At 36.3% G+C, this 72,089-nt stretch overlaps 1 protein-coding gene and 3 pseudogenes across 1 annotated transcript; 3 read left to right on the plus strand and 1 right to left on the minus strand.

The window, feature by feature from the left end:
- Positions 1–18,228: 18,228 nt before the first annotated feature.
- LOC108999384 lies at positions 18,229–27,255 on the plus strand (annotated as a pseudogene).
- Positions 27,256–28,186: 931 nt separating this feature from the next.
- On the minus strand, positions 28,187–32,962 carry LOC108999382 (annotated as a pseudogene).
- A 2,389-nt stretch (positions 32,963–35,351) lies between these two features.
- On the plus strand, positions 35,352–43,809 carry LOC108999383 (annotated as a pseudogene).
- Positions 43,810–67,612: 23,803 nt separating this feature from the next.
- LOC109020878 (lysM domain receptor-like kinase 4) lies at positions 67,613–69,472 on the plus strand. Its single transcript, XM_019003403.2, has one exon. The coding sequence runs from the start codon at positions 67,613–67,615 to the stop codon at positions 69,470–69,472; it is 1,860 nt and encodes a 619-aa protein (XP_018858948.1).
- Positions 69,473–72,089: the final 2,617 nt, after the last annotated feature.

Consider the following 72,089-nt stretch of genomic DNA (forward strand, 5'->3'; position numbering starts at 1 on the left):
TTTTTTTTAATGAAGGAATTATTATTTTAATTGATTCAAAATTTATTCTCCTGTTTAAAAAAAAAATTATTTTTGAAGTGCTTTCTTTAAATTAATTATTGTTATGTGTTTAAATTTCTTCTTGAATTAAATTAACTTGTTGTTGAGTTTATTTATTTATTTTTCATTTTAATCACTGCGTTTGAATTATTTTATTTCACTTGCTGTTTTAAAATCGTTTCCGTTGGACCATTTTTTGTGACCCAAGATGTGAGGATTGGATCTCATTTCTTTCCCTACCATCAACATTTCCGTTTTGGGTGTTTTTGCACTTCAACCGCCTTTTTCGCCGCCACCCATGGCCAACCACCACCACCACTAGCCTCACCGCCATCCCTAAGCCCTACCCTATCAATCTTGGGTCTTCGTTTACACCCGTTCAAAAGTGGGTTTTTGAGACCCACGGCCACAATGCATTTGGCACTGTTTTGTTGCTGCGTTGCCGCTTTTAGCACCTCCGTGATCTTTCAAAAATTATATTATAGCATTGTAAGTATTTTTTTTCCCAAAGAACTTTTGAGATTTAAATGTATTTCTGCGCTAATTCATAATTACTGTGTTTCTGTTAGTTGTGCCGGATCGAGTCCGAGGGGTAAGGGGGGGTCGTTTGGATTGGTGGTTGAGAAATTATTTAGAAGGGAATTTAATTTTCTTTGTCCAGTACAGTTTAATTTTTGGAGGTATTAGTTTATATTGCTGTTATGGAGTTGTAAATGGGAAGAAGTGTGCTTTGTGTAGTGTTGTTGGTTAAACTGTTAGTAATTGTTTGGGACTGCGAACTGTTGGAGTAAGTGTGAGTTATTGGAATTTGAATTGGCATTGGTCTTGATGCTTGTATTGGACAATACTAAGATTGGTATAGAATATTTTGGGTCGAAGTGCGAGCTGTCCGATTGTTATTTGGTTGTTTGAGTTGGATTAAACTTGCTGAATTATGGTCTAGAAATTGGGTCTTAAGTTGTCTAAGACTAATTTTGTGTTGTTGGACTTTAATATTTAGTTTTATATTATTTTTATGAATAGGTGACGAGATGGATAGAGACTGTATTCAAGTCATAGATTATGCGCTGCAGGAGTCCGGTAAGCGGGGTTCCTATGCTAGGCCTTACACTAATTATTTAAGACTGAGGTTGATTTTCTGAAAACTTTACATATTTTTGTGGTGAAATGAGAACTTGGGAAAAACAAAACCAACCCCGGTCGTTTATTTGCATACTCATGAAATCTGTACGAAAAAAAGAAAAATATGTTCTGACATGCATTGTGTAGACATGAGCTAAATTCTGTCATGTGATTTCTGAAATCTGGAAAAAGAGCGATATTGAGAATATGAAAAGTTGTGCATTTATTTGTTCTGGCTTTTGTGTTCAGCGTGTGTAAACTGTCTGATTCTATTTTGGTACTATGTATTATTTTGATATAACATCTGAAAACCTTTGGCATGGTGTACTGGTTTTCGTATCTGACTCTGTCTCTGCTTTGCTCTGCTCTGCTCTGTTATGCTCTGCTCTGTTTGGGTTGGTACCAACTTCTCTGTCTCTGAGTGCACCCACTTTGGAAACAAAGTGGTTTTATTGTGGTATTTCCTGTGTGCACACTCTGGGCTCCGAGAAGAATAACGGAAAGATTTCACCTCTGTCTCTGCCTGGTTTGGCCACCGGGGTTAGCACAACCCTACCACGGAGGTGAAACATGGTCTCTACTCTGTTTGATGCTCTGTTTTGATCTGATGATGATACTCAGTTTATGTTATGCCAAAGCATTATGGGTTTTACTTGTCTTAAAATCATCGCTCTGTTACTTTTGAAAATATGTTCTGTTCTGCATGATAACTCTGGAAAATATTTTGTTCTGCATGCTCTACTTTGTAAATGCTCATGTTTACACGCTAGCATATGATTTCTGCTTACTCAGTTGTTGATAACTCACCCCCTATCTTCATAATATTTTTTCAGATGATGTGGAGAGTCAAACTGAGGACCTGGATTAGATTGGTGAGCATGATTAAGCTGAGAGAGGATGTTAGAAGAATGAATTTTGATGTCTTATGTCTTTTAGATTTAATTATATCTTGGGCTTGGGTTTAGTAAGACTTTTGAACTTATTTGTTTGATTTGTTATGACTACCGGGAGATTTTGGACTCCTTAGCTTATTTTGCTGCATTAATAACTTTGTAGAGTTTCAATGTGGTTATTTAGAGTACTTGAAATTGAGTTTTGCTAATAAAGTTTTGGAGTTTTATTTTTAGTTGTGTTGGGAAACATGATCTGAGGTGACAAGTAGTAATTCTCCAAGCCAACCGGGTTTGGGGCGTTACAATAACTTTGAAAAATATTTTGTTCTGCATGCTATACTTTGTAAATACTCATGTTTGCACGCTAGCGTATGTCCTCTGCTTACTGAGTTGTTGATAACTCACCGGCTATCTTCATAATATTTTTTGAGATGATGTGGAGAGTCTAACTGAGGACCTGGATTAAATTGGTGAGCATGATTAAGCTGAGGAGATGATGTTAGAAGAATGAATTCTGTTGTCCTTTAGTTTTAATGTCTTTTAGTTTTAATTATATATTGGGCTTGGGTTTAGTAAGACTTATGAAAGTATCTGTTTGATTTGTTATGACTACCGGGAGATTTTGGACTCCATAGTTTATTTTGCTGCAGTAATGACTTTGTAGAGTTTTCAATGTGGTTAATTAGAGTATGTGAGATTGAGTTTTGCTAATAAAGTTTTAGAGTTTTATTTTAGTTGAGTTGGAAAACATGTTCTTAAGTGACAGGTAATAATTCTCCAGACCAGCCGGGTTTGGGGCTTTACATTCTTGGAGCTGGATTTTGATTGATCACAGTCTATTCAACTCTAAATTAATTTGGAAAGTGATTGTCAACAAAATTGATGCTAAAGAGATGAATTTTAAGATTGATGTCATAACCACAAGCTCATATTGATTGGTTATACCAATGTAAACTAAAGACCCTGGCATATGTACTTTTCTCCAAATTAAAACCATGGCATTTTCCCCTTTCATATTCATGCTTCTATTTTTTTTTATTGATAAAAAAGAAATAGCACATGACCAAGAATAAGACACAAGTCTCATACCCATGTACTTCCTCTTGAAAACCTGAGACTTCTACAACTGCACCAGACAATGTAACTCCCTTTTGTTGCAACCATTGAAAAATAAGCAAATAATGAGTATCAAGTGTCATGTAGGCTGCATGAATTCTTTCATCGAAAAGAAAACACAGAATGAGAATACCATCACAAAAGTACACCAAGACAAACGATTTTTTGTACTATCAGCAAAAGAACTAGAAAAAAGATTAGCAATATTTTCAGAAACAATCAGGTTCCTCAATAACTTACCCAAATAAAATAAAATAGAACCTAAAAATAAGCAGAATTATGGCCAGATCACTTGGTCAAAAATAGTTTTTCACAAACTGGATGTACTTGAATCCGATAATTAATCTTAATAAAGAAAGCATGCACATTAACAGAAAAATATTAGAAGTGGGAATATTATGTTAGAGAGAGAGAAAGAGAGCTTGGCAGTAATTAAATTCAAAAAGTGGCTCTTCAAATGGTGAGTCTTTGATGGATAGTTGGAGCACTCTTTGTAATAAACTCCAACATGAGGAACTAGAGGAAACAGCTATAGTAGCAAGGTTAATATAGTCGAGAAGAAACTCTTCGTGCATGGAAAACATCTCAGACATCCTATATATATATATATATATATATATTATTAATATATATATATATATATATATATATAGCTCCAAAAGGAAAAAAATTACAAACTCCAAAGAGTTGGGGTCTTGGATAGTACAGTGTGAAATGGGCAGCTCTCCAGGCGTCACAACAATGGTATTGATATTTTCATATTCAACACATCTTTTCCACTTTTGACTGGCAATATAAGAAACAAAAAATTTCTTAATAAATAGAAATAAGAAATAAAAGCAAAGAAGAAAACGGTCTCAGCATTTCCCAACCAACTAGAGAAAATTTTCGATCGAAAACGACCAATATTGCAAGGAAGATCCATTTGCTGAGCACCCAATAAAATCCAAGAGTCAAAGCCTTACACAAAACCCCCATCAATCATTATTTCCAGACTGAAAAACACAATCCCCCACTCTTCCTCTTTCTCAACAGGCCAACATCCTCACTCTATAAAAATGGTATTGTGAAGAGACATGCATAAAGTGGTCAACCAGTTAAGGCCTCATCCCAAATACGTGAACTCAAGGCGCAACATATTCTCAACCAGAAGACGAAGAACAAGAAAAGGAAAACACGCAGCAGAGAATTTCGAGGTTACAAACCTAGAAGAAAATAAGCAACCCCAGATTGATTGTCCTATAAGGCTTCAACATAAAAAACAATTGAACTTGCTCAACAATTGAAATCAAACCGAAAAAACAAAGAAAAAACAAAACTCAAACCAAACAAGTTGTGCAGAGTTGAAAGCTCAAATCAAATCACAACAAAACTAATAACATCATTGAGAACCCAAAGCTCGTGTCAACAATTTGTTAGACTTAAATAAAATTCTCTAATGCGGAATAATACTTTAGAAATGAGAATTAAAGGGTTTAATGCCAAGAAATATTACCTCCAGCCATTGATGCAATTCACTGTAAAAGTTTCGGTTTTCACTGTGTTTGGCTCTTCCAAACTCTTCTCTACTCTATTTAGATGGCGTATTACCGAAGGGAATTGAGTGAGTGAGTTTGGGGACCAAACACATGTATTTATAGCCGAAATTCCCATCAAATTTCGGGTTTACGTGTCCCACGTGATCCTATTTTCATGGGATCAATTTAAACTGATGGAGGAGTGTTGGACCACTTAAAGGACTCTTAAGATGATAGACTCCCACTCATGAACGTCTTCATGAGCAAGAATCGGTCAATATAGTTTAAATGCATGAGAATCGGTCAACATTCTCCCACTTGGTCCACACTCCTGATCTTAAACCCATCAATAATCTTCATTTAAGTAATAAATACATGAATCATGGCGATAGGTCCTCTAATGACGAGTATTATCTTCCATGTATTACTATGTATTCATTCTTTACAATTTATGTGGGAACAATTTCTTAATGAATAAACCCTATGTTTATTCTTGGTCCAATACAGATAAATTTTCTCAAAAAATAAATTAAGGTGCACATTAATATGAGAAAAGAACATCAAAATGATTAAGAATTTCATTAAAAAATAACATTGTTCATACAATGAAAAACTACATAATGGAACCAAGTCCCATATTCACTATATGATCCTTGAATTTCAACGGTGGCATGCCCTTAGTCAAAGGATCAGCGATCATTAGTTCAGTGCTTACGTGCTTAATGACCACTTTATTTTCTTTAACACGTTCCCTTATGGCTACATATTTAGTGTCGATGTGTTTACTCCGACTCCCACTTTTGTTGTTCTTAGCCATAGAAACAGCAGCTGAATTGTCGCAATACATTCTCAATGGCCTAGAAATTGAATCCATAATTCTAAGCCCAGAAATGAAACTCTTAAGCCATACACCATGTGAAGTAGCCTCAAAACAAGAGACGAACTCGGCTTCCATAGTAGAAGTGGCAGTCAAAGTCTGCTTAGCACTCCTCCATGATATAGCTCCACCGGCCATCAAAAATATGTATCCTGATGTTGATTTGCGTGAATCAACACAACCAGCAAAGTCAGAATCTGAGTAGCCAATTACTTCCAGATTGTCCGTTCGTTTATACATAAGCATGTATTCTTTGGTCCCTTGAAGGTACCTCATTACTTTCTTTGCAGCTCTCCAGTGGTCTAAACCTGGATTACTCTGATATCGTCCTAACATTCCCACAGCAAATGCAATGTCAGGTCTTGTACAGACCTGAGCATACATTAGGCTTCCGACAGCAGAAGCATATGGAATGTTCTTCATTTGTTCTCTTTCAAGGTCGTTCTTTGGGCATTGATTCAAATTGAACCTATCACCCTTCACAATGGGAGCTACACTTGGTGAACAATCCTTCATCCGATATCTCTCCAAAAATTTATTAATATAGGTTTCCTGAGACAGACCTAAGATGCTTCGAAATCTGTCTCTATGGATCTTAATGCCAATGACATAAGATGCCTCACCCATATCCTTCATATCAAAATTTTTAGAGAGGAATTGTTTCACTTCATGCAGCAAACCCTTATTATTGGTTGCTAGCAAAATGTCATCCACATATAAAACAAGAAAACATATCTTACTCCCACTGACCTTCTGGTATATACATTGATCCATAACGTTTTCTACAAAACCGAATGAAGAAATTACATTATGGAATTTCAAATACCATTGGCGAGATGCTTGTTTTAAACCGTATATGGATTTCTTGAGCTTGCAAACCAATTGCTCACCATCACTAGAGGGGAATCCTTCAGGCTGTTTCATGTAAACCTCCTCCTCTAGATCTCCATTGAGAAATGCTGTTTTCACATCCATTTGTTGCAATTCAAAGTCAAAATGGGCTACTAATGCCAAAATAACACGCAAGGAATCTTTCTTAGATACGGGAGAGAAAGTCTCCGTGTAATCGATTCCTTCTTTCTGAGTGAATCCCTTAGCAACGAGTCTTGCCTTGTATCTCTCAATGTTGCCTAATGAGTCTCTTTTGGTTTTAAAGACCCATTTACATCCAATGGCTTTTACACCATTAGGCAACTCAACAAGATCCCAGACTTCGTTACTCTTCATGGAATTCAACTCTTCCTTCATGGCATTGTACCATAATTCTGATTCTTTGCAACTCATGGCTTGTGAAAATAACTCGGGATCATTTTCGGCTCCAATGTTATAGTCAGATTCTTGCAGATACACAACATAATCACTAGGAATTGCTGATCTTCTTGCTCTAACAGATCTTCTTAATGTTGCACCATCATCTTCCTGAGAAGTAGTATGTGGTTCAACTTGTTCAAAAGTTGTTGGCAACTCTTGAACTACCTGATCTACTAGAGTGTCGTCAGCAACTTGTGGAACATCAATGATTGGTAGTTCAACACCAGTTGGTACTTGAGGGGCGTTGTAAACAATAACCAATCTATCACTTGAAGTGGAAGGTTGAGATTCTTAATGATCATTCTCAGAAACTATGTTCCTGGTTTGATCGCTCCCACTGATCAAGTCATTTTCAAGAAACTTTGCATTTCTTGATTCCACAGTCCTAGTACTGTGAGATGGACAATAAAATCTATAACCTTTAGACCTTTCAGCATATCCAATGAAATACCCACTAATGGTCCTTGGGTCTAGTTTCTTCTCTTGTGGATTATAAATTCTCACCTCAGACGGGCATCCCCAAACGCGCATATGTCGCAAACTCGGTTTCCAACCTTTCCATAATTCAAATGGCGTTTTAGAAACAGCCTTGGTTGGAACTCGGTTTAATATATACACTGCCGTCTTAAGTGTTTCAGCCCACAATGATTTAGGAAGATTGGAGCTGCTAAGCATACTCCGCACCATGTCCAATAATGATTCGGTTTCTTCTTTCTGCTACACCATTCTGGTCCGGTGAACCAGGCATGGTGTATTGGGCAACAATCCCATGCTCTTGAAGAAACTTTGCAAATGGCCCAGGTGCTTGTCCATTCTCAGTGTATCTACCATAATATTCTCCACCTCTATCTGATCTCACGATCTTAATTTGTTTACCGCATTGTTTCTCTACTTCAGCCTTAAAGATTTTAAAGGCATCTAATGCTTCGTTCTTGTTATGAAGCATGTAGAGATACATATATCGTGAGTAATCATCTATAAAAGAGATGAAGTATTTCTGACCATATGAGTCCATGTCTGGACTACATATATCAGTATGTATGATCTCTAATATGTCTGAACTCCTATTGGCACCTTTCTTTGACTTGTTGGTCTGCTTTCCCTTTATGCAGTCCACACAAGTCTCAAAATCAGTAAAATCCAGAGTATTAAGTACCCCTTCATTTACTAATCTTTTAATCCTATCTATGGAGATATGGCCTAATCTCCGGTGCCATAATTTAGAGGAATCCTCATTAATAACACATCTTTTAGTGCTAGTGTGAACATGCATTGAATCATAAGTGGTATTGTTTTGTAAATTAATGCAGTAAAGACCATCAGACAAAGTACCATTCCCAACACAATCAGATTTATAAAATAAACTGAATGATGAATTTGAAAAATTAAAGGAATATTCAAAAGGTACTAGTCTTGAAACTGAAATCAAGTTTCTAGAAAAACTTGGAACATAAAAGGTCTTCTCCAACTTTAAAACAAAACCACTAGATAAAATTAAATAGCAAGTTCCAACAGCTTCCACATGCGAGCCCATCTTGTTTCCTGATAAGATGCTTCGCTCACTTCCCACTGGCTTCCTTAGGTTTTGCAAACCCTGCAAGGAATTCGAAATGTGGATTGTTGATCCAGAATCAATCCACCATATGTTAATATTGACATTAACCATATTAGATTCATAACAAACAAGTGAGGTCGAATTACCTTTGTCTGCAAGCCATTTCTGGAATTTCTTCCTTCTTCATGTGTTTTGAAGTTTGGGGATATTTGCCCTTTCCATGCGTTGCCAGCATTGCACTTTCACCCTGTTCCATCATCAGTCTCCCTTCCTCTTGAACACACATGGTCATGAGTTCATTAATTGACCATTTATCCTTATGTGTGTTGTAAGAGATTTTGAAGGGTCCATATTGATGCGGGAGTGTGTTCAGGATGTAGTGCACTAGGAAGGACTCCGACATTTCAACCTCGAGTTTCTTCAATTGAGCCACATTGTCCCTCATTTGCATGATGTGCTCACGCACACCTTTCACACTGGTGAGTCTTAGGGATGAGAACTTCATAATTAGGGTGCTTGCTAGAATCTTGTCTGAAGTGACAAATTGTTCATCAATGGCTTTTAGCAAGTCTCGGACCTTTTCATGCTGATCGACAGAACCACGAATACCAGCTGATATTCTAGTCTTAATGAACATCATACTTAGGCGATTAGATCGCTCCCATCGCTCATAAAGTGCGATGTCTGCTGCATTACTGGTATCAGTTACAGCTGGTGGTTCGTCTTTCCTAATAGCATAATCTATGTCCATCCACCCTAAATGAAGAAGAATTCTCTCCTTCCAGACCTTATAGTTATCTCCCTTAAGTTCAGGGATATCATAACGAATATCAGAGAAATTTGTAGGTTGTGAAACTGCATATAGATTACATGTTTATGTTAAAATTGAGGCCTAAATAAATATTCATGTTTTACCAATGTAAATCATGCCTAAAAATTGAATCTAATGACATAAAATTACCTGTGGGCTAAATTTTTAATACCAGTAGATCCAATTAATCTATATGATAGAATTTTATCAATATTATTACTTAATTCATAATTCTAAAGGGTATATTATGAATTTCATGTGTATTCTATATTAGACTTTTATGATAAAACTATCAAATTATTTACTTCATTCATAATTCCTGTGGGTAATTTATGAATAACTTGATATTTTATCCTAATTAATAATATAAATATAATAAAAATTCCTGTGGGATAAAATTTATTATATTTATGTATAATTAATTACAATTAATGTCTAATATTCCTTATGTGATCCTAATCAATCATTATAATTTTACTTAATTAAAGATGCTGTGGCTATTCTCTAATTAACATAAAACTATATGGATCACTAGACATTTAAATTGCATAAGACTAGCTTAATATTATGAATTACATAATTTTAACTAATACTCACATGTTATAACTATGCACAAAAGATTCATAATATAAGCATAAATATTGCACAATCTAGATTATAATATTATGCATAACATTTAATCTCATGCTCTAAACTATATACTCATCAAAAATTGCATGTAAACAGCAAAAAATTAATCAATTCATGCAAACTAAATATGAGCATAATAAACAAATATCCTCATTGCATATAATTAAAAATAAAAAATAAAAAATTATAAGCACAAAGGGCATAGACCCAAAAACCCACTATTCAAGCCATTGAAAATGGGAATTTTTTTTTTTTTTACACTGCACCAAGAAAACGACATGTCGTTTTTCTAGAAGGAAAAAACGACGTGTCGTTTTGCCCATTTCTTAAAACAGAGACAGCTTCTAAACGACATGTCGTTTTACTGAAACTCAAAACGACATGTCGTTTATCGTCAGGCTTGATAAACGACTACCGAATAAAACGACATGTCGTTTTCATCAATTGAAAAACGACGTGTCGTTTTTGTCATTACACACTGAACGGGCTCCGAAACAAAACGACAATTGAAAACGACGTGTCGTTTAGTAGTATACGGGAATAGAAACCTTATGCTAAACGACATGTCGTTTTCATCAAAGTTGAAAACGACCTGTCGTTTAGCAGAACCGAATGGAACGGGAATAAAAATCTTTATGCTAAACGACATGTCGTTTTCATCAAAGTTGAAAACGACCTGTCGTTTAGCAGAACCGAATGAACCAAAAGCTGCTGAAAACGACATGTCGTTTTCAACAAGCCTGAAAACGACATGTCGTTCGCGTCGTCTTCTACCTCCAGACGCAGCGCGATTTTTGCGTTTTACAGTACTTTTCACGTCAAAAAACATGTTTTTAATCACAGAAAGCTTAGAAAAAATATTTGTTTATGATTTCTAAACTTCTTTCAAATAAAAAACGTCCAAAAATCAAAACCCAAAAAATTTTTTCAATTCACGGCCAAAAACAGAGGAACTCAGATTTTTGAATTTAAACATCAAGACAGAGGATTTTAATGCTCTGATACCAACTGTTAGACTTAAATAAAATTCTCTAATGCGGAATAATACTTTAGAAATGAGAATTAAAGGGTTTAATGCCAAGAAATATTACCTCCAGCCATTGATGTAATTCACTGTAAAAGTTTCAGTTTTCACTGTGTTTGGCTCTTCCAAACTCTTCTCTACTCTATTTAGATGGTGTATTACCGAAGGGAATTGAGTGAGTGAGTTTGGGGACCAAACACATGTATTTATAGCCGAAATTCCCATCAAATTTTGGGTTTACGTGTCCCACGTGATCCTATTTTCATGGGATCAATTTAAACTGATGGAGGAGTGTTGGACCACTTAAAGGACTCTTAAGATGATAGACTCCCACTCATGAACGTCTTCATGAGCAAGAATCGGTCAATATAGTTTAAATGCATGAGAATCGGTCAACACAATTCTCATTGATCCTGGAAAAAAATTAACTGATAATTAAATACATTATATACATACGCAACAATACCAATGCATAAACTAACATCAGAGAAGATAAACAGTAGTGCAGTTAAGTAAAGAGAAAGAGATTAAGTATTCACTAACCTCCATGGAAGAATGTGTAGCGCTTATCTGTTCATGGTCAATGAAATTTTTTCAATCTCATAAAGCATTTTGATTTAAGCAAATAAGTGGCCCGTAGATTCATTACAAAACAAATCCCAAGACAGAAATGTGCATAAATTGACGTCTGATAAAGCCATGAACACAGCTCCAATGCGCATAAAATAGTGTCACTGAGGTAGAGGTTACCATAATAGGGAAGCTCTGTAGCTCCTGAGACATACCTCCAAACTTCGTAGGCACTAACGGCACCAAAGCAGGGGAGGATAAAAATCAACAGGAGCTTCATTGACCTCTGCAAGAATAACGAATTTCATCGATCCTTGAACTAGACCAGCCGAATTGAGTTCATTGTTTGCCTAGAAAACCAAGACAGAAATGCTAATCTCTATTTTCGAGGAGTTGAGTTTAGCATTCTATTTTGTGTTGCTCATCTCTATGTATTAATGGAACCTACCATTATCCGTCTTACACTCCTGGTTCGTGTGAAACTAGGTAGAAAAAGTAGTTATTTGTCTTGAGGTTTAATAACATAGAAAACTACAAAGTTGTCGCCGGGTTGCCCTGTTTCCAAAAAAATTGGAGAGAAAGAGCAAGCATGAAAATCTATTGGATTTGAATTGGAACAAAATTACAGAATCAAAGACATCCTAAACTTTACTAGATTTGAACCGGAAAATCTAATTGTTGTTTTTTGAGCAATATTCTAAATAATTGACTCAAACCATGCTTCGCAATCAAACACCAATATTAGGTATATATTTAGAAGAAGAAGAAGAAAAAAAACACCTGGAGCTGCTCTGCATACCAATATTGTACTTTGTCATTCGCATCGCCTAATTTCAGGTGCTTGTGTTATGAACCCACTAGGTAGAATTCACCCTTAAAAACTAGCTTACAAGGGAATGGTGCCTAAGGGCTTATAAACTATCAATCAATCTCATACTTAGTCGATGTGGGATCGTAACAACCACCATGCTCTGCAGCCGATGTCCATGGCAGTCCCGACGCTCATATGGGCTGGTTGGGCGCTAGGTCTTTTCCTAACTCCAGACGAACACTGCCATGCCGACATCACCCCCCGTGCCGCATGATTGCAACCTTCGAAACACGACCTTAGACGTGAGGTGACTCTGATACCATTCGTTATGAACCCATTAGGTAGAACTCACCCCTGAAAGCTAGTGTACAAGGAAAAGGTGTCTATAGGCTTATAAACCATCAATCAATCACATACTTAGTTGATGTGGAATCATAACAGCTTGAGCGAGATCCGTGAGGGGGAGAGCAGATCGACAGTGAGAGAGAGGGAGAGCTTCGGTGGAGGGGCTAGGGACCCTTGGTGGGTTAGCTACATCAATAACTGGAGGTGGTGTGGCGGCAGCGGATGCGGCGGCACTGGGAATCCAAGGGAGAAAGGAATTCTGGGGAGAAGAGAGTGGGAGATCTACCGGAGAGAGAGAAGCCGCGAGGGATGGGCTTGGCTGGGTTATCCGGCGACGGTGGAGGTGGACAGAAGGTCGACGGTAGCGTGTAGTGGTTTCTGCGTGGAGGCATGAAGAGTGTGGATAGGGGGAGAAGAGGGATTGGGGAGAGATGCCCCAGGGGGGGTGGGTGTGGAGGAGACGATTGCAGGGAATTAAAGGAAAGAAGTGAAAACATGCTAAATTTTATATTGTTTCCGGTGCTTTTGATTCGCCGCTAATAAGAAATAATTGGCTAAACATGTCTATTACGGTGACAAGTGTCACTGCAAAAAGTATCCATTGTGGCGATTACAAAATTCGACGGAAATAAAAAGTTGCTACAGTTACAATATTTTTTTATGACGAATAAAATCGCAGCAATAGGTATAAAAGTTGCGGCAAAAATGAACAGTAAATTCTTCTTCAGAATTTCCCTCTTTTGCGTTGGAATTAGTGGCAACTTGGAAATCACTGCAAATAAGGGCCTTTTGAGGCCTTTTTTTTTGTGACGATTTTAAAATTGCTAGAAAATGTATGATTTCTTGTAGTGTACCGATTTGAAATAAACAAATCAATCACTAAACAGAAAAATTAATATTCTCCACTTTGTGTGAACATGTTAGGGAGTAATTAAGTAGAGTAAAATATAAACCAAAAACACACACACACACACAGAGGATAAGTGAAAAATGTGAGAGTGATACTGGGAGAGGAAAAGACAAGCCAAAATGGAGGAGCTCGTCCAGTTTCAATCATATGCTTTGACCGGAGTCGTCTATGGTGTGATTGTGCTGAAATTATGTAAGTACATTCACAACTCAAAGCTCTACAATCTGAATGGTGGAGAACATGGAGATCATATTTGAAGTAGTATTTTTGGTGTAGAGGGCTATGAATAGTAACACATTTTTGGTGAGATATCTCATAATCATATTGTTTGGTTGTCAAGAAAATCATTCTTGAGATTATTATTGATTGAACGACTCTAGGTCTATCTAGAGAGGACAGTTGTATACCCATTATTTATTGATAGTGGAGATTTGAGTGTATTACAATTCCATGATTTTTCCTCCAACACCAAGAAAGTTTTTCACGTAAAAATTACTTGTCTCTGTATATGTATTTTTAGTTTATATTGTATTCTATTTAATTACGAGGATTGCTACACAACAACATGTATACAACACACTTATTATTTTTTTTTTTGTCAGACCCATCCATGTCAGAAATTTGATCTCTCTCTCCTCCATCTCATTCACTGAACCCCATCTCTCTCTCCCCTCGAGCTTGCTCTCACTTACCGAATCCCCTGTCTCTCTCTCTGTCTCTCCAAGTTACCGTGATGTGGTTGTAGATCTGGAATGATGTATGGTTTCTCTTCAACGTTAACTCCAGTTCGCAGATCACGGGACGCCAAGAGAGAGGAAGAAAGAGGAACTCGGGAGCGAAGTTAGATAATGTCAGAGGAGAAGGAAGAGAGAGAGGAAGCACAGTAGACGATTTCTAAGGGAAGAGAGGGACGAAGCAGATAGACAACTTTTTCATAAGGGAGGGAAGAGAAAAGCTGTACATAATATAGACATCTGCTTTCAGCGGGGGAGGGAAGAGGGAGATGGTCTTTTTTTTCTCTTTAAACCGTGATGTGGCCTTAAACCGGGTTCACACATAAGGTGTGTTGTGTACATTAAGGGAACCTGTTGTTGGGTAACTTTTTTTCTTTAATTACTTCCTATGTACTGCAGCTCTGTCTCGTGCCAGCAATTTTAATGCAGTTATTTTTGTTGATGTCATTATGAATTTCAGCATATAATTATTTTTTCAAAAATTGTGGTGCTGATACTCATAATTTAGTATTCTAAATATTTAAATTTTTGCAAGTCCCTTAGTTTAACTCATTTATGGCCAATAACTTATAAGACGTTTTTAGCATTGAATTTGGAGGTTTAAAAAATTATTTTAACTGTTTAAAAGCCCTTTTAAAAACTCCTAATGCAACTTCAAAGAGACCCTACATCTGATTTCAATTTAACCATTTTTTCTAAAAAACAATAACTACTTATGGCTTCCCTAACAAGATTTTTGGCCCATTGATCCCTTTCTTCAGAGACGTGTGAATGTCATATTCATCAAGTTGTGATGGGTAGTCAAATAACTATATTGCATGGAATGGTAGATGGCAAATTGAATGATGGTTCCACCTCTTTGTCGTGTTTTCTTAGGCTGAGCAAAATTTTAAAAATCTATAGTACTTTGTGTTGAGACCGGGAAGAGCAGGTTGTTGGTGGGGCTGTAGTGGGTGCGCTGGTTGCGTTGGGACCGATTATGGTGATTGTTGTGGTAGAAGTTCTTGAAAAACTAAGCACGGGTGTCAAAAAGTAGTTATTATCTATAGTTTTTAGATAATAATATCCTTGTGTGACATATATAGTATTGTTTGGATGAATGTTCCTATATCTAACAAAAACAATACGTGCATTTGTGTGTGCAAATGATATATTATAGAGAAATACTGTGTATACAAAGTGATTATACAAAAATAAATTTACAAATTGATGTAATACATCAAATTGTAAAATAGATCTAACAGATTATATGAAGTCATATCAATTTGTGGATCTATTTTTCTGTAATTTCTTTATGACTATTTTTTAGAGAGAGGAAATGAAGCATGGAGAGGAGGAGGAGGAGCAATTAGGATTGTAAATGAACCAGCTTGTACGATTGCTCACCCGATAATCACTTGACTCGTGAAAAAAAAGTTCGATAGTTAAAGCAAAAACCCGTTCGATTAGTAAATGACACATACTTGATTAAACTTGACTTTACTAGGTCAAGGTTCATTGTTAAGGCTCGCTCGTTTATGCCCAACTCGGCTCGTTAACTCGACTCGATTAGAACTCGTCCATAAATCATTGAATATATATAATTTATTTATATATTTTAGTATTCTTGCACGCGCGCACACACACAAACATATAAACGCTTCTTTACATATTAAATTTAGTAACATAAGCGTAGTTACTATAGGACCTGGTAGTTTCATTATACCCTACAAAGTATAACCATATAAGAAATGTATTCATAAACATATTATAATTTTATAGTTCAATATAAGGTTTATATATTGATTGTAAAAACTTTATTAGATTTAATATTTTATTTTATAATTTGGTATTTTTAATTATTCAATTCATTCAAAAATTATATATAAGAGCACAAACAAAACTCGAGTAATAACTCGACTTGGTTCAAGCTCGTTAAAAGTACAAATAAAGATTGATAAATTACTCGATTCGGCCCGAGCTTGTGTTTGATCAACTCGAAATCGGCTCGGCTTGACTCACTCTCAGCTTGGGTTATTTGAGTCTAGCTCGACTCGGCTCGGATCGATTAGAGCTGAGCAATGAAGGTTGCAGTTTGGGTTTGGTTTGGATGTCTGGAAGGAGCGTTTCCCACATCAATCATATTTTGTTTTTGGAAAATGATTCTTTCAGGTGAATTTTCACACCAAAGTGCATCGACGCTGACATGGACTGATTTAATTAAACAAATCGTTTTGAATGGAATATTAATTGCTCCTCCTCCTCCTCCTCTCCATGCTTCATTTCTTGGTACGTTCTTTCAGTACATGATATTCTTTTCATTTATTGGATCTTGGCTATTAATTGTTTCTTATTTTAAAGATTTTCACTCTGTTTTGTTCCTATTATGTATATTTATTCTGGAAAACATTAGACGTTAGAAAGAAAGTGGGGCAGTGGGGTGCTGCGTATGGTGAATCTAGCCATGACTTGGGATTTTTCGAAATTATTGGAGAGCGGCGTTGAAAGGGAAACTAGGTTTGTGGGTTTCGCTCTACTTGATTTGCTTTAATGATCACATTTGCTCACACCCCTGTTTGGTTTGCTGATAGATCTCGGAAGAGCAAGGCAGAATCATACTCATGAAGATGGTAATTAAGCAATAGTTGATAGTTGGACTAATGAGAGAATTTCCCGTCGAACGTTTCTTCTTAATTTTCTGAAAACTTGTTATGAGTATATATATATATATATATATATATATATATACATATACACACATATATATAGTATAGTATAGTATATAATGCTGTATAACGTATTCCAGGTTAGTGTTTGTATAGAATCTGCAGTCTCTCTCGTTTCCCTTCCCTCTCTCGAACCCGTCTTCCCCAAAACTCTCGGTACAGTTCTGTCTCGAGGGGGTGGGAGCTTCGACTCCTTCCCCCTCCCTCCCTCTCTCCCCACCCCCAATCCCCTCTATGTAGTGCTCTGTTTTGTGTTTGTTGTGTTTTGCAGGCTAAATAATAGAGAATCGTGGATTTGGAATTTTCGGTGACCATAGATCAGCACGCGCCTCTCCATGGCGTTGCCCAGTCACCGATCTTAAGGCTACAGAAGGCGGTGCCAATCGGAGCGGCGAGTTGCTTGTACTCGCAACCAAAAGTTATCGGAGGCTTTCGGCGAGTGGCTTTCTCGTGTCGCCAGGAGGCCCTCTACCGTCATCACGCGCAGCACCACTGGGGTCAGTGAGTCCGGAACCTCCAAGATCAGTCGACGGTTTTCTCCCAGGGTGGCGCGTGTACTGCAAGCGCCACTGCAACCGCTTGGAGCATTGTCCCTTTCCATTGTTACAGTGGTTTTTCTATTGTTTTTTTTTTTTTTCGTGTCTTGGTTTTCCTTTTAAAAAATAAAAAATCCAAAAATTTTGGACCTTGGTCCAAACGGTGTGGTCCCCCTCCGCTTACGTGGGGTATGGGGTTGGTGCACCCTATTTCGCGTAGTCGGGGTATGGGTTTTGTCACCTAATTACTATTACTCTCTCGGAGACAGAGATGTGCACGACGGATTCTTAGACTTAGATCTTTAGAGATTTGTCGTATGGACTATAGACCATATCAGTCACAAAAGTGTGCTGGGGAGCTATTAATGTTTATAACTGACTTTTTAAGTCAAATTTGTATGTTCTCTTTTATGAATGAAATGTGATCTTTTTATAAAAAAAAAAAAGGTTGGTGTTTGTATAAATTATATTTAAAATTAGACACACAATTGATGTTATAATATACCAAATTTCAGTCTATCAATTCACCAATCATTTAAAAAATGATTTGTTTAAAACTAGACAAATAATAAAACTCTGTAATACAACTTTTTTTTTAAACTATAGACACAATAAACTTTGTAATAATACCAATCATTTTAAAACGCTACACACAATAAACTCTCTAATATACCAAATTTTAATTGATGTGTTATTTATACAGTGTTCGTATAAAAGATAAAATGTCTATAATATATAAACGTCTTGGAGAAGGTTTGGGGGTATTGGAGGGTGAGCAAGTTCGAGTTCATGCCATAAACATTGGGCTGGAGAACAATGTGTTTGTTACCAATGCATTGATTGGGATGTATGCGAATTGGGGCTTGGTTGAGGAGGCCAGAAGGATGTTTGATTGCAGCGTGGAGCGGGATTTGTATGTAAAAATACACGAAAATACATGCTAGAAATCAGAATCTAAAATAGCAATATTGAAAACGAAAATGGTGAAAATATACCAGCGGAAGCCATGTTTCCAGAATGCATATAGACAGATCTTCTCCTCCTTGCTCCTCACAAAATATCAGCTATCAATGGGGCAAGCCAATGGACATATGGAGAGGAGGAGGGACCTAGCCTCTTATAAAAAGAAAACTAATGGAGTCCACCCATTAAGGACTCAAATCAATATGGGTCTATACAAATTCCATAATCAAGACCCTTGGTTTTCCAGGCCTACATACGTAATTATACCACAATATAAATAGGATATAATCCTATATTACTAAGGTGCAACAAACCCCAAATGATCACTCAACTTAGTGGGTTAAAACAAAATATCATTGTGAGCTACATATATATATGTCTAACCCGTTTTATAAAATGTGCAATCAAATGAAGCCCATATTTAAAATATTCTAACATTCTCCCACTTGGGCAAACATTGATTGCTATAAAAATAAAACTTTCTTTAAAAAAAAAATAAATATATAAATAAATGACTCTCGGGTTAGACTACAAAGGTGGCCACACAAATACATAGCTCAAATGATAGCACCTTAGAAAGCACGATCCGGTCCAACAAGAGTATCAATATCGAACATGGAAATCGTTACACCACTTAAACGATGTAAGACCACTCCACAGTTACAAATGCTAATATCCTTATTGACATGGATCCCCATCTTCCGACCAATGTGGTAGTATGTAGTATGAACTTAGCACCAATGTGATCAAAAGCTGTGCTAATTCATATCAGTCCTCATAATGCTTCAAAATGAAGCCATGTCTCTAAAAGAGACTCATCTTATGTCTTTTGCCCATATATCTTGAGATCATAATGATATTATAATAAAAGACATAAGCCAAATGCATGCTCAAAAACTTAGTGTATGAATAGGGAAATTTATTATTATTGGAAAGGGGCTGCACCCTAAAACAAATGGGTTACCTACGTACCCTGTAAAGGGATCAAGCCAAAACGTAGTTCTTTTTACATAAGTAACTCCCACTAACCAAAAACATCAAAAGTTTCCACAATACCCATATTAGAAACATGTGTTTTAAAAACTTTAGGAGCGAGTCCCTTAGTCAAAGGATCTGCAATCATCGCCTCTGTATTAACATGCTCTATCTTTGTCTGCCCTTGTTTAACTCTATCTCTGACCACCAAATACTTGATGTCAATGTGCTTGGATCCACTAGAACTCTTATTATTCTTTGAAAAGAATACCGCTGCACTATTATCACAATAAATAGTAATTGGCCTCAAGATGGAATCAACAACTTTCAGTTCAGAAATAAAGTTTCTTAACCAAACAGCTTGGATAGTAGCTCCATAACACGCCACAAATTCAGCTTGCATAGTAGAAGATGCCACTAGAGTTTTCTTGACACTCTTCCAAGAAATAGCACCCCCAGCTAGCATAAAAACATAACCTGAGGTCGATTTCAAATCATCTTGACATCCAGCAAAATCAGAATCTGAGTAGCCTACCACCTCAAGGTGATTTGAACGCTGGAATGTGAGCATGTAACCTTCAGTTTTCTTCAAGTATCTCATAACTTTCTTAGCTGCTTTCCAATGCTCTTGCCCTGGATTCGACTGAAACCTGCTAAGAACACTAACTGCATAGGCAATATCTGGTCTAGTGCAAACTTGAGCATACATCAAACTCCCCACAACACTAGCATATGGTATGTTCTTTACAGATTCCCTTTCAAGTTCATTCTTGGGACATTGAGTTTTGTTGAACTTATCTCCTTTTATGATTGGTACATCACCAGGTGCACAGTTATGCATTTCAAATCTTTGCAGTACACGTCGTATATAAGCTTTCTGAGAAAGCCCCAACAAACCACGAGCTCTATCACGACATATTTCAATGCCAAGCACAAAAGAAGCTTCTCCAGATCTTTCATCTCAAAATTAGCAGATAACATTTTCTTTGTTTCATGAAGTAGTCCCAAGTCACTGCTGGCAAGCAAAATGTCATCTACGTACAGAATAAGAAAAATAAAGTTTCTCCCACTGGTCTTGCGATATATACACTGGTCCACTGCATTTTCAACAAAACCAAGCGAAGTTACAACCTCATCAAACTTCAAATACCACTGTCGAGACGCTTGCTTCAGGCCATATAAGGATTTATTTAACTTACAAACCAAGTTTTCTTTTCCCTTCTCAACAAAACCTTCAGGTTGTCTCATATAAACTTCTTCATAAAGATCTCCATTCAAAAATGCTGTCTTTACATCCATCTGATGAAGCTCCAAATCATAGTGCGCCACGAGTGCCAGGATAATTCTAAAAGAATCTTTAGACGAAACTGGTGAAAAAGTTTCATTATAGTCAATGCCTTCCCGCTGAGTAAACCCTTTTGCAACTAATCTTGCCTTCTTTCGTTCAACATTCCCTTTCGAGTCTAATTTACTTTTGAAAATCCATTTGTTGTCAATAGCTTTAGCATCTGGAGGAAGTTCAACAAGTTCCCAGACTCTATTCTTTTCCATAGAATTCATTTCATCTTCCATAGCACTTAACCACTTATCTGACTCAGAACATGTCAAGGCTTGCTTAAAAGTAACAGGATCAACTACATGCCCAATATTAAAATCACTTTCTAACAAATAGACAATGTAATCATTAGGCAATGCTAACCTTCTTTCTCTTTGAGATCTTCTGACTTGTGGCTCAGAAACTGACTCTACCATTGTTGGAATTTCTTCTTGTTGTTCAGGTTCTTCACTAACAATCTCAATTGGCGGAGAAACAGCTCTTTCCTGTATAACAGGAACTGGAACAACAACTGGATTAGGATCAGCAAATAACTCCTTCAATACAGAACTCCCACTGACACCAACATCATTTTCCAGAAATTTTGCAGTAATGGACTCAACAATTCTGGTGCCACGATTAGGACAATAGAACTTATATCCTTTTGATCTATCTGGGTATCCAATAAAATAACCAGGAGTAGATTTTGGGTCTAGTTTCTTTTCAAGAGGATTATAAATCCTAACCTCAGCTGGACATCCCCAAACTCTGAAATGAGCCAAACTTGGCTTACGGCCTGTCCACAATTCAAAAGGAGTTTTTGAAACAGCTTTACTGGGAACCCTGTTTAAAATGTACATAGCAGTTTTCAAAGCTTCACCCCATAGATATTCTGGCAAATTTGTTCTGCTCATCATACTCCTAACCATGTCCTTTAGAGTCCGATTTCATCTTTCAGAGACACCATTCTGCTCGGGTGTTCCTGGCATGGTGTATTGAGGCACTATTCCACACCCTTGTAAACATTTTGCAAAATCGCCCATGTTTTGACCAGACTCATCATACTTCCCATAATACTCGCCGCCTCGGTCAGATCTTACAACCTTAATACTTTTCCCATATTGATTTTCTACTTCCATTTTGAATATCTTAAATTTCTCAAGAGCTAGAGATTTATCATTAATCAAGTAAACATATCCATAGCTTGAGAAATCATCAATGAAAGTTATGAAGTACTTATTCCCACATATGGTAGAAGATAAAGGTCCACTAATGTCGGTATGTATTAATTCCAAAATACCGTCACTCCTAGTAGAACCCTTTCTTGTGGATTTAGTCAGCTTTCCTCTTATACAGTCCACACATGTGTTAAAATCTGAAAAATCAAGAGAATGAAGTATTTCAACTTTTACCAATCTCTCCATTCTTTCCTTTGAAATATGTCCTAATCTCTTATGCCACAACATAGAAGATGATTCACGGATTAAAGACCTTTTCTTCGCTACATTGGTAACACAAGAGACTTCACCAAAAGAAGCCAAAGTCATTCTATATAAACCATCACACAAAAGACCATTTTCAACCAAACGGGAATCATAGAACAATTCAACTTTTCCATTGCCAAACTTAAAAGAAAAACCAGATTCATCAAGTTTTGATATAGAAATCAAATTTCGTCTCATTGACGGTACAAAAACTGTGTTTTCCAAAACAAGAGTAAAACCAGACTCCAAAGACAACTTTATTACTCCTATAAACTCGACCTTCACTTGAACTCCATTCCCAACGCATAAGCTTACTTCATTCTCACTTGGCCTCCGTTTGCTTACGAACCCCTGCAAGGAATTCGCAATATGAATACTTGCACCTGAGTCTATCCACCAAGAATTTAAAGGCACATCTACTAAAGAAGACTCAAAACAAACTAAGGCCAATGGGGTACCTGTCGAGTTCTTCTTCTTCTCCAACCAAATTTTAAACTTAAAACAATCCTTTTGCCAATGACCCTTCTTCTTACAAAACTTGCACTGATCATTTTTCTTCACAGTTTCTTTAGAACCACCAGAAGTCTGACCTTCAAACCTTTTACTGTGCTGATTTCGGTGTGACTTATTTCCCTTGTGGAACTTAGACTTATGATTATGAAAGGACCCTTTGTTCTGTTGTGGTTGAAAAGCTAATTGCACAGTTTCAACGGTCTCACGACGCATCCTACACTCCTCTTGGGCACATACTACTATCAAATCATTTAAATCTCATTTATCTCGCTGAGCATTGTAAGCTACCTTTAGCTGATTAAACTGGCTAGGAAGACTATTAAGAACATGATAAACCAGAAAATGCTCAGCAATGAGAATTTTGAGGGCTTCTAGCTTAGAGGATATATGTATCATTTTCATAATATACTCCCTAACTCCACTAGAACCATCATATTTCATACTCATCAGTCTATCCATCAGGTCTCCAGTTTTAGCTTTATCGGATTCAACAAACCTTTGTCCTATGGCACCCAAAAATTGCTTAGCATTATCACTGTCTGGAATAGCTCCCATAATAGAATCTGATATAGAACACTTGATAATCTTAAGACAAAGTCTGTTTGCCCTATCCCACTCTTGATATTCAGCCACATATTCGGTAGTACTCTTATCAGTAGGTTTTGAAGGTTGGTCTTCTAGGACAAAATCCAATCCCAAAAGACCAAGAGCAATTTCTACGTCTCGTTTCCATCTCACATAATTATTCCTAGTCAAAGTTTCAATAGCAAATAATTGACTTGAAATAGAGGAGGCACTCAAAACTGTGGAAACATGAAATAGTACATTTTATTTAATTATCATCCAAACAGATAGCATGCAGTCAATAGATGATATCAAATCTTTCTAATTAATATGAGCTATTAATTAGACAATACATAATTAAGCTCGGAACCATATGAGCTTCATTACAATAAGAGCCTTGGTGCATCATTGTAAAGTCACCTTTGGGCTAACTAAACAACATGCTATAAGGTACTCTTAAAACATATCACAAAACTAATTAATAAAATCACATCAGTTTCAAAATACCATCACCTTTAGGCAGAAGGAAATTTCTAGACTAATGTAATCTCATTAATTAATTCACACAATTTTCTAAAATGTCACACACAATAACACCTTTGGGCAAGATATTATGTGCAATAAATTAGAAAACAAAGATATCCTTTTTAAATATCAATGAGTGTGCCACTTTGGCGGCTACCACCCACAAATATTTCAAAAATTTTATTTAAAGGAATAATAAGGATAATCTAAATGCCCATAAATTACAATCACAAAATGATAATAATAATCATCAACTTGATACAATCACAATTAAAATTTAAATGTGATTGTGATACTAAAACAGTGTGAATAGATCAAACATATAAGACAACAAATATGTCTAAAATTAAATATGAATTTGGAATGCATATATATAAAATACTTAAAACAAGTCACAAAATTAACATGCATCCAAAACATGTTGAGAGAGAGAGTACACATATGCACAGATCATATAAGATACTGACTATTCACCACAAAAAATATTATAATATTCGGTACACTGTAGCCCACAGAAAAATGTGTAAATAACATTCAAAAATATAAAACAGTGTCTTATGGTGTTACAAAAATTTTTCAAAAATATATATATAGATTTAATAGGGCGAGTACATAAATACTGGAAAAAGAAAACCAGAAAAAACAGTTTTTAATGTGCCGCACGCGCCACCTGCTGCGCGTGGGCAACGTTCTGGCTGGAGGTGAATTCATCTTCAACCTCCAGCCGGGTCAGCAAGCGGGTCGCGGGTCTGAAAACTGGGTCTATGGGTTTTAAACGGATTTTTCTTAATTTCTTGCAATTCTTGGATCAAAACCTAAAATTAATTTAGGGTAAACAATATATAGTGCCCGAAAAACACATATATGGTGTTTTAAAACAATGGGTATCAATATTTAAGGAAGATTAATGAAATTTCGAAATGGGTATTAACCCTAGTTTTGTAAAAACTCAAAACCGAAACAAGACATTGATTAAATACATCTAAAACAAGTAAATAGCATTCCAAAAAACTGATCTTGATATGAGTTTGATCAATCGATTGTGTAATACGATTTTCTTGCCCAAAAATGGTTCCGAAAATTAAAACAAAAATGTAAATGGTGAAACCATAACAGTAAAGTTGCGGAAACAATGAAGAGAAAATAGAAACCCAACCAGATTGAAGATTTACAGCAAATAAATCCTACACATTTCATTTTGAGCGATCGATTTGCATAAATAAAATAAAACCGAAAACTGAACAACAAAAATGCATCATCACATTCTTAACCAGAGATTCTAATCCTAGCATGGTGGCTCTGATACCAAATGTAAAAATACACGAAAATACATGCTAGAAATCAGAATCTAAAATAGCAATATTGAAAACGAAAATGGTGAAAATATACCTGCGGAAGCCATGTTTCCAGAATGCATATAGACAGATCTTCTCCTCCTTGCTCCTCACAAAATATCAGCTATCAATGGGGCAAGCCAATGGACATATGGAGAGGAGGAGGGACCTAGCCTCTTATAAAAGAAAACTAATGGAGTCCACCCATTAAGGACTCAAATCAATATGGGTCTATACAAATTCCATAATCAAGACCCTTGGTTTTCCAGGCCTACATACGTAATTATACCACAATATAAATAGGATATAATCCTATATTACTAAGGTGCAACAAACCCCAAATGATCACTCAACTTAGTGGGTTAAAACAAAATATCATTGTGAGCTGTATATATATATATATATATATATATATGTCTAACCCGTTTTATAAAATGTGCAATCAAACGAAGCCCATATTTAAAATATTCTAACATTGTATTCATGGAATTTAATGGTTGGTGGCCGGTACGTAGGGACAGGTGATATGGATCGAGCTCTGGAGTGGTTTGATAGAATGCCTGAACGAGATGTTGTATCATGGAGTACCATCATAGATGGTTACGTCCAGGTAACTGTATTTGAAAAAAAAAATTACTATATGCATGCTTTGCAAATGTTTTTTTGACACCTTGGTCAAGAATGTTGTTGCAATGCATTGTTTTCCTTTTCATTTCAGAACAACATGCCCCATTGTTTACGAATTATCTTTGGACCTCTAGAGTCTAGTTGGAATGAACATAAAGAGTTACAAGTCCAAAAATGTTGTTTTTCTTTTATTAAACATTTTTATGGCCGGTTGCTTTATTTAAAAAAGTTAGTGGTTGTAAACTTTAGGTGGGTTGTTTCCTGGAGGCCTTGGATCTCTTCCACAAGATGCTGTAAACAGGTCCTAAACCCAATGAGGTTACCCTAGTAAGTGTCCTGGCAGCCTGTGCAAATCTAATGGCATTGGATCAAGGAAGGTGGATCCATGTTTATATTGAAATGGGTGAGATCAAGATGAATGAGCAATTGCTAGCTAGCCTAATAGACATGTATGCAAAGTGTGGACAGATAGAATTTGCATCAAAGGTTTTCTGCAATGAACATGGTCTGAGGAGGAAGGTTTGGCCTTGAAATGCCGTAATTGGTGGTTTTTCAATGCATGGAAAATCCAAGGAATCAATTGAAATTTTTGAACATATGAAGCTTGAAAAAGTTTCTCCGAATAAGGTGACTTTTATTGCCATGTTAAATGCTTTCAGCCACAGAAATATGGTTGATGAAGGAAGAGGTTATTTTGAGTCCATGGCAAGTTGTTATGGAATTGAGCCTGAGATAGAGCATTATGGGTGTATGGTGGATAGATCTACTGGGCCGTGCTGGATTCTTGGAGGAACCTGAAGAGATCATATCTAGCATGCCAATGGCTCCAGATGCTGCCATATGGGGAGCATTACTTGGTGCTTGTAGAATCAATAAAGACATGGAAAGAGGAGAGAGAATAGGAAAGATATTAAAAGAACTGGATCCTAACCATATCGGTTGTCGTGTTCTTTTGGCTAATATTTATTCTGCTTCCAAGAAATGGAATGAAGCAAAGGTTGTGAGAGAGGAGATTGAATTAAATGGAAGAAACAAAATCCCAGTTGCAATTCCATTGAATTAAATGGTGTGTTCCATCAATTCCTTGTGGGAGATAGATCTCATCCCCAGACTAAACGGCTCTACCTGTTCTTGGATGAGATGACAACTAAGTTGAAGATTGCTGGTTATGTTCCACAATTTGGAGACGTTTTGCTTGATATTGATGATGAGGAAGATAAAGAGACAGCCCTATCTAAACATAGTGAGAAGTTAGCTATTGCTTTTGGCTTGATGAACACAACACCCCAAACCCCAAATTGAATTGTAAAGAACTTACGAGTTTGTGGGGACTACCATGAAGCAACAAAGTTCATCTCAGAAGTTTATGATCGAGAGATTATTGTCAGGGACAGGATTAGATATCACCATTTTAAAAAGGGAAGCTGTTCTTGTAATGACTATTGGTAGACATAAAGATCGGTTTTGCAATGGATTCAAGCCAATCTCAGATTGCAAGTTGTCCTACTTTCCTACACAATATACAAGGATTTGGCTCATGTGCATCACATTCTTTCAGCCATTTTTTCTTCTGAAAAGGTATCACATCGAATTGGTAATTCTAAGGGTGCTTTGTTTTTTAAGATGGCGGCGCCCTTTTGCTTAGAGACTAAGTGACAAAGGGCTACGTGTTCTGTGACGTGATGAGATACATTGGCTTTTACTTGAGAGGAGACGAAGCCTAGATTCGTTGGATTATGCATGGTTATCAAATGAGATGGGAATTTCTTTCTAAAATCTGTATTTAAAGTTTTGCTCAAGGGACATGAAAGGGAAAGCCAATGACAGAGCTATAGATACTGGAAACATGGAACAAGCCAGCAACAAGCATTTGAATGATCAACAAAATGAACTAGAAGCAAAACAAGGCATATTGGAATTGTCAACATAGATGAAAAGAAACTGCTTTAGGAACCTGCAGAGAGACGGGATTTGTGGAGGCATTGCGAAGGCATCACATTAATATATTACACTCTGTAAATGGCTGGCAGTTGTGTGGTTTGAGGTTTCTCGACAGTAACACAATCTAATCATATGGTTCCATGTCTATGGGAATGGATAAAGGGAATAAATATTGTTTAAGATGTTATGAAGCAGGGCATAGCGGAAGAGCCAACCAAGGATTGTAACCTCTTCCATGTTTGTCTTTGAACATTCAAAGGATTGTTCTAAAAAATCCAATTTATTCCTATTGATTGACATGGAATGATTTTAATATGTTACCACAAATAAATCAGCTTCTCTTCCATATTCTACAATGACTGATCACTTGTTATCATAGAAATCAAATGAGAAGCCCGAAAGAATTAATATGTTACATTCCCCCATATGGGTGGGGAACTCAACCTAAATCCCCCCATGTTAATTCAGGTACATTGCCAGCTAGCTTCAGCAGCCCATCCAATTGTGCCAGCACCAAGTAAATTTCATTATAAGCTAGGTGAGTTTTATTAGATGCTGCAAACTGATGAATCTTCCTTCCCATTTAAACCCAACTGGATCCAGGACTACTCTTTTCTACCCCTAGATATTTCATGGCTACTCAGATTTTCGCAACCTCACCCCATCTATTTACTTCGGCATACATATTAACCACAAGGTTGTAATAGCCACTATTGTTTGGCTCTAAAACCATCAGTTCATTAACAGCAACATGAGCAATCTTCAAGTTCCTATCGAGCTTACACCCACCCAACAAGGCACCCCAGATAATGGAGTTGGGTTCGACTTTCATGCTTCTTATCAACTCTAGTGCATCTCTAAGCAAGCCCGCTTTGCTCAGTAGATCAACTATGCATCCATAGTGTCCAACTTCATGCGGGATCGAATAATCACTGCCCATGCTCAGAAACCTCCTACGGCCTTCTTGAACTAGTCCTACGTGTGTGCAGGCGCTCAGAACACTGATTAAAGTGACCCCATTTGGTTTGATCTTCTCCCTCTCCATCCTACTAAACATCTTTAGTGCTTCATATGCAAATCCGTGGACTGCAAGCCCTTCAATTATTGAATTCCAACAAAATAGGTTCTTTTCCCACAACTTGAAGAACACCAAAAGTGACCTATCTAAGCTCCCACACTTGGCATACATATCAATCTGTAACACCCCATTCCCGTAGGGATCGAAGAGCTACTCCCTATAACTTAAAACTCACAATTCATCAATATATTTATAGACTCCAAAATATAACGTCATCAAAATACTACAAAATCTCTTAATAAAATCCGCTACTTATCAGAAATCTTCTATGAGTAATCCATTATGCTTAAATAATCATCTCACAGATGCTCCATAATCCTGATCCTTAGCTGGACTATTCAAAAATCATCTGAAAAAATAATTGGAGATAAGGGGTGAGTTATCAACAACTCAGTAAGCAGAGGACATATACTAGTATGTAAACATGAGCATTTTTACAGAGTTCAAAATGCAGAAACAAAACATTTTAGTATCAATATGCAAATCTCAAAAAAATACATATTATCAGAAAATCAGAGCGACTTTTCAAACATTTCATATTCAAAGACTCCTTTGGCACAACATGACTGAACATCTTCGTCTTATCATATCATATCAGAGCATCATATCAAAATAGAGACCATGTTTAACTCCCGTGGTAGGGTTGTGCATCCTGCGAAAAGCCAAGCAGAACATAAGTCACCATGTTACCAAAGAGGTTGCACTCAGAACAGAAAACCACTATTATATCCCGTGGCGGGCCAGAGGTCACTATTATATCTCGCAACAGGGCCAGAGGTCACTATTGTATCCCGTGACAGGGCCAGATGTCACTATTATATCCCTTGACAGGGCCAGATGTCACTATTATATCCCGTGACAGGGCCAGACGTCACTATTGTATCCCGTGACAAGGCCAGAGGTCACTATTATATCTCGTGCCAGGGCCACATATCAGAGCAAAACAAAATCAGAATCACCATATCAGAATCAGAATCAGAGTCAGAACAGAATCAGAAAGTCATGCCAAATGTTTTTCAGATGCCACATCATATCAAAACAGAGTACTGATATTCAAATCATTTCACATTTTTCAAAACAGATTCAGAACATCTTCACGTCACATGCGAAATTTATTAAATTTTCATATTCACTCATTTGTCTCAATTCAATAACAGAATGCCAAAAATAAGCTCATGTCTACCCCAATCATGACAAAAAATACTTTCATTTTAAACAGAATCTCATGAGTAATGCAGAACAAATATCTGATGTAATTTTCAGATTTCTTTTCATAACAAAACATGCACATTTTCCAAAAAGTACCTCAGTTCATTTTATTTTATGCAAAGTCTAGCATAGCAACCCCGCTTACCTGGACTTCTTAGTTTTTCAGAAATTTCCTTAGAATTGCCGAACAAATACTAATCGTCACCTACAAAATAATCACGTAATTCCTGTAAATTTCATTTGAACACGTATTTCGATATTTAAGCCTAAGTTTCTAAAATAACCTATTTGTTTCTCAAAACCTAAAATTCTCATAACCTCAAAATATATCATCTCTTTCTAAGATCATCAATGTCCATCTAATAACTTCAACTGAAACATTAAAAATTAATCTTGCTTATTTGCAATTGTAATCGGACTATAAATTTAATACTAGATCATATAACTAAACCAAAATATTTTAAATTGAACAACAACTTTTATTTAATAAACTAGATCATATCCAAAAATGTTTAAAAATAAAATTACATCATTATTGATTACTTTTGAAAGAAAACTTTGCTTAATAACAATTTAAATTGTTTGAAAGATTTCTGTAAACAAAAATAAAATAGAGTACACTAATTCGTATTTAAAACTTTAAAACACGCTAATACAGCTTGTACTCAATGGGTAAAGATGTAACTTACCTCAAATAATATATGTTTGACCAACTATACGGTAAGCTTTGTTATTTGAAAACATGCTCATACTACGTGAGGTAAGTTTACGCTGCAGAGGCACACCGTGAGGGAAGGGAACATGCGACAACGTACGGAGCTGGCTGAGGTTGGCGATGGTGGGTGCGGCGCTGGGTGCGACGGAAGGTGGTGAACTAGGCGGAGCATTGAGAGAGAGAGAGAGAGAGAGAGAGAGAGAGAGAGAGAGAGAGAGGGAGAGAGAGAGGGAGAGGGAGAGAGAGAGAACAACAAGGTGAGAGAGATAACGAAGAGAGAGAGCAAGAGCAGCACGAACGTGTTTGCGGTAGCTGGGCCAGGCTATTTACGGTGGAGGCTTGCGGTGTCGAAGGTCATGCAGGGGTTAATCAGGGGGTTGAGAACGTGGAGGCTAGGCTTCTAGGGAAGCAATGGCGTGGAGGATAGGGGGTTGGCCGTGTGCAACTGCTCTGTTTCGGGGAGTAATTTCATGGTTTGCAACGGAGGCGTTGGGCGGCGGCTACGTGTGACTGGGCACAGTGGCTTATGGTTTCACATGGGGCTAGGCAATGGCTAGTGGCTTCCGTCGTGCAGGAGGCAACTCGCACGGGGTGGTTTCCGTTCGACTGCGTGCACATGGGCATTGGTTTTTCTGCTGCAGCAATACCACAGAAAATGATGCCAAGTTGCGTCTCGGCTGTCTCTTTTGTGGCAGTGGAGTGGTGGTTGAAAAGGATAGTAGGGGCTAAACCTTGAGAGGCGGAGGTACCAGCGCGAACTGTGTTTGGTGGAGTCACGGCACGAGGATTGGCTTTGGGTGTGGCGGTTTACTGGATGCAAACCGAGCCCTTCGGTTGGTGTTTTATGGAGAAGGTGGTGATTGGTTGCAATTTGTACTGAGGTTCACGATGGGGGTGGTGTTTTTCCTATTGGCTGAGGACCAGGCTGGAGGGTGGTGCTGCTTGCACAGAGGAGTTGTTGGCTACGGTTTTGCGTGGCAGGGCAGCGGCATGAGGTTTCTTTGTGCTGGAAGTATGTGTGTATTTATATTGGTGATTGAACAAAAAAAGAAAACCCTAGTGGGATGACGGAGACGTGCATGCGGGTGAAAACTGAGTTGTGCATGTGTATGGAGTGGATAAAAAACTACACTAGAGACGTGTGTAATCATGGATGCCATGGGCGACAGGAAACTTAGGGGTAAAAAAATATAGACGGAAAGAAGAAGAAAATAATAATAATAATAATAATAATAAACATGCGGAAAAAAAAAATTAACGTGTGAAGAGAATATAAATATAAATATAAATAAATAAAATGAGTTTGACTGGGTCCGGGAGTTACACAATCAATGCAAATCCAATATAAGCATCAACATCAAACCCATTCTACATACATAAAGATATATTTCATTTCCTAAATCGAGTGCTCAAGATGGGCACAAGCTGATATAACAGTTGCCATGGTCACTTCGTCAGGACTGATCCCATTGCTTGTCATTTCATTGAATTCTACTAATGCTTCTCTGTATCTCCTGTTCTGAGTATGGCAGGTGATCATGGTCGTCCACGAGATTATATCCCTTGAGGGCATCTGGTTGAACAGCAACTCCGCAAACTCCACATTCCCCACTCTTGCGTACCCATCAATTGTAGTGTTCCATGTAGCAGTATTTCTCTCAGGCATCTCCTCAAACAATCTCCTCGCAGAACTCAAATCCCATGCCCGAACACGGGCCGAAAGCATCACGGTCCATGTGAAAATATCTCTTTCAACCATTTCATCAAACAGCCTTTTCGATGTACCAATTTTACCCAAATTCGAGTAGAAATCAATCAAAGCAGTCTGAACAAACACATGTGAAGGTCTCGTTTGTTTTCAGAAAACATCACATCTCATCTAATCATTACAACTTTCCCAACTTTCAATACAAAATAAAATAAACAATTCAACTTTTTCAAATTTTAAAATAAAAATAATATTAAAAAATATATTCTAACAATACTTTATCAATTTTTTAAATTTAATCTCAACTCATCTCATCTCTAAAAAGAAACAAACCTTACCCATTTTTCCAAACTTGACACTGTATAGCTTCACCGAATCCAAGAGCCGATACTGAGCTACAAGCCTTAATCATATCTACGTAACACTCCAAAGCTTGAGCTGGATAAAAACAATGAGCAAAGGCTCTTATCATCGCATTATAGACAAAAACATTTGGATTTTCCATCTGTAGAAATGCTGAAGTACTGTTTTCGCAATTGAAATACGGTTAAGTTTAATTGCAGATTTCATGAACTTTGGGGGTGACTGGGAGGCTTCTTCCTATTCGTAGCCGTTAGTTGAATGATTGAGGTAGGCCCTGTGGCTGAAGAGAATCGCGGACAAACACTCCGTTGGGTAGCGGAGTGTTCTGTTTTATTTTTTATTATTTTTTACTTAATTTTTATTATTATTTCATATTTTTTCATTATTATTTTATTATTTTTTCATTATCATTGAGAGAATATTTAAAATCAACTCACTAAATCATCAATGTTAAGATTTTATATCTTCAAATGATAAAAAAAAAATAATTACATTCTGCCTATTTTTTTAAGACTTGATCATTAAGATTATGAAAAATGTTAGAGTCACCGACATTTGGGTCCCGATTGAATTCTGATAATTTTTTTTTAAAGTGATTAAAGAAGTGTTTTCTAATGATATTATGAATTGTTTTAAAAAAAATTAAGACTATAAAAAAATGAATGAAAAGAAAAAAAAAAAAATTGTTCTTCTCAGGACTGGTCTCCCGCTACACTGCTCTAAGATTATATTAAAGTCGGTCTTTTCAATCTTGAATTTATATATTATCATCATTTTTTTTTTAATTTGGCAATTTGCTAACGGTGCTCCTGTGAATTCTTTGAAGGGAATTTTGCTAATATCCCGATGCATTTGATCGAAGTTAGTATGTGATGGACGGTACTATCAGTCACATGGTTCGGTCAAATGTCATCGGGTATGGTATCAATACCATTCTTTTAATAATAATAAAACAAAATGCTAGTTTACCCATCACTTTGACCACTTATGTATTTATTGATTTTTTAATCTTTTTTATTTAATGATTAAGAAAATGATTTTTCATGTATTGGTGTATTTTTTTATTTTTTAAAAATATTTAAATATGTTAAAAATTTTGAAAAGAAAAATGAGAAAAAAATAAAAACACACATTTGGCCTAGCGGTCAAATTGAGCGGGCAAACGGCAGAGTAGCCTGACTCATAATGAAATTATTTTAGTTAAAATATTTTATTGAATTTTGAAAAAGAATATAAAAATCTGAATAAAAATATTAAAAGTTTAAAAATTATTTTTGTTTTAAAGTTTGAAAAAGTTGTACTAATTTTTATGTTATTTTGAAGTTTTAAAATTGTATTGATCTTTGTGCTTGGGATAATTATTAGATTAAAAATTTGAAATTGCGTGTGATGTTTGGAAATGAAATTATAAAATTAGTTTTGAAATTTTTGAAATTTTTTATCATCTCTAAGCCTAAACATCCCCTAAAGGAGCAGATGATCAAGAATTAACAGTTTTCTTCTTCCTGTTCTGGTTTTACAGGAACATTCTCTTTTACTTCAATCTTGTCTATTTGTTCTTTCTACATGTTCATGAATTGTGACAATAAAATGAAGGCCGAAGACAATTTCTCGTGCTAGAGAAAAGCCCGTAAGAATATTCTTCATTCCTTATTTTATTTACTAATCAGGACGAAGATTTCATTAAATTTCATTAAATTTTGTAATGAAATTACAAAATCCCTTCCACCTCTACAAATCCTCTCCGATGGATGAAGGATTCTCCAGATTGATGCAGGGCCATGAGAATTGGGTAGCAATCCTCCTCCAAATCGTGTGAGTTTAATATTCGTCAAGTCGTCAAGCTTGGAATGAATTAAAAAAGCAAACGACATTATTGCATGGAATGGTAGATGGCATGTTGAACGATGGTTCCACCTGTTTGCATGTCGTCTTTCCTTTGGTTGCTTTCCCTTTTTTGTTTGATTCCTTTGCTCCAAAACATGATGTTGGGTGTTGAATGAACGAGTTGCGAATAAAGTATGTGAATGAATGAGTTGGCCTCCACTAACACACCCTCATGATCTCATTGATTTATTTATTTAATTAATTTCTCGTTAATTTATTCACTTCAGTTTTAACGTCGAAGCATCTTATTTCTCTCTACTATTCTTCATCACTTTCCTTCATTTCCTTTGATTCCTTACAATTACAAAGCAGAAACCATGGCTGAGCTTGCAGGCATATTTGTCTCCCCACTCCTCCAAGCGTTTTTTGAAAGGGTGGCATCTCGTGAATTTATTTACTTTTTTCAACGAGAAAAACTCGACCAAGCACTCTTGAACAAACTGAAGATAGCTTTGCTGTCTGTGAATGCAGTGTTTGAAGATGCAGAGGAAAAGCAAGTGGTAAATCCCAACTTAAAAGAATGGCTCGATGAGTTGAAAGATGCTATCTATGATGCAGAGGACACCTTGGATGAGATTTATACCGAAGTCATACGTTGCGAGTTGGATGCTAAATTTCATACCACTACAAGCAAGGTACGAAAAGCCATCTCTACTTCTCTTAAAGTACCATTTGTCAAGAAAATAGAACCAAAGATAGAACAAGTGCTTGACAGATTGGAGTATCTTGTAAGTCAAAAGAACAATATGGGTCTAAAAGAAGGCGTTCGAGGAAATCCATCTGAAAGATTGCCCACAACTTTTTTGGTTGAAGAATCTGGTATTTATGGTAGAGAAGATGATAAGGAGAAAATAATTAATTCCTTGTTCACAGATGATGCAAGGGGCAATAAGTTGCTTGTGATTGCTATTGTCGGTATGGGGGGACTCGGCAAGACCACCCTTGCTTAGCTTGTATACAATGATAAAAGGGTGAAGAAACATTTTGACCTTAGAGCATGGGCTTGTGTTTCGGATGACTTTGACGTCTTTAAGATAACAAAAGCAATTCTAAAGGAAGTAGGTTCCTCCTCTAATGGTGATGATACGACTCTAAATGGCTTCAAAGTACACTAAAGGAGAGTTTGACGGGAAAGAAATTTCTACTTGTTTTAGATGATGTTTGGAATGACAATTATATTAATTGGGAGGTCTTAAGTAATCCCTTCAGATTTGGAGCACAAGGGAGCAGAGTTTTGGTAACCACACGTGAAGAACGAGTAGCATCGGTTATGCAAACTACTTTACCTTACTATCTGAAGCCATTACCAGAAAAAGAATGTTGGTCACTTTTTGTAAGACATGCGTTTCGTGGCAATATACATCTAGAACTAGAAGCAATTGGAAGACAGATCGTGGAAAAATGCAGAGGTCTGCCTTTAGCAGTCAAGACAATTGGAGCTCTCTTGTGGTCTCAAGTAGATGTTGATGATTGGAATAAAATATTAAAGAGCGAAGTGTGGGACATGTCGACTGAAATTATTCCTGCTCTTAGATTAAGTTATAAATATTTGCCCTCACATTTAAAGCGATGCTTTGCTTATTGTTCGATATTTTCAAAGGATCTTTTTTTCAAAGAAGAGGAATTAGTCTTATTGTGGATGGCAGAAGGTTTCTTGAAAAAATCTAAAGACAAAACAATGGAGCAAGTCGGTCATGATTACTTCTTTGATCTGGTATTGAGATCATTATTCTTTCAACAATCAAGTGATCAGTATGGTTCAGGATTCGGAATGCATGATCTTGTCAACGACTTAGCAAGATTTGTATCTGGGCAATTTACCTTTAGACTGGAGGGCAGCAATTCGCTCCAAGTTACGAACAAGACTCGCCATTTATCAATTATTGAAAAAAGCTTGGAAAACATCCCAAAGACGTTAGAGGCACTTTACGAGGCCAAGGGGTTGCGCACTATTCTCCCAATAAATTTTCCTTTTTGGATTGGAACACTCCCACATGATTTGTTGCCCATGTTGACATTCTTACGAGTGCTTTCCTTTGCATGGAATAAAAATTTAACTGAGTTGCCTGATTCAATTGGCAAAATTAGACATCTACGATATTTGAATCTGTCTGGAACACCAATTAAAAAACTACCTGATTCTATATGTAAATTGTGCAATTTGCAAACATTGAGATTATAGTTTTGCAAGAATCTTACTGTATTACCTAAAGATATGCATAAACTCGTTAGTTTGCGTCATCTTCATTTAGATGGAAGTGCCATAACAGAGATGCCGTTACAACTGGGTAGACTAAAATGTCTACAGACTTTGGATGTATTTGTTGTCAACAAACATTGCGGATCAAGTATTGGGGAGTTGGGGAATCTTGAAGATATTGCAGGAAATCTCTCTATTAAGAACCTCCAAAATGTCAAATCTCCAAAATGTCAAAGCTCTCTATTGAAGGATAAGAAGCACCTGGAGGACTTGACGTTGGTCTGGGACGATACAACTAGAAATTCGGAAAGTGATCAAATAACTGTATTCGAGAATCTCCAACCCCATACAAACCTGAAAAGTCTCAGTATCTACAATTATGGTGGTAAAAGCTTTCCGGATTGGATCGCTCATCATTCATTCTCTAAGATAGAATCTATTTATCTCTATAATTGTAAATATTGCCACATCTTGCCATCATTTGGACAACTACACGCTCTTGAGAGCCTCTCTATCATTGGGTTTCATGGAATTGCTAGAGTGGGTAAGGAGTTCTATGGTAGCGATTCTTCTACGTTTAAGCCATTCGAAGCCTTGAAAGTTCTAAAGTTCGAAGACATGCCAGATTGGGTAAATTGGTCATGCTTTGATTTTGAAAATGAAGGTGAAGCTTTTCCTCATCTTGAAGAGCTTTATATTATTAAGTGCCCCAAGCTAACTAGAGGGTTGCCCATCCATCTTCCTTCTTTAGCCAGACTTGAGATTGTTGAATGTTTGCAGCTGGAGGCCTCACTCCCAAGGTCTCCTACTCTACATCAATTGAAGTTAACAAATTTTAATGAGGTTCTGTTAAATGAATTTCCATCTGGATTATTGCAAATAGTAGTACTTAAAGAATGTGCTGCATTACGGTCCCTACTAGAGGGAATGATGGATTCCAGCAGTCCTCTTCAAGAATTGGAAATCGATGGTTGTAGCTCGCTCATCTTACTTTCCGATGATGATCTAACCTCCACATTAGAAACTCTTAAGATCTCAAACTGTAAGAAGTTAGAATTCCCAATGCACTTCAACTATTCATCCCTCAAAGAGTTGTACTTGGGAAATAATTGTGATTCTCTTAGGTGCTTTCCAGTAAACTTAATCACAGAGATCGATATTATCACCATCAAGGGATGTGAGAATCTGGAGTCTCTTACTGATTCAGAACAAAATGAAAGTGATTCAACCTCCTCAATTATAAGAATCAAGAATTGCCCTAATTTCATATCATTTCCAAATGGAGGATTGCGTGCCCAAAAACTGAAAACATTTGAGATACATGATTGTGGGAATTTAAGGTCATTGCCTGACAAGATGCACCTACTCCTTCCATCTCTTGAATCACTATCTATCATAAGTGTCCAATGCTGCAATCATTTGGTGAAGGGGACTTGCCTACCAATTTAAAATCGATCTCCATCAAAGATTGTGACATACTCGTTGCCTGTCGAACGACATGGGGTCTGCAAAAACTCCACTCTCTTCGAAAATTGTCAATCGGTGGCAAATGCGAAGATGTGGAGTCTTTTCCGGAGCCGACGTTGCTGCCCATTACTATGATCAGTCTTACCATCTCTGGATTTTCAAAGATGACATCTCTAGACAACTTGGGCCTTCAACACCTCACCGTTCTTGAAGAACTGTATATCCGTAACCTCCCAAGGCTTAAGTTCATGCCAGAAGAGAGATTGTTCGACTCCAGTTCTACTCTGATCCATCTCAGCATCTCTAGAATTCCAAATATGACATCTTTGGACAACTTGGGCCTTCAACACCTCACCTCTCTAGAGACGATGACGATCTATGATTGTCCTAATCTGAAGTTTTTGCCAAAAGAGGAGTTTCCTGCCTCCATTTCTACTCTAGATATCAATAGATGTCCATTGTTGGAGAAACAGTTGCAAAATAAAAAAGGAAAAGAATGGCGCAAGGTTGCTCACATCCCCAAATTATGGATAACTACAAGCCATACATATTAACTACAAGTGGACTGCAGAGATTGTACTACATTCACCTTTTAAAGTAAGGTACTTTCTTTCCCGACTATTTATCCTTATAATTCGATTATTTTTATTTTAAACGAAATAATTTATACAAATCTAAATAGAAAAATTTTGTATAATCTCTTTGAAAAAAAAAATAGATTTTTTTATAAAAAAATATAAAAAAAGGACCTATTATTTTTTTACACTTTTCCCTTTTTTTTTTTTTTTATAAATGACATTGCATGAAACTTATATATTTAGGCATTATTCTTTCATTTTAAATTGGCTTCAAACTATCTTTGATGAAACTTGTTGATCAGTATCTCTAGTATGGTCTGCAGGGTTCTTTCAGTTGCATGAGTCTCAACAGATCTCAGATTGACATGGTATGTTATATTGTAAAATTATTTTTATTTAAAAATAGATGTAACCACTACAAGAAATAAGGCCTTTTGCGGCGATTTTATGTCTGTTGCAAATAAAATCGCCGCAAAAAGTCACTGTTTGCATCGATTTTTCACATCGTCGCGGGTTTTTTACATCAATTTGAAAAATAGTCTTTTGCAGTGATTTTTATAATTTTTACAACGGAAAAAATCACCGCAAATACAAAATTAATTATTTACAGCGACTTTTCAATTTTTGTGACGAGAAATTCGTCGGAATATTAAAAAAAATTTTGCGTCGCTTACCAAATCGTTGCGATTGTGAAAGTGGTAATTTGCGGCGATATGGAGACGCCGGAAAAAGCTGATAAAATTGAAATCCCGCTCGTTCCCCTGTCATTTCCCTCCAGGCCTTTTCCCCCCTGGCCCCTTCTCCTTCCCCTTCTCTCTCCCCAACTCTTCATTCTCGAGCACAACCCACGCCGGTAAGCACAGTCCGTCGCCCGCAACCCCACCACGCCACCGCCACCTCACCTCGAGCACAACCCACGCCGGGAAAGGCCCTGTTTCTGCCCTCTCCGTCTCTCCTTCCACTCACTGCGACATATTCGAACTTCCCCGAGGTAAGATTTCCAAACCCTTATTTCCAAATCATCTTCTTCTTGCCATTTTATGGTCTTCTAAGTCTTCATCTTCTATTTCATTCGCTGCTCTTCAAGCATCTAGACCCACGATGATGTGGCCAGATAGCTTCCACCCCCGAGTACCAATATAGTGCTTTTGTATTAATCTTCCCAAGGTTATTCTCTCTCCAAGCGTTAGTTAGATGCAGTTTTCTTCTTTATCTGGGTTTTAATTTGTTGATGTTGTTCCAAATCTACTTAATCTTCATGGGTTTCCAAAGGGAACACCCTTTTCTCACTAAATACCTGTGTGAACATTTTATTTGGGGTTTCATTAATTTTGATTCTGAATTATATTCATTTTGGTGGTTAAAATGTCTACGTGCTACACTTGGATTTGTACCTCGGTGAGGATAGATGGAAGGTTCAAATGTGGGATTTACTCTTGGATAAAGAAGGCAATTATTGGGTCTTCCTCATTCTCATTTTATACTTTTGTAATAATAGAGGGATTATTTTTCCTTGTAATTTGCTAAAATCTCTTGTGCCCTACAATTAGAGCATTTGATGCTAACAAGTCATCCTTACCTTAATTAGAGAAAAGTACCTGAGGGTTTGAAACCTGAGAGTAAACAAACATCTTCACATGACCTCTTATAAATGAAAAGTATCATATAAATAAAAAGTATCTCACCTGAGGTGAAATATTCTTTGTAATTTTGATGAAGATGGAAATCTAGAATTGTCTTTGTTGCTCTCAAATTAATGTCTTTTTTGTTTATTATTTTAATAGTGAATTATTTTATTCCTTATGATTTCGTTTTGCTTTATGTAACATTTGTTCATAATGCATAACTAGTGAACTATTTTTAGTTGAATTGATTTTCATATCTTTCTTTTGTGTCATAAGTTGTATATGTTTATTTGAGCTTATGCATAGGATACTTATGTTACCTAGTTTTCAATATCATTTGATGGTTACCATATCTAAGTCTCTTTAATTGAGTAAAGGTACTTCCCACGGGACTCTTTCTTTTGTATTTATTTTATAACTTTCCAAAAAGAAGCTATTTCTGATTTTTTATTGGTTAAGGCTAGTTATATTTAGAAGTCCAACTTGTGAAGAAAAAGTTTGCTTTCAAGTGTAGCATTCCAATTTCTAGCCTCTAATCAGCCCCTGTTCTTTCCCTTTCCTTTGTAAATTCAATTTAGTTACATCTATCATTTTATGACATGCTAGAGTACTGAAAAATCGAGACATATATAATAAACTTCTTATCAAAATCAGTTTTCATCTATCGTGATTTTAAGACGTCTAATATTTTGTTAGACTTGGTTAGTATATGAACTGAATAATTATTGAAGAAATAAAATCAAGTAATTATTCGGCTTCCCTTTGTTTCATATCATAGAAAAATACACCATTCAATTTCTTAGATGAAGGCTCATTCTAGATTATAATGATGAAACTCTGTTCTTTTAAGTCAAATGCATTAACTCTGTTCTTTTAAGGCTCTAGTCAAAGTTTTAGACTAGAGCCTTAAAGTCTAGTAGGATTTGAAACTTCTTTTTCGTCCTTTGATGGATATTTTCTTGTCGATCTAGCAATATTATGTACAGGCTGAAGTTTTTCATCCATTTTGTGGTCCTTTATATTTTGACTGGGCAGACAGGAAAATTTTCTGCAGTGGGTGGATGCAAATAGTTTAATGATGTTTATTTACAAGATATCTGGATGTGGAAAGTTTAGTTTATAAAATTAAGAACTTTTCTAAAGATTTCCTGTCCAGCATCTTTTGCTTACTAGAAGAGCCCCATTTATTTTACATGATCATAGTGTCACCCACTATTCCTTTTCAGTGATTTTAAAGATGCAAGTTCCAGTTTATCAAAATGACATTTGTTTCCATAGTCCATACTGATTAAGGCCTCTTGCATATAGTCACTAAGAACCAAATGACTTTTCACTTGGTTCCTAGTGCTTCCATTAAAGAATAATGCCTCACTCACTAGTATTCACATCTAGTAAATAGAGATTTCTTAAATTTCTATCCAAATAGTTATTGTTTCTTGCTTCTTTTTTTGATAAGTAAAATACTATAAACGATGTTGCACCAGCTGGGAAACTTTTCTTGCTTCTTGATCATGAAGTGTTGGGATATAGTTAGCATGGATATTTTTGTTGAAGTTCTATGGATTTGTTCCAGGGTCTGCCTCTTTCTCTCTATTTTCTTCATCTTTATTAGATAAAGTTTCTAAAATGCAAATTTTTCTAAGAATAATATCTTTTTTTGAGAAATATCCCAAGTTTTGATAATGATAAACCTTATTATAATCTTTTCTTCTCTTTGGGTTAGGATTCATTGCTATAGCTGTAGGGATCTCTAGTTTTGTTTTCTTTTGAATTTAAGATTTGGCAGAGTATTAATACTACCACATATTATGCACTACTTGTTTGTCTATTTTTTAATGTTGTCTGATTGAATATTGCTACTGAATGGATTTTGCAACTCACTTTAAGTTCAGTGTTGAACAGATATTGCCTCATTAGCAACTTGGTTCACTTCATTGAACACATACTTTAAATATTCTGAGGTATTTGTTGCTGAATAGAAGTTTACCTTGGCCTGTTGCTGGTAAACAAAATGCGCAGCTTGAGGTATTTGTTGCCCTTTTTTAAGGGAGGGGGTGATATTGGTTCCTGCTCTGTTTCAAGATTGAATGGATAATCAATTAGCTATCTTACTTGTAAATGATTTTAATCTAATGACTTGCATTGCATTTTTAAATGATTTTTTTCTATAAGCAAATTTTTTTTAAGATGATGACATTGCATTGTCGCAATATTAAAAGGACTATATATAGTTTTGTGAGCTTGTACGGTACTACTAATTATCTAGCAGAGAATTTAGTACTTCTTTAGTTTTTGGGCCATGCATAAGTGCAGTGGAGAGTGAGATTGCGTTGCTCCTACTAATATCCTTTCTACTTCAAATAATCTAGTCTTTAACTCATAAACCAAAGTGTCAATTGATTTTTGCCATGATTTTTCATGCTATTAATTTGATTCCATTGTTTATTGTTCTTAGGCACCAGAGTTGCACATGGAGATCCACAAGCATGGGCTTGGTCAACAGACTATGGATGGGCATCTTCTACTTCTGCTTCTGTTAATGAAAAGGTTAGATTGTCAAAGTTTTCCTTCACTTTATAGTTTATGCAAGAGGATTCAGTAATGTACTACTTACAATTAGTTAGTGTTGTTTTTTTCATAGTGACACCAAGGGAACATTGCCCATTTTAAGTTTTTTGTTTTTGTAAGTTTTGCTACTAATCGAATGAGATAAAGGCCATATCATGGTTGTTATAGTCTTTTAATCAGCCGAATAAAAGATCTCAATTACTGAGGTGTGCACATCCAGAAACTTGAGGCATTACAGGAAGAAGCATCGCCATGTTTCCATTAAGGCCTTGAAGAAGTGGTCAAAGCAGGTGCTTGAGGGATTGGAGTTTCTGCATACCCATGAGCCATGCATTATTCACAAAGATCTCAATTGTAGTAACATCTTCATCAATGGAAACATAGGCCAGGTAATAAGTCCTTTTTTTCCTTTTTCAATTAATGTGCACTAAATTGGGTTATCCTGTTTCTTTGTTTTTGTCATTATAATCAATTTGAATGTCGTATATTCGTCTGGAATATTGAGTCCGTTTCTCTATTTTTTCCCTTTCAACAAGTACAGTTACTATAGATCTTGGGTTCTTTATTTAAGTTACTATAGACTTTGGATTTTTTTTGAGCATGTAAAAAGAATATTAGGGCAATCCATAGTGTAAGGTAAAATTGTAAAGCCTGTAAAACTTGGCTGTGTATAATATTTTCTCTATACTGTTTTGTGCATTTTTTATTTTTTTTTTCTGAAAAATATTTTCCGGCGAGTTTTGCTCGCCGCAAATACTGATTACATAGCAGAAATAGATTTGCGGCGACATGAAATCGCGCACAAATAGTTTTTTGCGGCGAAACCTATCCGCCGGAAAATACATCATAACGGCGATAATTTTAAATCGCTGCAAAATAATAAGTTATTTGCGGCGATTTATTAAGTTTTTGTGACGATACATATCGCCGGAAATAGTAGTTCTCAGCGATTTTAAAGGTAAACCGGAAGGCCATTTCTGTCGATTTTTTGAGCATTTCCGGCAGACATAAATCGCCGCAAATAGTAATGTTTTGTGTCGATTTTTGCCTATCGCCAAAATTGATCAAAAATGGCTTTAGGATTTTGGCGAACCTGCAGCGATTTTAAATCGCCAGAAATGATCAAATGCAGCGATTCTGAAGGGTATTTGCGACGATTTTGAACGCTGGAAAAAGCCAGATTTCTTGTAGTGAACCTTTCGTATCAATCTCATTCTCAGTTTATTTTTCTGGTTTTCATTTATTGTTATATTAAAAAATTATTTGTATTTTTCTCCTCAGATATCAGTTGAAGAGATTAGGTTTCCATTAAACAATATAAAGAAAATGATTTGACAGTAGTCTTATTTTCAGATGAACATGATTACATCTCACACGTGGAGATCAGATAGAAAGAAAATCAAAGTCTAAACGATGGGTGTTGGAAAGAATTCGACCGAGATAGGGAGAGTCAAATCTAGAGTTTGTGAGGAGAAGAGTTCAATCGATCAAATTCAATTTAAAGTCCAATAATGTGGCTTGATTATGGCTGTTAATCACGGCTTAGTTATGCTTTTATTATCTTAAAATTATTTATTTTTATTTATAAATTGTGTTGACAATAAATTGTTATTTTTATGATTTCTTATTACATATAGTTTGAAAAGTGAACGAAATTATCTTTTCAACATTTCATTTATGTTTTAATTGGAGATTAATTTGGTTTTGTTTTGCACTGTCTTAACAGTTCCATAAGCTATGCGTATTGTGCCATTTCTCCTCTGCAAAAAGATGGGTTTTTGCTTTTTGGAATTTGCTGGCTTTTTTAATTAGTAGAATACGTTGGATACATTGTTTTAAAAATAAATCTATTTGCAGGTCTTTGTACTTACGCACCAGATTTAAAAATAAATCTGTATACACTATACATCATGATGCATAGTCGATCACTTAGCAAATTTTGTAATTAATTAGTTTTGTAATTACCTTATTTTTCACAATTAAGGTACTTACGTACTGCATCATGAAGCATAGTTGATCACTTAGCTTCTAATTATCATATTAATTAATTATTTGAAGAGTAATGTTCAAGTCCTGCACACTCACGACAGGAAATATAGTTATTGTGGCGCTCCATATCGCCAGAAAAAGTATTCAATTTCTCTGCAAACTTCAAAGTAGCCGTGAAAGAAGCGCCACAAACACTAATTTGCGGAGCTTTTTGCTGCTGCAAACTATTATTTGCGACGAAAAATATATTTCAGACAATCAGAGATTGCCAGAAATACTATGTTACAAAATCTAAAAAAAAAATTATATTGAGACCTCTTACAAAAAAAGGAAAAAAAAAATAAACATATTACGTTTCATTACAATACATAAAGCAATTATACAATTGTCTAACACACAATGCCAGATTTTAAACCAGAATTTAAGAGAAGAAAAAAAGAAACCGTATAAGAGACAATCCAAGACATAGACTTTTTTTTTTTTTTATAGAAGAGTCGAGATCACCTGTCCATGAGTGACCCCTTCCCAAATTTTATTAATTGCCCTCACTTTTGGCGGAGGAATATCGTGGTTATAGACCAACACCTAGTATTACAAAAACTTCTCCTACCAGGTGTCAAAATTACAAACAAAATTACAAACTTACTAAAAAGGACAACCAAGCAAGGACCATTCCGCATGAACATGACGCTAACGGCAACGCAATGAAGGCAAACCCAGAATATCCAAACAGATTAAACCACGAAGCACCCTAGGCACCTCCCTAACAATCTCCACTCAGAATTAAAACCCGACGCACCACTCCGGGCCAACCAATCCACAGCTTTATTTCCCTCTCTATAAACATGACGAACTACGCACACCATAGAATCCATAAGAGCCAACGTATCTTCCCAAAAATCTTTTAAGTACCATACACCACACCTTCTCCTATTCCACCACGAAATCACCACTTGCGAATCTAATTCAATTTCCACAAAATTAATCCCCAGTTCCTTACAGGCTTGGAGTCCCTGAAGAACAGCTAACAACTCCACTCTATTGCTGGTACCGACTCCAATATAAGAATTAAAAGCATAAACCATAAGACCTCGATCGTTCCTAATGATACCGCCCACTCCTGAAAATCCTGGATTACCAAAACTACTCCCATCTGTATTCAATTTAAACCACCCTTGAGCCTTCCCTCCATACGTGCAGTACATCGTCTATTCCAAAGATGCCAAGTAATAATAGAAGGTAAAAGCCCCACTATTATTCCCAATTGAGAATTAGAAGATGCCCGTCGAAACCAAATTTGCACCGTCTCCCTCCAAGTACGACCAATAGGAATACCAAAAATAGATCCATAAAAATGCCATATTGCCGATGCAAACTCGCCTGAAAGTAGCACATGATTTTGATCTTCATAATTACCTTCATCACAACAATCACATCGAGAAACTATCTGGATCCCAATGCGCCGAAGACGATCATCTACGCTTAAGGCCATGTTCCACACTTTCCACATTAAAACCAAAATTTTAAGTGGAAGTAACTTATGCCACACCCAAGGATGCCACTCCATCCTAGATCCTTGTACTCGAATGTAATTCCAAGCGGATTTGGTAGAAAAATTCCCACTGTCATTCTTCATCCAAATCAAGACATCAGATCCTCCCTTACACCTAGCCAAAGCCTCAACAATATCCTCCACATTATCCTGGCCAACCAACGTACTCAAAAACTCCACATCCCAACTATTGGACAACTTACACTCTTTAACTTTCAACATCGGATTACCCACTATCTGGAACTCATCAATTAGAGGACCCCCATCTCTCCATTTGTCATACCAAAATAAAATATTACCATCTCTAACTCTCCACTTAGCATTATTAAGAACACTCGGAATACTTTTGACAATCATTTTCCAAAACCTTGTTCCTTTTCTCATATCAATAAGACACCAAATCAAAGATCCCACATATTTTCCTTTAAAGAATCTAGCCCACAGGGATTCTCCTTTCAAAAGATTCCATGCAAACCGCATGTGCAAAGCTTTTTGAATATCTCCCAAATTCCGCAAACCAAGACCACCCTCCTCTATTGGCTTACAAATACTCTCCCATGCCACCCACTTTTTCTTTCTTTTACCATTTATCTCTCCCCAAAAAAATGTGCTCAACATTCGGTTTAGTTCTTTAATAATAGATTGGGGAACCTGCAATACTGCAAATATATGTAAAGCCATACTCGTCAGCACATGACGAAGTAAAATTAAACGGCCACCCGCTGATAATAATTTCATTTTCCAACCACTGATTTTGTTCCAGACTTTATTAATCATCTCCTCTAGATGCTCATGCTTAAGACGCCCTAATACTATCGGAACCCCAAGATATTTAAAAGGAAACAAGCCTTCAGAAAACCCTGTCAGCCTTTTAAGAGCTCTCTTTCTTACAAACGAAATTTTTGGAGAATAAAATATGGCCGTCTTTTCTTTACTAAGTTGCTGACCTGACCAATTTTCATACTTTTCAAAAACCAACAACAGTTCCTTCACCGATCTCTTTCCTCCATTCAGAAAAATAACAATATCATCAGCATACATAAGGTGAGAAATATGAGGAGTACCTCTTGCTTGGGAAAATTTTCCAATCTTTTTTTCAACAAAGCTTTGTTTCAAAAGTCTAGAAAGTACTTCTTGAAGGATAATAAAGAGGTAAGGCAAAAGGGGATCCCCTTGGCGCAAGCCCCGCCTCCCATGAAAGAAACCTTTCGTCGTTCCATTAAGCATCACAGAATACCATACATTCGAAATACAAGCACGAATAAGATCACAAAAAGAAGAAGGAAAGCCAAAACACCTCAATACCTCAATCAAAAAATTCCACTCCACCTGATCATATGCTTTAGCCATATCAACTTTAATCATTATATTACCACCGTGTGTCGTCCTCTTCAGTGAGTGAACCATTTCCTGGGTAAGACTGATATTCTCAAAAATACTCCGCCCAGGTATAAACGCTCCTTGCTCTAGAGAAATCATTTTGGGAAGAAGACCTGTCATACGATTAACAATAATTTTCGAACAAATTTTATAGAAAACTGAACAAAGGCTTATTGGCCTAAATTTATCAAATCCCGAAGGCACATCTACCTTCGGGATAAGCACAATAAAAGAAGCCGAATAAAATCTCGGAAGGCGTTTTGCTAGAAAAAATTCTGAAATAGCTTCTAAGACCTCAACTTTAACCACCTCCCAGCAACTCATAAAAAAACCCGCGCCAAAACCATCTGGGCCCGGGGAACTATTAATAGGAATAGATGATAGAGCCTCTTTCACTTCAACCAACGAAGGGATCCCACAAAGCCGGACACAATCCTCTTCATTAATAATCGACGATATCAAACTAGTTAAATCAGGCACCTCCCTTGCCGGATTAGATCTCTGAAGAAACTCAGAAAAATAATCAACGGCCCCAATATGAATTTCTTCCGGAGAATTAAACTCCATCCCATGATTTTCCACCATCATTCTCGTTTGTTATCACCTTATCAAACTGCAATATCCGCTTGAAACTCTGGATTTTATCCACACACTGAAAAGGTTCTAGCAACACTGCCATCTTTGGCTTATGTTTAGACAGCAGTTTTTGTAAACGTCTCTTAGAAGTACCTAAACCTCTTATATTCCAGACTAATATTGAACCAGTCATTGAATAAACTTCTGTGTTCTAGTGATCACCCGCCTGGAGCTCCTGATTTTCTCAAACTGCCGCTTTTGATATTTTCTTTTTACAACTTCATCTTCTGCATCCGAATGATATTCCTTCTCCTGCAAAAATACTTCCGTATTTTTCTCAGGTTCCGGGTCAGACATCGAGCCATCTTCCAGATTTAACTCTTCCTCATGAACATTATTAACCTCCCTTTCTGCAGAACTAGGAACTACTTCCCCCTCCCTCATGTCCGTTTCCAACTCTGTTTCCCTTAAACGGCTCACGCATTCCATTTTTCCTTCAAAACTTCCTGGGTTCATTTCCTCCGCAAGATCCGCAAGATCAAGATTTTCCTCTTGATCCTTTTCCGGTTCCAACTCCCCAACCAAAAGAATGGGATCACCTAACACCCGATGCTCCTCAGTTGCTTCGTTTGTTTCAACTTCTGTATCCTCCACAACTGGGGTATTAATTTTATCCGTCGGCTCTTCCACAATCGGTTCTTGTTGCCGAACCCAAACATTACTTCCTGCATTCTTTTTCCCAGCACGGCAAGTCTTTAAATTATGCCCCTGTTTTTTACATTTAGAACAGAACGCCGGCAAAGTTTCATATATAATTTCTTGCTTTCGGCTAGTTCCCAAACCAGGCATCCCAATCCAAAAATAAGGTAAAGGTTTCTTTGTCGCATCCATTTCCACACAAATACGAGCACCATCGGTTCGAGTAACACAACGAGTAGAGTTATCACTTCTAATAAATCTACCAATAGGGGCTGTAAGAATTTTAAGAATGGACTCATGATAATAGTTAGGAGGCAAACCTGGAAGTACAATCCACACAGGTACAATCGAGGGTTCTTCATCTTCTTTAAATTCTGGAGTCCAGTGAAATGGACGGTAAGGAATTCCTTCTATATCATTAACTTCACGAGACAGAGCCTTCATGCAATCTTCTTCCGAAACCATTCTGATAAAAACATTCCGAGGATGCCTCATATTAGAAACGACTGGAATGCCATCAAGATTCCATCGCTTATGAATGAAAGCCCTAATGGCATCCAAGGATGGTCGGTTCCTCAAAAACTTCAAAACAATCGAGTACCGAAAAGGCTTGGCAGATCGTTGGATTTCCTCCTTAGAAAATTGGAAATAAATTTCGCCATCCTTAGATTTCGGCAGACGATGCGCCACAGACATTTCTGGAAGAGGCTGAGGAACCACCGAAACGAGATCCATGAAGAGCCGTCGACCTCCGTTGGTAGCAGCAGCAACCATTACTTGCGTCAAACGTAGCAAGAAAAAACTTTCAAGAAGAAAGTCATTCTTGGAGCTTTGTTTAGCATTCTTGGAACGTCCGATCGATGCATACGGGTTCCTTGAGAAGAACGTCGAACTTCAGAATAATGCTTTGGTCAACTCTGTGCGAGATTGAACGTGCCAACAACAGTCGCATCAAGGAAATTTCGAAGAAACTTCCGCACGCACGTCTTCTTGGCAATTAAATCGTTCTGGAATGAAGAGCCTCTATCAGCACTTTTTTTTCCTGCTTATTCCTTCTCTATTCTAGCAGCGTTTAATTGACTAGGATGAAAGAAAAAGGAAAGCTCCTTTCCTCTCTCTACGGCCAAGTCTTGGAGTACTCAAAAGCCACATCTCAACCAGAACTCATAAAACAGAACCCAAGACATAGACTTAGAAACATGAGAAAGCAAATACAAAAGCCTATTAAAACTGAACCTATGTCAACAAATAAAAATTAAAAAAAGAAATAAAGAAAACTCTAAAACTAAAGGAAATGTCCGGACCAAATAGATAGGCTGACATTTGTAATGATTGTTGACACAAAAGCTTGAAAGCAAAACACAATTTAGAGAAGAAACAACAACTAATTTACTGCATATATACATAGGAGCTAGTGGAGATATGTAAAAAATACACTTACCAAGTAGAAAATATCTTAGGAAAAACAAGACAAGAGCCAAACATTATGGCTTTTGTCTTCTTATCTTAGGAAAAACTATTCAGATTTGTTCGACGGTAGGATTAGCACTGCAAATAGAACCATAAGATTGAACTGCAAAACCTGGCATGATCAATGTATCCATTCTACCAACGTAAGTGATATCCATAATAAGTTACCAACCATACCGACACAAAGAAGCTATTAATAGAACAAGGCATCCATTCGAATCTAAATAAAATTACCAAGAGAAAGTATCTTAGGAAAAAGTAGGAGAAATGGAACAAGGCACATGCAATGCCTGAATTTCAGTTTGTTTACCATGAACATCAATAAAGAAAACCCATGAATACAAGCACAGTTTTATTCTAAATTGTGAGCCAACCGAGTCTTTCAAGAAAAAATCATTGAAGATGATTGAAGGAATAAAAAATCAACCAAACAAACCAAAGTCCTTACCTCAATGGTTTCCACAGCTTGTAACCAGTACTCCTCATCAAGGAATAAAGAATAAAACATTCAGTTCAAAACACATACACAAAATAATAAGGGCATTCATTCAGTCTATCTATTCATGTTAACCAAATAACAATAAGCAGAAAGTGGCATTCCTAAATATGGGACTAGAAATTGGAAAGTCATTGTCAACAAATAACCTACAATTACAGCTCTGTACTGCTATTTTTTTTTATTTTTTTTTTTTGGGATAAGTCAATTTCCTACGACTATAGCAACATCAACAGAATGTTGTGCCATGCCCTTTCACAATAAGCTTTTTACAGACAACAAACCCAGAAATTCGAAATATGGATATTAAGATCCTCTTGTGACAGCCTCCAAACTGGATGGTTTGTTGAATAATTTGAATGATGGCAGGTTTGATCTCGAAGTTATTGGCTTGTATAGTTGGTCGCCTCATACTGGATGTAGCCCCATTGACCGAGCACATCGCATAGTCTCTTAACACCTTGTGCTCTTGGTCGGCCATCTTATGTTAGGCCCAGTCTCTTCATCAAAGTGGCCCGGACCGTGAGTGAAAATGGCCCAGCCATTTTAGTGCTTAGTAAGACCACCGAACGGCGTCGTTTTGGGAGGTAAGTGCTCCTCCTCTGTTTCTGTTTCTTCCTTCTTTCTCGCGCACTTAGTTTCCATTTTCGGTTTCACATACTTCTGCATCTCTCTCTCTCCCACGTTAACTCTTTCTCTTCCATTTCATTTCCGTTTTTTTTCTCCTCATCGATTTCTGTTGCTGTTGCCGAAACTCTTGCCCAAAACCTCATCACTTTGTTTTTTTTTTCTTTCTTCTTCTGCACTGCTTCTGGTTTCCGGTGTGCGTGTGCTGTCTGTTGCATCACAGTTTCTCTCCAGTTTTGCGTTTCGGTTTTCCCTCTGCAACACGGCTTGCATCACTCCGCAGCCTCCATCTTCCGACTGGTAAGAATGTCATCTTCAAACATTTGTTTTTCGGTCATCTCTGCTGTAGCGTAACCCTTCTGCTGTTTTTCCTGTTTTTGGTTTGTTTCATCCTTTCTTTTCTGCAGTTTCTGTTTCTGGCCGTGGGGTTTGAGTGTACGTTTTGTGGGTTTTTGAGTTTGTCACTCGTGTAATCGTTGAAGCCTTTGCTGGAATTCTTGTTGCCGTGGGTAAGTTTTTCTTACCTCTGTTTCCTGCACACACAATCACACATAGTTACACTTCCAGTTTTCTCACTGAATTTTTGTGGGTAATGTTTTCATTTTTAGTTTAGTTTAGGGGGCGGCTCTTTGGGCATTTCTTGCTATAATGAATTTCTTGTGGTGTATTGTCCTAGGTTTGGATTATTTGAAGTTACATTGTAGTGGAATTGTTGGACTGGTGGTTGAGAAAATATTTAGAAATATTAGTTTATACTTTCTGTTATGGAGTTGGGAATGGAAAGAAGTGTGCTTTGTGAAGTGTTGTTTGGTTAAGTTGGTGGTAATTGTTTGAAATTGTGAACTGCTGGAAAAAGTGTGAGTTATTGGGATTTGAGTTGACATTGGTTTTGACGCTTGTATTGGACAATATTGAGTTCGGTATAGAATATTTTGGGTCGAAGTGTGGGCTGTCCGGATTGTTATTTGGCTGTTTGAGTTTGATTAAACTCGCTGAATTATGGTCTAGGGTTTGGGTCTTGAGTTGTTCAAGACCAATTTTGCATTGTTAGACTTTAATATTTAGTTTATATTATTTTATGAATAGGTGACGAGACGGATAGAGACCGTATTCAAGTCATAGATAATACGCTGCAGGAGTCAGGTAAGTGGGATTCCTATGTTGGGTTTTATACAAGTTAATAATACTGAGGTTGATTTTATGAAAACTTGCATAATTTGTGTTGTGTTGGGAACTTGTGAAAACAAAGATCAACCTCGGTCACTTATCTACATTATTCTTGAAATCTGTGTGAAAAAGGAAAAATATATTCTGACATGCATTGTGTAGACATGAGCTAAATTCTGTTATGTGGTTTCTGAAATCTGGAAAAAGAGCGATATTGAGAATATGAAAAGTTGTGCATTTATTTAGAAAGATGTTATGGCTTTTGTGTTCAGCGTGTGTAAACTGTCTGATTCTGTTTTGGTACTCTGTATTATTTTGATATAACATCTGAGAACCTTTGGCATGGTGTACTGGTTTTCGTATCTGACTCTGTCTCTGCTTTGCTCTGCTCTGCTCTGTTATGCTCTGCTCTGTTTGGGTTGGTACCAACTTCTCTGTCTCTGAGTGCACCCACTTTGGAAACAAAGTGGTTTTATTGTGGTCTTTCCTGTGTGCACACTCGGGGCTCCGAGAAGAATAAAGGAAAGATTTCACCTCTGTCTCTGCTTGGTTTGTCCACCGGGGTTAGCACAACCCTACCACGGGGGTGAAATATGGTCTCTGCTCTGTTTGATGCTCTATTTTGATCTGATGATGATACTCAGTTTATGTTATGCCAAAGCACTATGGGTTTTACTTGTCTTAAAACCATCGCTCTGTTACTTTTGAAAGTATGTTCTGTTCTGCATGATAACTTTGGAAAATATTTTGTTCTGCATGCTATACTTCGTAAATACTCATGTTTGCACGCTAGCATATGACTTCTGCTTACTGAGTTATGATAACTCACCCCCTATCTTGATAATATTTTTCAGATGATGTGGAGAGTCCAAATGAGGACCTAGATTAGATTGGTGAACGTGTTTAAGCTGAGGAGATGTGGTTAGAAGAATAACTTCTGATGTTCTTAGTTTTAATGTCTTTGAGTTTTAATTATATTATGGGTTTAGTAGGACCTATGGCTTTATCAGTTTGGTATGTTACTATTACCGGGAGATTGTAGACCCTTTGATTTATTATTATTTCATTAAAGATTGTGTGGAGTTTGTAATGAGATTGTTTAGAAGATATGAGATTGATTTCACTTATGAAGTCTTTGGATATTTTTCTTTGGATGTGTTGGGAGACATGTTTATGACTGACAGGTAGTAATTCTCCAAGCCACCCGGGTTTGGGGCGTTACATTTGGTATCAGAGTCAGGTTTGAATTCTGCATACTATAAACCTTGGAGGTTTAGATTTCTATGGGTTCATAGGATGTAAAGATTTCAGTGAAGGAACTTGAGGAATTTAAGGATGATCATGTGGATATTTAAGTTTGAGATTCTAAAAAAAAAAAAAAAAACCCTTGTGATTGATTTTGATGGGATTTGAGGATTTAGATTTTTGCAAATTCTAAGAAATGATTTTTATAACATATCAGGTTTTAGATTCGGTAAGCTTATTCTATAGGATGCAGGACATGACTTGGAAATGATCTAAGGTTTAGCTTTTGAAGTTGACCTAAGTTTGACCAAAAGATAGGTTTGAGGTTCTGCTGACTAAAAACATTTGAGTTTTGGATATCCGTGGGTTTAGGGAGAAACTTCAAATTTGAGGTGTAGATTTGTATAGAATAAGAGCTGATTTTGTGAATATTTAAGGTTTTAAATTTTGCAGACTTTATGATTGAGTTTTGAGATTTTGAGGTTTACAGATTTTAGATCCGACAAGCTTACTTTGTGGAGGATAAGAGATAATCTTTTTAAGATTTAAAGTTTAGATTTTTTTTGTGGTTTGGATTTTAAAGATGTACTGGAGTTTAGAGCGATGTTGGGTTTACAATATGAGATGATAGGAGTGACTATACGAGTTGGTTAAAGATATGGTTAAGAATGGGTAAAACCATATGTGCAGTACCAGAAAAGTTTAAAGGTTTAATTATTATTATTATTATTATTTTATTTAAATTGAATTTATTTGGTTTTGTTTGATTTTATTTTATTTGAATTGAAATTATGTTATTTTATTTATTAAGTTTATTTTATTTTGTTCGTTTCGTTCAAAACTAAAAAGCGGGTTAAAGATTAAGTTATGGCAGGAATATGGTACGACTGAGAACGCTATTGTTATATTTAGCAAAGTAAGCTTGAACTTTTATCGACTTGGTGTGCATTTATAATATCAAGGTTTGAAAGGAACGGCATAGTTTGGGTGATCTATTGGGGAGTAAGATATTTGAGGTTTTCGATTTCATGGATGTATGACACGAGGCTTTAGAATAGAAGCTTGTAAGTTCAACAAACTTTAAGGATAGACTTATGAAAATTTTACCAAAAGTTTAAGGTTTTGCAGACTTTAGGGAATGATTGTTATCATTTAATGTTTTAGATTTTGAAAGCTTCGGGAATCGATTGTTTTATTATTGGATATAAGTTCATCGATCTTACAGATTTCAGAGAATGATTCTGGTATAATTTAAGGTTTTAGAATTACAGATTTGAAGGACTGAATAGAGAATGATTCTGGTATAATTTAAGGTTTTAGAATTACAGATTTGAAGGACTGAATTGAAATAAGATTTAAGTTTTTAATTCTGCAGGCTTGGTGTGCTAACTTGATTTATTTTGGAGACTGATTAGTATGTTACCATTAAGATGGGATTGATTAGAGTCGAGTTATTGATGGTTAACTTTGGAAATGACTATTAGGTTACCAAGGGTAGAATACAATGAATATTTGGAAGTTATACCGTAGGAATCAATTGAGGTTAGTATAGATTATCGAATAGAAGCTTCTTGGGATTGGCGGGGTATTATCGTCGATTCATTGATGGGTTTTCCAAGATAGCAGTTCCTCTCATTGCACTCACCTGGAAAAATAATAAGTTTGAATGGACAGCAAAGTATGAAGAAAGCTTCCAAGAGTTGAAACAGAGATTAGTGACAGCTCCGGTTTTAACAGTTCCCACAGCTTGAGGCGGATTTGTTGTCTATAGCGATGCATCTAGGCTTGTTTTGGGGTGTGTACCGATGCAACATGGGAAGGTTATAGCTTACGTCTCACGCCAATTGAAAGTGCATGAGCAGAATTATCCCACTCATGATCTGGAACTCGCGGCAGTCATTTTTGCACTCAAGCTTTGGAGACATTACTTGTATGGGGAAAAGTGCAAAATTTATACTGATCACAAAAGTTTGAAGTATTTCTTTACCCAAAAAGAATTAAACATGAGACAAAGGAGGTGGCTTGAGTTGATCAAGGATTATGATTGCACCATTAATTATCACCCAGGCAAAGCTAATGTAGTAGCCGACGCTCTGAGTAGGAAGTCAATCGGACAGACAGTTGCAGCCATTACCACTCAGCATAGGTTGTTGATGGATTTAGGAAGAGCCGGTATTGAAGTCTTTTCTAGTGATACAAATGCTGTCATGGCCAGTTTAGTGGTTCAACCTGCTTTGATAGATAGAATCAAAGCTGCTCAGAAAGTGGACTCAGAGTTGGTAAAGCTAATGGAAGGGATCAGAAACGGGGACAAACCTGATTTTTGTGTTTCCAAGGATGGAGTTTTGAGATTTAGGGGTAGAGTATGCGTACCTGCTGATGATGAACTAAAAAGGTTAATTCTTGAAGAGGCACATCGTTCTTTGTACACTGTTCACCCAGGGAGTACCAAGATGTATCGGGATTTGAGAGAGTCCTTTTGGTGGAATGGCATGAAAAGAGAAATTGCTAAATTTGTAGAACAATGCCTGACTTGCCAACAAGTGAAGGCGGAACATCAGAGACCTGCAGGATTATTACAACCACTTCAGATTCCAGAGTGGAAATGGGAACATATCTCCATGGATTTCGTGACAGGCCTACCAAGGACCATAAGCGGCCAAGATGCTATATGGGTGATTGTGGATCGCTTAACGAAGACCGCTCGTTTTGTGCCCATTAAAGTTTCTTATAAACTAGAGAAACTAGTTGAATTGTATGTGCGGGAGATAGTGAGGTTGCATGGAGTATCGGCATCCATTGTGTCTGATAGAAATCCTCGTTTTACCTCTAAGTTCTGGCGAAGCTTACAAGAGGCAATGGGTACTCAGCTAAGTTTTAGTACTGCTTTTCACCCTCAAACAGATGGACAGTCAGAAAGAACTATTCAGATTTTAGAAGACATGTTGAGGGCATGCTTGATGGATTTCAAGGGATCTTGGATGCAACATTTACCATTAGTTAAGTTTGCATATAATAATAGTTTCCAGGCTAGCATTGGGATGGCACCTTACGAGGTTTTGTTTGGCAGGAGATGTAGGTCTCCATTGTATTGGGATGAAGTAGGTGAAAGGAAACTTCTAGGGTCAGAGATTATTCAGCAGACCATCGAAAAGATAGACATCATTCGGGCTAGAATGAAGGCAGCTCAAAGCCGACATAAGAGTTATGCAGATAAACGCTGTCGACAGTTAGAGTTTACGATGGGAGATAAGGTATTCTTGAGGATTTCACCAATGAAAGGAGTTATGAGATTCAGAAAGAAAGGTAAGTTGAGCCCTAGATACATTGGGCCGTTTGAGATTCTTGATCGGATTGGACCGGTGGCGTACAGGGTAGCTCTACCACCGGCGTTCTCGGTAGTGCATAATGTGTTCCATGTGTCCATGTTGAGGAAGTATATCCATGACCCCACTCACATCATAGATCATGAACCCTTGCAGATTCAAGAAGACATGACTTACACCGAGGAACCATTACAGATTCTGGACAGGAAAGAGCAAGTATTGCGGAATCGAACTATTTCATTAGTTAAAGTATTGTGGAATAATCATGCTATCAATGAAGCATCTTGGGAAATCGAGGAAGAGATGCGGGTAAAGTATCCTCACTTGTTCGAAGGAATTTATTATAGCTTGTAGTGAATTTCGAGGACGGAATTCTTGTAAGGGGAGGAGGATGTAAGGCCCAGTCTCTTCATCAAAGTGGCCCGGACCGTGCGAGAAAATGGCCCAGCCATTTTAGTGCTTAGTAAGACCACCGAACGGCGTCGTTTTGGGAGGTAAGTGTTCCTCCTCTGTTTCCATTTCTTCCTTCTTTCTCGCGCACTTAGTTTCCATTTTCGGTTTCACATACTTCTCTCTCCCATGTTAACTCTTTTCTCTTCCATTTCATTTCAATTTTTTTTCTCCACGTCGATTTCTGTTCCTGTTGCCGAAACTCTTGCCCTAAACCTCATCACTTTTTTTTTTCTTTCTTCTTCTGCACTGCTTCTGGTTTTTGGTGTGCATGTGCTGTCTATTGCATCACAGTTTCTCTCCAGTTTTGCGTTTCAGTTTTCCCTCTGCAACACGGCGTGCATCACTCCGCAGCCTCCATCTTCCGACTGGTAAGAATGTCATCTTCAAACATTTTTTTTTCGGTCTCCTCTACTGTAGCGTAACGCTTCTGCTATTTTTCCTATTTTTGGTTTGTTTCATCCTTTCTTTTCTGCAGTTTCTGTTTCTGGCCGTGGGGTTTGAGTGTACGTTTTGTGGGTTTTTGAGTTTGTCACTCGTGTAATCGTTGAAGCCTTTGCTGGAATTCTTGTTGCCGTGGGTAAGTTTTTCTTACCTCTGTTTCCTGCACACACAATCACACACAGTTACACTTCCAGTTTTCTCACTGAATTTTTGTGGGTAATGTTTTCATTTTTAGTTTAGTTTAGTGGGTGGCTCTTTGGGCATTTCTTGCTATAATGAATTTCTTGTGGTGTATTGTCCTAGTTTGGATTATTTGAAATTACATTGTAGTGGAATTGTTGGACTGGTGGTTGAGAAAATATTTAGAAGTATTAGTTTATACTTTCTGTTATGGAGTTGTGAATGGAAAGAAGTGTGCTTTGTGAAGTGTTGTTTGGTTAAGTTGGTGGTAATTGTTTGAAATTGTGAACTGCTGGAAAAAGTGTGAGTTATTGGGATTTGAGTTGACATTGGTTTTGACGCTTGTATTAGACAATACTGAGTTTGGTATAGAATATTTTGGGTCGAAGTGTGGGCTGTCTGGATTGTTATTTGGCTGTTTGAGTTTGATTAAACTCGCTGAATTATGGTCTAGGGTTTGGGTCTTGAGTTGTTCAAGACCAATTTTGTATTGTTAGACTTTAATATTTAGTTTATATTATTTTATGAATAGGTGACGAGACGGATATAGACCGTATCCAAGTCATAGATAATACGCTACAGGAGTCAGGTAAGCGGGGTTCTTATGTTGGGTTTTATATAAGTTAATAATATTGAGGTTGATTTTATGAAAACTTGCATAATTTGTGTTGTGTTGGGAACTTGTGAAAACAAAGATCAACCTCGGTCACTTATCTACATTATTCATGAAATCTGTGTGAAAAAGGAAAAATATATTCTGACATGCATTGTGTAGACATGAGCTAAATTCTATCATGTGGTTTCTGAAATCTGAAAAAAGAGCGATATTGAGAATATGAAAAGTTGTGCATTTATTTAGAAAGATGTTTTGGCTTTTGTGTTCAGCGTGTGTAAACTGTCTGATTCTGTTTTGGTACTCTGTATTATTTTGATATAACATCTGAGAACCTTTGGCATGGTGTACTGGTTTTCGTATCTGACTCTGTCTCTACTTTGCTCTGCTCTGCTCTGCTCTGTTATGCTCTGCTCTGTTTGGGTTGGTACCAATTTCTCTATCTCTGAGTGCACCCACTTTGGAAACAAAGTGGTTTTATTGTGGTCTTTCCTGTGTGCACACTCGGGGCTCCGAGAAGAATAAAGGAAAGATTTCACCTATGTCTCTGCCTGATTTGGCCACCGGGGTTAGCACAACCCTACCATGGGGGTGAAACATGGTCTCTGCTCTATTTGATGCTCTGTTTTGATCTGATGATAATACTCAGTTTATGTTATGCCAAAGCACTATGGGTTTTACTTGTCTTAAAACCATCGCTCTGTTACTTTTGAAAGTATGTTCTGTTCTGCATGATAAATTTGGAAAATATTTTGTTCTACATGCTATACTTTGTAAATGCTCATGTTTGCACGCTAGCATATGATTTCTGCTTACTGAGTTGTGATAACTCACCCCCTATCTTAATAATATTTTTCAGATGATGTGGAGAGTCAAAATGAGGACCTGGATTAGATTGGTGAACGTGTTTAAGCTGAGGAGATGTGGTTAGAAGAATAACTTCTGATGTTCTTAGTTTTAATGTCTTTGAGTTTTAATTATATTATGGGTTTAGTAGGACCTATGGCTTTATCAGTTTGGTATGTTACTATTACCGGGAGATTGTGGACCCTTTGATTTATTATTATTTCATTAAAGATTGTGTGGAGTTTGTAATGAGATTATTTAGAAGATATGAGATTGATTTCACTTATGAAGTCTTTGGAGATTTTTCTTTGGATGTGTTGGGAGACATGTTTATGAGTGACAGGTAGTAATTCTCCAAGCCACCCGGGTTTGGGGCATTACATCTTAACTTTACAGGCGGCAACTCTTTCTTTTTCTCTTTATTGATCCGACGTAAGGTCATTTCAATCTCAGGATTGAAAAGCGTATGCTCTAACGATTTAGATCGGTGCATGCACTTCTGATTCTTGAAAAGAAAAAGAACAAACTGAGATCAAATTAAATCTTTTTTTTTAAATAAATAAAATAAAATAAAAAATCCAAAGTAGTAAAAATCTAGCTGGTATCAATATCAATAATAAATAATTCTTTCCCGACAACGGCACCAAAATCTTGTTCGCATAAAAATATATCTACAAGTACACATAATCATAACAAGTAGTAAAGTGTTTTAAAAAAAAAGGTTATCGAACTCACAGGGAATAATTATGCAATTAAGTATTTAAATTGACTAAATTAATTACTATTTGAAAAATCAAAATTTGAAGAATGGCTTATATAAATTAATTTGAAGAAAGGAATAGTAAAATTAAGATTTTAATATTAATGAGAATAGATCTAGAGCATTTAACTTCACATAACAAATCCCACACAATTTATTTTTCCTTATTGTAGAACCCCAATTATCCCAAGTTGATAATAAAAATCTCTCTTAACTATTCAATATTTTGTCTCGAACAACATCAAAAATATCTCCAACGAATAACTCTATATCTCTATGTGAATTTAACTAATTGGAAACTTATTAAGTTCTTTGAATTTTTCTTGAAAATCACACTAATTACGGTAAAGCATATCTACTTTCACTTAGCTAATGGTGTTTAATCTTAGAATTTTAATCACAAATCACCTCTCGATCTCATTGCAATCCAAAAGATCAAATAATAGTTAGCTAGAAAATTGTGAGCATTAAAAATAAGGAATAAACACTCAATCATGAAAATATTGAAAATAAAATTACTTGGAATATAAACTATGTTCAATGCTAGGCTACATCAAAACTCTAGAAGATAGATTTAGTTCATAATGAAATTAAAAAAATTAAAAAAATAAAATTGGTATTCTTTGTTGAAGTCAGTTGATTAAGCATTTGGCTCTCACCGCTGCCCTCCAGTTCCACCTTCTCGGAAGAATACTTCAAATTTAAACACTGGAACTCTAAACCTAAACTCAGACTCTCTAAAACTCAAAATTCTCAACTCTCCGATTCAGAACCCCAACCTTCATCCCACAAAACGGGATTAAATAGATGCTGAAATTCAAATCTGGAAGCAAAATAACTACGGCAACTATCTCGCCCAAAAATCTGTAAAATAATCTCTAAAAATAGATGTTAACATAAAAGGAAATATCCCAAGAATAACAAGATTATCTAAAATGGAAGATTCGGTGATATGTGGCTTGATTTGCGGATTCGAGAGGATTTGGTCACCAATAGATTGATTTCGAAACTCGGATTTGGTGGTCATTGATCCCAGTCGGGACGAATTATCCCACCGAGTAGATGTCGTGTGCGCTAAATATAACTGGCATGGAGGTCACAAATGAACAGGCATAGAGGTCACAAAGACCACATTGCCCTCTCCTCGCCTACCTAGTAGAAAGACTCTCGATCAGGATGAAAGACTCCTCTCGCCTTTTCTAGTTGTTGCCCACGATGTCGTTTAGGTTGGTCTTTTAAGTTGGTCATTTAGACTAGTCGCCCAATCTAACCTCCTAGAGCCTGGTCACCAAGTCTTCGGGCCTTCAAGTGCGCCTTCTGGTCGTGAGTCTCTTCACCTACCGAGAGGTAAGTCCTTCTGCCCATGTGACAAGGCTCCTGGCCCCAATCTCATCAGCTCTCTTCAGATATCGTTGTCTCTCATCGGTCTGGATCCATAGTCTCTTCTTTAGTACCAAAATGCTCTCATTTAGAACTAAATTCTCTCATTCCTTCTAAACCAAGAAAATAAATAAAAATATGTAGAAATAAAATAAAATCAATAGTATTAGAGGGAAAATGACACTTTTCATAAATAAAAAAATGATAAAAATCACATAAAAATAGCATTTATCACACATCAACTATTGTACAAGAGAGAGAAACCGAGTGAGTAAGAAAGTGAGTGGAAGAGAGCCATTCTTTGTCCAAGTGCAATTCTTTGTAAGTCCTCTTTCCCTGTCATTTCCTCTTCTATTTTTTGTACTCAAATTTAGGAACATGAAAGATAGTGTGTTAGAATTTTTTTTTTTTAAGTGAAATATTAGTGATGTTAGAGCATACTCAATTCAGAAAACATGATTGTGTATGGTTTTGGAATTTTGTCTTGAAATGCCATGTAATCTTAGGAGTTGCTTGATGATTTCTATTTTGATAGAGTTTGGTGACTTGTATGGTATCAAATCTTGGTTTGTAATACAAGTACTCTCATTTAAAAGTTTGCACGAATCACTTAGGGTTCATGGAACCAAAAGTTAGTGTGAGATTTCTTTGTGAGTTGATTCATTTGAACTCTGAAGTTTTGGTTTGGTGAGTGGATCCTCTAAACCCTTTTAGTGGGAGTTAGATCTATGTGTTAAGCTTTGATTTGAAACACGAAACTTATGGTTAAGTTGAATTAGTGGTGTATGTTTATGTATGCATGATTTCGGTACAAGATTTGAAGTTCTTAGCTATTTGTTTGATTTAATCTTGAAGCTTGGTTATGACATGTTTGAAATGGTGCTAAAACCTAGCTAATTCTTGATTATGATGATCATGGGTGAGTTACTTCAAGAAAATCAATATGCTATATAAAGTTTAGTCAATTATTCAAGAGTAAAGGGCATGCATGTCTCAGTTTTAGGGGTTGTCGTATGACTTGTATCCTATCTCTTTGATATCATGAACTAACTACTAATTAGTATTGTGTAATACCATCTAGAAATGAGTACTTAGCATGTGTGATTTATTGAAATTCTTAGTGTTCATTTGCAAAAAAAAAGGCTAAGAGCACCATGTTAAGTCTCGGGTTGTGTTTTGTGACTATGTTGTATTTATTGTATGAAGGAGTTTCGATTTTGACTTGAACCTAGGGTGGCAACATGTTGTTAATATTTGATTTAGTCAATGTTTAACTGCTAAACTTATGGATCAAGGGATTTCAATACGATCTTAGGCCTAAATCACACTTAATGAGAATTCAGTGTATCGTATGTTTCGACCTTGGTAGATTTCTTGTAGTAGTTGCATGATTCATTAAATTCTAAGTCCAAAAATGAATTTAGAATAGAAATACCTACAGTTTGTGAAGTTTGGGGCCCGATTGTAATAATTTAAAGTTTGAGAGCTTATTTGCAAATTCCAAAGAGTTAAGGGGTAGATTTCCAAGTAGTGCTCAAAGAGTGTAGATTATTTGATAATGAGATTCCTGACCTTAGTATATCTCTCGTTTCAGTACTTGTCGATTCATTAAATTGAAGGACTGTGTAAGTTAGCTTCTAACTTACTCTCGGTATGTGTAGTATGCTAAATATGGGTGTACAGGAACTAACAGGACTGACCGTCATCAACAATAACCGGTCGTCGGAGTTAAGAAACGGCTAAAACAGATAGAGAACCAGTCGGCCGACAATGGAAAACACAAGAAACCAACATCGGCTAGTTCGGTCCTGGTCTGAACCAGGTTCATACCATCGAACCGGCTAATATAATATTATATAAATATCTTAGATAAAACAACACCATTTCACTTAAGTGATTTAAATGGCATCGTTTTATATGTAACGTATATAAAACAAATATAAGTGAAATGACATTGTTTGGTTTAATACACCAAATGACATCATTTAGATCTAGGGTTTAATAACACCTCCTTTCCCCTCACCTCCCCTCTCTCTTCTTCATCCTGATCCTCTTTCTTTCATATTTCTTTTCTCTCAGCCCTGCAGGGCAGCCCTCCCCTTCCACCTTCTTCACGACGCTCGGAGCTCAACCTATCCCTCATCTCCTCGAGATCTCTCATCATCGGCTAGTCCCTCACCTCTCCAAGCTCTCTCATCTCTCCTTTCTAAACGTCTCTCTAAGCTCTTTGTCATTCACGGTTGACGGTTCACCTCTCTCTTTCTCCTCTCATCTCTCCCGTTCACCTCTCCTCTTGAGGTTTTGTTATGAATTTGTGATTTTTTTTGTGAATTTCGAGTTGAATTGTTGTGAAATTTTAAATTTATTATGAATTTTGGTTGATTTGTTTTGAATTTGGGATGGGTAAGCAACCATTGAATTGATTGGTACAAGATTCTAGTTGATTCTCTCTCTCCCTGTCGGTAGGTTTGGTCGACACCACCCTCTTAAAAAACTATCGGTGCGGTTTTGGTTTTGAACTGAAACCGCAGCGATAAGATCGATTTTCAGCCCTAATACTAAATAATAAATGCCATGTTAGTGATTCATTTTTTAAATTATCATCAATATCTGAAACATTTATATTATATCATATTGCCATTTGTCATAAATTATGAATATCTGTCATAAATCATGGACATATGTTGGGAAACATGAATGTTTGTAATGATTTCGAGTTAAGCATGAAAGTAAAATTTTGTCATGAACCCAATGCTAGGATGGAGGATTGTCCTAGAAGAATTCTTATGTCCACTCTGGAGTGTATAAAATAGAGTGGTCGAATCCCTTGAGTTGACAAAGAACTATCAACGGACTTCGAATGTGGTCAAAAGACTCCTAGAGCAAAGTCAAAGGCACCTAATGTTGGTGGGTGCCTCTAAGATTCATGGTAATGGTTAATTCAAACTACCATGAAGAAAGACTCTGATGACATATTCACAACTAATCTAAGGACCTGTGATATGGTGAGGTAACCAGAAGGAGCACACGATCTATAGAAAACTATGAGGTGTCCACTCTCTGTAAAAACAAGAATAAGAATGAATGAAATCTTTTTATGAAAGTGATTATGTTATGAAGCATGAAACTCTGATGTCAATGATGTTATTTTTCTTGTAAAAGCAAGCTCACATCAGCCATAGATACACCCCTTGTTTATTATCATGCATGCTTTGTAAGCTGGTGGTAGATTAGTTGCATAACTTATTGAGATTGTAAAATTTCACCATAATAGTTGTAACTATTATTCTCATCCGAAATGGTAGAAGTTGTACTAGGTTACCATGAAGACGGTGAACCAATCTCGATGAGATCAATTAGCGAGAGGCTAAGGCCTAGTTTGGAGAGTGAGTTAAGATGAGATGAAAGTTGAATAAAATATTATTAGAATATTATTTTTTAATATTATTTTTGTTTTGAGATTTGGAAAAGTTGAATTATTTATTGTATTTTTTTTTTTAAGATTTGAAAAAATTATAATGATTAGATGAGATGAGTTGAGATGGTTTCATTATCTAAACCCAACCTAAGTCTGGAGGGACATAATGGAGACTATCCTCCAGTGTTTTAACGTTATTTTACTTTTGATAGTTGAGATGCGTAAGCGGCTCAATTTGTAGTTAAGAAACTATGTAGTCATCTGTAATTAAGGAAATTGTACTCCAGTACTATGTCTCTTTTGAGTTAAGGCTATGTTTGGATGGATAATTAACTTATTTATGTATTAATGTTATGAAATGTTTAGGATTTAGTCTATTCTAGTGCAACTATTGATTGAACAAAAAAATTCCATTGCTATTATTGCATATTGCTATAAGCATACTAGGTGTATTGCATATTATCTGTTATGAATGAAGGTATGTTATCTCGTATTACATGTTCCGACACTTCAATCTTTGTCAAATCCCAACCGGAGGTTGGGGCCATCACAAAATATAATGGAATTGCAATAGAAAAGAGGAGGAGAATGAGAGAGAGAGAAACTTAAAGAATTACATGATATTTATTATTCTCAATGAATTGGATTCAAAGTATGCATTGATGTTACAATAAATCTCTTAATAATTATGAAAGTCAAATCTACTTATAAGATACATCTCTAAATCAAATCTCTTGGTTAGAATAATAACCAAACCAAGTCTTGTTCTTATTAATAACTTCAGTACCCTGCATGTGGTCATTGTTTTGAGCATGTCATGTACACATAATATATAGATAAGTAATGGTAGGAACAAGTTTTAAATGCACAAGTTTTGCGGCCTTATGTAAAAAAGTGGATCCACTTAAAAAAAAAAAAAAAATTTACACTTTTTCATTGTAAAATTCTTAAAAGTTTATACAAAATTTGCACATTTAAAACTTATATATATCATTATTCTAATATACAACTACTTCGGGTATCAATTGCTTAGAGCCTTGTGCTCAATTATTTATAATTTCTATCGTTATTTGTATCAAGGAAGCAATCTCAATTCTCACCCTCTTATTTATATGCTTCTCTTTTATTTATATAATATTTGCATATGTCCAGAAGAAAATTATTAAAAATGGCTTGTCAGTTGTCGTTTGGGTAATAAATTAAGATGAGATGAGATGAGATGAGTTGAAATGAAAATTAAAAATTAAATAAAATATTGTTATAATATTATTTTTTAATATTATTATTGTTTTAAAATTTTAAAAAATTAAATTATTTATTATATTTTGTTTAAAAATTTAAAAAAATTATAATGATGAGATAAGATAAAATAAAACACTTTTACTATCCAAAGGACCTTCATCTACTTCGACTTGAACGATTGACGTACTGGACTGCATACATATTGATCAGTGAAGCCAAAAAATAAATTACAACAATTAAGGAAAACAATAACATTGATGGAGACATTGTCGGCTGCAAAACAACATTGTGTTATTGATATTTCGTATTCTACTCCCAATTGGCCATTATTAGTCTCACGGCCGGCTCTTGATGGTGCTTTCAAGAAGTATCTTCAAAGGCTTAATTCCAAACAAGTCAGTTATGCTTTTTTGACCATTTTATGCAATCAGGTAGATTCAATTTAATGTAATAAAATACAATTGGCAGCCTCAGTTATCACCTGTAATTGCTGGCAGAATCAACTCTGATAACTGCTGTGAGATATTGGTCCTGCAAAAGATATCTATCTTCCTAATCTTATTGCATACCTCTAATTCTGCCAAACTGAATGTGATCTTTGAAAGCCATGATTTATCTCTGGTTTCTCTTTTGGGTTTGCACAAGTTCAAGTTATGCTCAACAGTTTTATGATTCATCAAGTTGTTATTCAGAAAAGAGTGGTCCAGGTTCAAGATACACCTGCAATTACTCCCAGAATTCCTGTGATACTTTTGTAGTCTACAGAGCTAGCAAACAACTCCAGACTATTGCAGCCATAACAAAGTCATTTCTCTTGAACCCTGATGAAGTACTTCAGCATAACAATCATACATCTCTTTATGAGATTCTCAAACCAGGTAGGGAAGTTTTTGTTCCCATTAAATGTTATTGCGCAGGCCAGTTTTTTCAGGCAAATTTCAGCTACAAGGTCCGGGAGGAAAGCACAACATTTTCTGAGATTGCTTGTGGAGTTTTTGAAGGGTTACTTAAATATCTTACACTAAAGGAGGCGAACCCATCCAATGAGACCAAGGTTGGTTCTGAGCTTCATGTGCCTGTGAGATGTGCTTGTCTTGATAATTTCACTCGTAGTATAGGAGTGACTCACCTTGTGACATACCCCCTTATAGAAGGAGATCTATTAGAAACATTGAGTACGAGGTTTGGAATTTCTAGTGAAGATTTAAGTGCAGTAAATAATTTAAAACCTGACCAAACCATTTATCAACAGTCAACTGTTTTAATTCCCTTGAAAGCTGATCCAGTCATAGAGTTCAGTATCCCAGATTCAGATTCAGGTTCTCCACCTCCAACTGTTTTCCTTCCCACAATTCCAAGGGAAAAAACATCAAAAACCTCAAAATTAAGAGGTATTTATATTGCAGGATCTGTTTCTGGGGTTTTTCTTGTAGTTGTGGCATTGGTTGCATGTGGGTTGTATATACAGGCCTTTAAGAAATGGAAGGGCAAGAACTTCCAGTCTTTCACTGCTGAAAGCTCTCCAGTCTCTTGCTCACCTGTTAGAAGCTCTGGAAGAACCGGTCAAACGAGCACAAACTCCACAATTTCATGTTTATCCCCAGATCTTCTTGTTGGAATAAAATACTCATTGTTCCTGTACAGCATAGAGGAACTCAGGAAAGCAACCAGAGATTTCAGTGAAGAAAGCAAGATTGGTGATCAAGTCTTTAAGGGATTGATCAACAATGTTGAAGTGATGATCAAGCAGACGAGGTTTGAAGATACTCGAAGGATTATTAATTTATATTCGAAGATCAATCACATCAATATTGTTAGTTTACATGGTATATGTTATGGAGAAAGTGATTTTTCTTGTTCATATCTGGTGTTTGAGTTCCCTCGAAATGACTGCTTGAGGCAATGCTTATCTAATCCTTATAATCCTCTCCTGTGGCATAGGAGGACACAAATTGCTTTTGATATTGCAACTGGACTTCACTATCTGCATTACTGCACTTTTCTCTCCCATGCACACATGAGTTTGTGCAGCAGAAATATCTTTGTGACTGCAAATTGGAGAGCAAAACTTGCAAATATTGAGACCAATACCCCTTCAGCTGTGCCCTTGAAAGGGAATGATAAAAGCGAGAGTCTCAGAGAATGGGTGGCTCCAGAGTACCTCCATGGCTCAACTTCTGAAAAGGCTCACATTTTTGCATTTGGAGTAGTTTTGCTTGAGCTCATCTCGGGAAGAGAGGACCCTGATGGAAAATGGTTTAGAGAATCTATTGAATTTTTGGGAGGAGCAAGTGAAAGCGGCTGTTTTGAACAATTGAGGAGTTTCGTGGATCCATCTCTCAAGGATGACTTTTCATTGGCGGAAGCTCTATGTTTAGCTGTTTTAGCCAAGGCTTGTGTGGAAGATGACCCTCTTCGTAGGCCACCCATGGATGATATCATGAAAGTCCTAGCCAGAATGGCATGACTCCCAAGACATCTTTTGTAATTACATTTAAGCCCTGAAGAATGGATAATCATGTGTAATAGACAGGACTTCAAGTATATATAGATTATATCATGTCAGCATTAAATGTTATATGGCTCACATGACATGTCTCTCTCTACATATAGATCATACAATTTGATCAACCAATTAAAGGTATCTCTCTTGTGGCAGTTTTTTTTGTTTCTATCTCATACATGCATAAGCTGATAAGCACTTATGTTTTCCAAGTGTTTTCTTTTTAGTAGTCTCTGCTTTTAAGTTTAACAAGTTTTGTGATTAGGTTTATTTTATCTAATCAAATTACTAAGCAACTCATTCCCTAAATTGAGTAAACAACTCCTACACTAAATTCACAACAACTTTAAGCACTTCCCAGAAGTCTCAGAGAGTTAGGCTATGTTTGGGTAGTGGAGTGATTCATTACTATTCAATATTTTTCATTATTTTTCACCTGCTTTTCATTATTTTTTACTACTTTTTATTACTATTTGATATTTTATCATTTTTTTACTATTATTTACAGATCATCTTAAATTATTTTACTATTTATACGTAACCTATTCTTTGGTTCTTTCTAAGGAGTACCCCTTTTTGATAATCAAAAGACTTGTTATGGTTGAATTCATCATCTGTTTTACCTTCTTTTATTTTGTGAGGTTGTATCACCTTTTATTGAAGAACTTTCAAAATAATTTTACACAAGTAGAGATCCATGCAATGAGAGAGAATTAAAAGGTGGTTGGCTGGCCGGCCACCCAACTAAGAGAACTAATAGTGGCTGCAGCCACTCTGAGACAGTTGGAAGGAAGTGCTTCGTTTTGATTTATTTTAATTTTTTTTATTAGTTTTAGTAACTGAAGGACCGACCTTTTGCGCCAATACTGTTGCGAGACTCGTAGTTGCGGCTCACGAGCAACGTATATACTCAGGTTAATGATATCTTGCAACCGGTTCACTAGTACTCTTTTATTATTTATATTATATTTGAATTTTTATTATCATTTTCTTTTAAATATTTTTTTAACATATTTAATCATTAAGAAAAAAATTAAAAAAATATATAATTTTACTAATAATCACTTCCTTAACCATTAAATAAAATAAAAAAATAAAATATAAAAAGAATAGTAAATAGGTAGTAAAAGAATAGTAATCCTATTATTTTCCATATACTTAAGCCTAAGTACACAAATCAAATCATCTTATCTCATCTAATTTTATATAATCATTACAATATTTTTAAACTCCCACATAAAATATAATAAATTAATTAATTTTTCAAATTTTAAAACGAAAATTATATTTTAACAATATTTTATTCAACTTTTATCTTTTATCTCCTCTAATTTGTGTAACCAAACGAGGCCTAAGGTTGCCCATCACTCCTGCTATAACATCCCGTTCCTAATAAAGTTATTTTCTTTTTAAATCTTGGGGAACCGGTGTGCTACTAAACTTAACATAATAATTTTTCTTCTTAACGAAGCGCTAGATACAAAAGATTTCATAAATAAATAAAGATAATTTTTATTAAATATTTAAAATCTAAAAGGAAGTATGTGGAAGTAGTTATTTTAAATCAATAAAGTCTCATGTGCTTATCAAAATAACTTATTAAACTGGAAATCGTAAAGCTAGCATAACATAAATTATCTAGGCCTCTGCCTCTCCTCCCTGGGCCAAGTCCTGTCCTACAGCTTCATCCTCATGAAAATCCTCACTGTGGAGGTTAAAATATAAAAATATACAAAAATGAGTCAAATATTCAATAAGTAACACATCATTATAAGCATAAGGTTTCTTAGAAAATATGCATACTTATAAATACATACGTAAATATCATGAACATGAACTTATCTTTCACTTGTCATAGGTCGATACCCACCTTTGACTTCGTGAGTTAGGGTTAGCGAATCTAAGTAAATGCCGATGCGCCCATAGTCGCGGGTTGTGGAATTCATACATATGGAAGACACACTAATGCACTAACAGTATCTACGACCGAGCAATGCAATATGCCCCTAACAAATTGTACTATCTTCTTATAATAACATACGTTGTTATGTATCTTGAAAAGTTTGGAAGTTTGAAAAAATTATAATGATTAGTAATGATTAGATGACAAAATATGAAAGAAAAATTGAAAAGTATTTGTGTATGAGTAGTGTTTGGATATTGAGATGAAATGATATGGGATGGGATGAGATCAACTGCGTATCCAAATGAGGCTTAATAATTACCCATCTTTACTTTACATTATGAAATATTTAAGTGCAGGCTAATATGAATTTAAACGTCCTCTTGATAGAAATTTTCATTTTTTTCTATTTGGGTAATGTAAGCAGTTTATTTTTAAGTTGGACATTAATTTGTAATTTGTAATCCTTCCTTACTAAAATAAAAGCGTAGAAGGTACCAGAAATTTTATTCATAAAACCCAGATCAGATATGGTTATGGTTAAGGGTGTGCATCTGGACAAAATTTTTTTCCAATCCGATTTGAAACCCTAAAATTTGGGTGAATCCGGGTGGGTAAAATAATAGCCTGGATTACCAATACTGGCTATTAACCCGGTTATCCGTATCGAATTTTATT

The sequence above is a fragment of the Juglans regia genome, chromosome 5 (assembly GCF_001411555.2).
Source record: "Juglans regia cultivar Chandler chromosome 5, Walnut 2.0, whole genome shotgun sequence".
Lineage (NCBI taxonomy): Eukaryota > Viridiplantae > Streptophyta > Magnoliopsida > Fagales > Juglandaceae > Juglans > Juglans regia.

What these genes read in the sequence shown, in the direction of transcription:
- LOC109020878 (XM_019003403.2), top strand. Translation starts at nt 67,613, where the DNA reads ATGATTTATCTCTGGTTTCTCTTTTGGGTTTGCACAAGTTCAAGTTAT.